The 72,089-nt window shown below is 34.7% G+C and overlaps 1 long non-coding RNA gene across 1 annotated transcript; it reads left to right on the forward strand.

Annotated features, from left to right (window-relative positions):
• Positions 1 to 21,858: 21,858 nt before the first annotated feature.
• On the forward strand, positions 21,859 to 46,830 carry LOC119190173. Its single transcript, XR_005112802.1, has 3 exons — positions 21,859 to 22,001; positions 30,836 to 30,934; positions 46,740 to 46,830. It is a non-coding gene; the product is annotated as an uncharacterized LOC119190173 (long non-coding RNA).
• Positions 46,831 to 72,089: the final 25,259 nt, after the last annotated feature.

Genomic DNA, 72,089 nt, shown 5'->3' on the forward strand with positions numbered 1-72,089 from the left:
TTCACAAATTAGTTTTATTTTGATGTTTAGAATTCGCGTAAGCATAAAAAATAATTATGCTGAAGAGTTTGTTCATTTGTTTGAACGCGCTCATCTCTGGACCTACTAAACCGATTTTGTTTTTTTCACTAATAGAAAGCTATATTACTCCTGAGTGTTATAGTTACTTTTTATCCCGGGAAAATATAAAACGGGACTTTTATCCCGGAAAATATTTTTAACACGGGCGGAGCTGCGAGCAATAGCTACTTATAGGTATAAACAATTGTATTTAATCAATATCAATCTACCCACAAATTTAACAAACAATGCATGCTGAAATTATCTGTTTACTTTATGGCACTGGTATACTGCATGTAATATGCAATTATACATATTTCCTATGTATAATAGCATATTTGAAAATTACTACACTAGATTTGATGTAAATATAATGTAGTCTACATTAATGTTAATTAATGAGATATCGCGTTCTTAGCGATCGCCAGAAGTCATGCTGTATTATTAAATGTAGGTACACCACCTGCCTCTTAATACAACTAGCAAAGTCGAACCACTAACATTTTTTAAATGTACGGAGTTTGTATTTAGTCCGAAATATCCGATGCTCTTCCAAAATTAATAAATCTAACATTAAACAAAAATCGCAACCAATGCATTCGTAGAACATGAATTTCCTGTTCGACAGCCAAATTTATTGTTGTGCCGACACGGGCTGAAATACAACTCATTCAGATACAGCGCCGCCGGCAAGCAAATAACTAACATGTCCTATTGTTTCTATTACATTGTAATGTATGGTTCTGCGTTTTAATTAAAATCTATGTTATTGGATATTTTATATGACGTCATACTATGTATGCGTAAGCACATAAGTACGCATATACGTTATAGTAGATTACATTATGTACGGTGACTATCGTCGCCCATATTTTTTTTAAAAGCAAAACGATCGATTAGTTCCCGGTTTTAAGGGAAGAATAAACTCTTTTCAAAAAAAATTAAAATTATCATTCCACAAAATCTATGCAAAGAGAAAGCGACTGCCAATCGGACTGTTCTGAAACGCAATCAAAACTCGATATAGGTCAACATAGTTGTTGTAAATAAAAAAGGTAAGGGGAAAAATCTTTGCAAATTGCACTGTTCTGTAACACCATCAATAACTCGATTTGAAGGTACAACACAATGGTTGTATTATAGTGATTTCTTATATTTACGCGAATTTTAACATTAAAATAAATCTATTTTATGGACTTTATCGCGGTTTTTTATATTATTATTTTCTCACGACGTTTCGAAGCCTTCATGGTCACAGACTGATGTGTTGGTTGTCCGATAAGTCACTTACAATATCTAGCTACATTTTACAACATAAATTTTTTTCAGTTGTCTAAGCTATAGTGCAAACTAATTCTATTATTAAATGACACCATGCCTTAAACGCGACCTGTAAAAATTAGAATCTATACTATTATATAAAGCTGAAGAGTTTGTTTGTTTCTTTGTTTGAATGCGCTAATCTCAGGAACTACCGGTCCAAACTGAAAAATTCTTTTTGTGTTGGATAGCCCTTTGTTCCTGGAATGCTATAGCTTATATATATATATATATATACAGGGTGGTGACAGGTATATATATATATATACACATACATATATACATATAGGTATATATATATATATATATATATATATATATATATATATATATATATCACACTAAAAAAATATATATCATCAGATTCATCACGCTATACACAATAGGAGCGGAGCAGTAATGAAACATGTTGCAAAAACGGGGAAAATTTATGTTTTGAGAGCTTCTGTTGCGTGTGCTGCGTAAACGGTTAAAGCTATGTAATGTATGACGGGATTGTTCCTTTTAAAAAGTTCTACAAAAATATATCATAAAACAAAGTCCGCCGCTGCATCGGCCTGCCCGAACGTGTTAAACTCAAAAACTACGCAACGTATTAGGATAAAATTTGGTATGGAGACAGTTTGAGACCCTGGGAAGAACATAGGCTCCCGGGAAAATATATAGCATGACTTTTATAACGGAAAACTTTAGCCCGAAAAACTTTATAACGCGGGCGGAGCCGCGGGCAAAAGCTAGTATAATATATAAACAAAATAATACTTTAAAAGACCCAACACCAATAAGTACCCTCTTTCATTTTGTATTCAAAGATGGTCGGTAAACAAACTCTGTCCATATTTTGGATTTGCATTAGATGTTTCAAATACTTAAAGCCATATTTGTAGCTCTGTATTAACATTTAAATACAAGTTTTATGTAAACATTTCATTAGGTGAAGAAATAAATATTTCATACGTATTAATTGAATTAAAGTAGCAACTTTAAAACCAAAGTGTGCACCAAAACTTACTGCCAAGGGTTCCAATGTTCCGATTTGATTTAAGCAAAGTTATGACTTTGTAACTAGAGTACGACAAGTTCAAGCAGGAGTTTTGTACCAACCATTTATCAGAATAATACAGCTAAGAGATAATACAGAGACTAGCAAACGCCAATAGAGAAAGGACTTAAAGTAAATAACAGCCTTAATATTTTTAACCATAAACCACGCTACTTTATGCGACGTTTCAAATTAATTGTTGTAATTAAGTATTAAAATACCAGAGATGTAAAACGTCATCCATTATTCTCTTTTATCTCCCAAAATTAGTACGCATTCAACCTAATTTGGGTTTCCTTTTAATTATCATGAAAATCGCTGCGATGCTTTCTGATGAAGGTTATTATTTAAAACGGGAAGCATTAATAACACCGAATGGCTATTTGCATGTAGCGTGAATGATTTATGTTTTTTATGATATCGTAAGCGAAATACAAATTTATTGGTAATTTGGTGAGTATTTGTTACAAAACCGTCGTTGTACCTTTGAGTTCAAACATATTTTAAATCGATAAAATATTTACTAAGAAAATCACATTAACTGTTACCAAATTTGGAACGTCTTTTTTTATAGGTGCGTAGCAAATTGGCCCCACTGCACCTGATGATAAGTGGAGTGGGGTCCAATAGAATGTCGACTGAGAGATGAATATCCCTCGACAGTCCACACAACTATGCCGGTCTTTTAGAACGGGATATACACACGCTGATCAAGGAACGCGACACACGTACATGGCCAATATGGCGGGCTTTAAGACGTTGTGTACCGTGGTCGCTATCCCGGATATAAAATATATTCTACCAACAGCAGCACGTTCTGTAGAAAGGACACAAATAAATATTTTATTCAACAAGATATTTAAAGACCTTAATGAGGCAACACCCAGCAAAACAATAAAGATGAAAATCCTTTAAAATATATGCAAGGAAATAAACCGCATCCTCATTTTAACGACACCGCAGCTCCAGATATCGATATCAAATTTCAAGAAAGTGCCAAGTCAACGTTTCCGGAGACGAACAAATTGAATTGTGCAATTTCCTTCATCTCATCTAAAGAAGCGCTCCCTTCAGCTTTCGCATGGACTCTTCCTTTTTCGAATAAGAAGAAAGTGACGAATTTCTGATCTTTTATAGTGTTCAAGCCCTCAAACTATTCAAATTTGAAGCTCCTACTATGAGTCACTCATATATTCGATGGTGAGATATGTAGTATGTCGCATTTTATCAAGTACGAAATTTATCTTGTGTCTTTATAAAAAGATAAAGTATGTGATACTACTGAAGATATCTATAATATATTTGTTAAATGTGTTAGGTCAAAAAATATTGATGGAGCTCTAAGCGGAACTTGGAAATATAAACCTTAAGGATGTCGGTATTTTTAAAGTATTCTCTTAGAGCATCGTTCGGATACAGCATCTCTTTTGTATATAATGTTAATAATTCCAAAATAATTTAAATATATTTTTACCATAGAACTGGGATAGTCCCTTAAGATAATCAAAGTCTATAAATAAATAAAGACAAAAAATATTTCTAGATTTTTGAAGTAATAAGATCGGTAGTATATGTAATGTAAAGTCCAAAATCCTGTAACAACATAAAACTTATGTATTATGCACTACGATCATTATGTTTTTAAAGCAATTTAATATTATGGCATGTACGTACATGCAGTTACATTAAATTTCTTGACACCAGACGGTGTTAAAGCATATATTCATAAGCAAGAAATAATTGGCTATTTAAAATTCAGTAACTATAATATTGTGAAGCAAGATTACTTTTCAAAAAGTTGCGTTTTATTCACATTTATCTCAGCGAGTTTATTAACATGGCAATTAACTCTGGATTCATTTGATGATCCGAGAGACCGTAGTAAGGGAGCAAGAGATAGACTCCACTGCTTTTGTTTCTAGCAGCCGGCGGCGAATGATAAGAAATTCTAGTGCGCAGTTTAATTGATATCGCCAAGGCTAGGCGACATGCGCCGGGTGTTGAGAGCGGACACAATACACGTGTGATACAGATTGTTCACTTAAGATTATTAAAACGTCAATAGCTACTTTCACTGGTAGGTCTTTCATATGTGAGAGTCCGCCTGGGTAGGTACCACCGCAATGTCTATTTCTTGCTTATTAATATATATAGCCAAGCAGCAGTGTAGACACTGCGATTGGCGATAGTAATAGACATTCCGGTGGCGGTTCCGGTTTGTAGTTACATTGTAGCCAGTGTAATTACTGGACATAATAAGACTTAACATCTCACGTCTCAGGATGGCAAGCCTGTTTTATACTGTTTATGGGCGGTCGTATCGCTTACCATCAAGCGAACGGCAAGCTCGTCTCGTCATTCAAAGTAATAAAAAATCTAATAAAATGTTTCTCAATTAAAGTGTATGATTTCTATATCCTTTGGTTTCGGTTTTCAAAATACTAAAGATTAGAGGATGGCTAGTGTTGAGAAAATAAAAATTGTTTATTGGTTCTAGGTATGTACAGAGAAAAGAATAAATCCATGGGTCTAGGTAATCTTACATCTGTCCTGGCCGTTTTGAAATAAACTGCCTCGATAGTGTAGTTGTGTTTCATGTGCTCTACGACACGGCCTTGAGGTTCTGGGCTCGAGTCTCGGGTCGGGCAGAATGATATTTGGGTTTTTCTACTCAGTATCAGCGCGAAGTCTGGAATTTGAGTCCGATATGGCGATAGAGTCGCCCGCCATCATAGAATGGGGAACACACACGGCGAAAATAGAGGGCCCTTGTTACATAACTAGCTACCCTTATCGAGATAAAGGTGTTATTTGTGTTGCGTTTTCAATAAACGATCTAAACCTTAATCTTTGATACGATTCCGACGATCAACAAATGAAAATAACAAATTTGTCAGCATGTAAGAAAAACTTAGTTCTTTTTGTCGTACATTCACGATGAACCGAAAAAGCAACGCGGTGCGTTAATTATTCGAAACGGTCGTTAATCTATACCAGTCATGTATCTCTGATTTATAATATTAAAATTAAAAACATCCGAAGTATATTTAAATGTCTGTGTTTTTAAATCTTATACCATCTGTACAAATTGTACTATTCAATTCAAACTCAGTTAGACTTGGCTCAATAGAGGCGAAGATAATCGAATGTATTCATTTTTATCTTGCATTGAGCTGTTAAACTTATCTTGTTTGGGAATTTGGCAGAATGTCTCTGAAGTGTTTGCCTTTCTAAGTGCCAATGCAAGGATAGACTATATTTACAGGCACAATTGTGTACACTTAGCTCTTATTTGCTCTTCAATATATTTAAATTATATTCGGTATTGAGTAACTCAAACGCCATATTGGTTTTGAACAGCATTGGAATTGATTTCAATAAGATTTATTTGAGTAAGTTTTCTGAATATGGCTTCAAGAGAATGATATAATGTATGCCATTAATAATATGAAACTTTCTTATTAATTATTTTATTAGAAGTCGAAAAATAAAAAGCGGCGATAGCCTAGTAAGCGACGATAGCCTAGTTGGGTGTGGAACGGACTGCCGAGACGAATGTCCGCAGGTTCAAATCCCAAGGGCACACACCTCTGACTTTTCTAAAAAAAATCATGTGTGTTTTCTTTGTGAATTTATCGTTCGCTTTAACGCTGAAGGAAAACATCGTGAGGAAACCTGCACATCGGAGAAATTCTCTATAGGAATTCCGAATGTGTGTGAAGTCTACTAATCCGCACTAGGCCAGCGTGGTGGACTAAGGCCTAATCCATCTCAGTAGTAGAGGAGGCCCGTGCTCAGCAGTGGGCAAGTATATAATACAGGGCTGATATTATTATTATTATTAGAAGTCGAAAGTAAAGTTGAAATATATGTACCATAATGTAGCTATATTTGTATTAAACGGTTTTCGTATACCTCGTAAATGATTAAACTATAAAAGTTCTTGTACCTACAGGAAAACTTATAAAAACCAAAATCAATACACAGAAATATGAAAGACTATTAAACTTTAATTCAATGCAGACGTTTTTTTATGAAACAATACCTTTGTACGAAAAAATAAATACCAAAGTCTTCGGTAATTGTGAACAAAAACAATTACCTATTTAAGTTCTCAAGGTAAAGCCGAAGGCAACGTAGAAGATGTATAAGGTTTTAGTGTCAAAATTTTCAAGATCTCATTTTATTTATGAAATGATAAAAACTTTTAGTTGAAATATAAAGGTGAACATTAATTTATAATTTTAAAGCAAAAAGTATTTCGTTTCATCTAGGTTGACGTGTCTAACTAACTATAGTGGGTTGGCGAGATAGTTAATGGACCATTATAATAATATGTTTTATCTATAAAAAAAGTATTTTAATAAAATTGCTATTCATTTTGCTGTCAGCAAGCTTACATTTATGACAGCTGACATGACAATTTTATATAATTTAATTAGACGGACAAAATATTATAAAGAAAAATTTTAACTACTCCTACCCTGTCCATACGCATGTAAGTTTATGTTACGGATGTCAAAATTTAAAATAAATCATAAAGTTATCTATCGAACGACATCCATCATTTACATTTCATTTATATCACAGATCGGTGAGCTAATACAACTTTGGTCTAACTGGAAATTACATTTTTGGAGCATGCCGTTATCACAGTACTTCACTCCGGGGATTTGATATTCAAATCATATTTTTACAGTAGATATTGGATTTTAAGTTCTATTGAAGTTGGCTTCAAAGTCGATAAGAATCTTTTTTATCATAAGTCGATTAATACTGAAATACTTTTATTGCTTATTGATGATTTTTCGATGTTAGAATTTATTCTTTTGTACAGTGAAGTTAATTATGGTAAGGAACATAGAGATTTCTAGTCCATACAAAGTGCTTCCTCTTTCAATCACTGTGTTTATACTTCAATGTTGTTTATTGCTGTTGAACAACGAGACGAAAAAGCCACTCGCCTGCTGATAAGCGATACGACCACCACCACAAACGAAAAACCACACAGAATTTCGAATGACAAAGTACTGCCTAGCGCTCCACGGCGGCAACAAGTCTCATGGCAGCTTGGATTAATGAGCTTTGTTCACTTATTTCCGGATAATCTGTTTCATTTTCATACTCACTGCTAAATTAAACTCTATGTTCCCATAAGATTCTGTTTGATAACAGAAGTTATTCTATCGAATGGTGTAAATACACTCGAGTCAATTTTCATCTAGTCTTCAAAGCTAATATCCACAATGCTATTGAAATGCAGGGTTAGAGTTAGCCACTTAACCACTAAGATATTCGCACGAGTCAAGGTGTCCCGAGGTATTTGCCTCATCTAAAATGCTGGAAACGTTGCGACCACTGCACCGAACACAATTTCCAAATATGCTTTGAATAATTCAAGCATTTATGGGAATGACCCACGCCATTCGCGTTTACTTGAATTTCCTTTGTTGATGTCATGTCCGGTTCTGGAATGACGTGGGACACAGATGCCAATAATGAAAGGATTCCTGATCTTTTTTGTTCAGATCAAAAGAGCCCAAATGTGCGTCAAAGATGTATATGAATAATATAGTTACACATTATATTCAGTGCTTAATCGACTATCTATACAGGTGGATTAGTAGAACTGTTTTGATATTTCGGTGAAATTAATGATTCAATAAATATTAGAATTTATTAAAAAAATTAAAACATTTCCTATTGATCTACGTTTTATCATAGATCTATGATTAAACAATACCACTTGTGGATAACACTCTAGAACCTTTTAATCCGATACAAAGAAAAATATACATCACAATTGTTTAGTTATTGTAACATCACCGGTACACAAGCACACTTGAAGAGAAGAGCGGAACCTCCAACAAGCCGGCGTTCAACCAACACTATAAATATTTCATAAGGTGCTTATTCGATTTTCATTTTTACGGACGCGAGAGCTCCACTTGAATTGAGATTTTCTAAAGTCGTGACTCCGTGAATTCTCGTCTGTTGATTCATTCAATCATTGTTGTGTATTCTTCTTGAATCATGTATCGTATTTGGAAATTTCGAAGTTTAGAGAATTCGGCTTCATATAAATTTTATGAATTATTAAGTATGAACCTAGATAGGTCAATATCGCTTTATGAATGTTCTTAGTTTTTGGAAGTCTACTGAAGATTTCCAGATCAACCTGTTAGAAACGGCTGCATACAGCGAGTTCCTTAGACCTTTATAAATTTGTCGGTCTCTCTTGAAGGTAGGAATGCTACGCTTGCCGACACCTCAAATCTAGACAAATAATAATTATGCAAATATGTAAATTGAATTTTACGCAATTATTTTGTAATTTACATGATCAACACATTTATTATTAAAATTTATAATAAAAAAATAAATCACTAATCTACTAATTAGTCTTACAATGTTGTTAGAAAGCTTGCCTCAGTTAACATTCTAATTAATCGTTATCATTAAAACTTACATGATAAAATTTAAAGCTATTAATATACTTAACATTTTGGCTGCAGTTTGACGAACTAAATTTAAGTTTGATATATTAAGATTTAATTAAATGAATATACATAAAAGTGCATAAATAAATTGTATTTTAACACTAAACCTTATTTACTTTTATATTTATGTGTACATAAGATACAATTATTATTTTGTACAAAATTAAGTTAATATTTTTTTAGATATTACATAAACAGCGAACTCAGCCCCGACGGGCACCTAAGAAGAATGAACAAATGTCAATGATTGGCTTATAAAAACATATATTTGGAACTAATTGCAATGTTTACAAATATTATTAAAGAAATATAAATCATTTTAATAGCACTATCGTATGCAAATGAAAAAACAAATCGCAAATTATCTTCAAATGCTGGACAGAAAACTAATTGCATACATGGTGATAAAACTAGACGCTTTGGTCGTAAATGAACGTCCGGAGTATCCCGCGGGGCTCCTAAATTCTGCATGTACTAATGCAAAGTCGATCAATGTTACAAACGCAGTCCAGAAATGGTCGGAATGAATTGTGATTTTTTTGATCAAAATACAAAATTACTATCCCATTTTATTAAACTTGATGTTCCTTTAGTAACAATGTGCATACCTATATTACAAGGATTATAAATGATGGGATGAATAAAAAAAAAATAATTTAACAAATTATATTATTATTTGGAGTGGTTCCAGTGCCCATAACATAAATTCAGTCTCTTTATGGTCACCGACGTTGCATATTTTATTTTTCTATACATAGTTACGCTAAGTAAACAATATATATAATCGATTTGTACTCTTTGGGCTATTAAAAAAAAACTATTAAATAATTAATTATTGAACACATTGTCAACTCCTTACAAATATTACGTCAAGCGGAACGGAATACTATTATAAGTATTTTAAATGTATATAGATTTTTTGAAGATGGCATTAGATGTACCGCATTTAATTTTATTTCGTATATATTTATCAAAAATAAACTTACAAATTATAATAATAATAATAATAATAATAATATCAGCCCTGTATTATATACTTGCCCACTGCTGAGCACGGGCCTCCTCTACTACTGAGAGGGATTAGGCCTTAGTCCACCACGCTGGCCTAGTGCGGATTGGTAGACTTCACACACCTTCGAAATTCCTATATATAGAACTTCTCAGATGTGCAGGTTTCCTCACGATGTTTTCCTTCACCGTTAAAGCGAACGATAAATTCACAAAGAATACACACATGATTTTTTTTTTTTTAGAAGAGTCAGAGGTGTGTGCCCTTGGGATTTGAACCTGCGGACATTCGTCTTGGCAGTCCGTTCCACACCCAACTAGGCTATCGCCGCTCTCCTACAAATTATATTAAGTTTAAATTATTTTAATGAAACATCGCCAGTACATAACTGTCTACTAAAGTAGATTAAGCCAACTAGTAAGAATATTTCCAGTTATTTCTTGCATAATCTCTGCTCACTCACAGCGGCGTCTGCATGCACTTGATAAGGGTGCGAATTACTTTGGACATTTGTTACGAAATGAGTAGCTTTGCCACTAGCTATTTAATTAGGGGAGAATGTGGAATAAGATCGTGACTCATGATTTCTGTGTATTTATTACTTTTATAGCTCTAAAGACTTGTAAGTTGAATAGTGGACTCTATGCTGTAATAATGTGAGCCGAATACAGGACAGTCAATAATTACCTCGTAATTTCACTCTGAAAGATTCTTATTATTACCGTAGAGGATAATTTTTAAAACAAAAAAGAGAAAGGAAATGGGTTATCGGTTAAGAAATCATTGCCGTCCATAAATATCAAAGTCAGAGGATTTGATGGTCGGAATATTTATCACCTTTTTTCTTAAAATTATTTTATTAATTTTCTACGTACTACACCGCGTAATATTCAGATTCATAACCAAAATCAATTTATAACGCGAAAAGGAAGTTGACAAGCGATATTATAGTTATCATTTAAAACTGATTGAAGAATGATTCAAGCAGAAGTATTAGACGCTGTGTTGTTGCGTGAGTCGCGCCTCAGGCTTTCAATTGAGTGACATTCCATTTGCGATTGAGCTTAGTTTCACCATTTACGCTAGACGTAAATTTGAAAGGACAATACCAAATAAAAGCCCTGTCAGCGACAAACTTCTAAATCAAGATACGTATCAAACTTATGTATAGATTTGGTCGCAGATTAGTTACCGTGGGGTGCATTTATCAACGCTGTTTTCAAAGAATGTAAGATTAGTGATAGGAGAGTTCATCCCTATAGATCCACATTGTAATTCCAAACAATAGTATTTTAAATTAAATTAATAAAACCTTTTATGAAAATAGCCAAACATGTGGATTATGAAGTTAAAGTCAGTGAATTTATTATAAAACAGCGCAAATAATTGCCATTCTATAACAAGACATACAGGGGCCTTATTCTCTATCCCGCACGTTATTTTAACCGTGCGTAACACAACGCATCATGTTTAGGACTATAGGAATTTGGCTTACAGAATACTATTCCACGCATATTTCTTGAAGATAACATGACACGGCCGCGTTACGCGTTTACACTATCACACAGAATAAGGGCCCAGGGGCCTTATTCTCTATCCCGCACGTTATTTTGACAGTGTATAACAAGCACGTAACACAACGCATCATGTTTAGGACTATAGAAATTTGGCTTACAGAATACCATTCCACGCACATTTCTCGAAGATAACATGACACGGCCGCGTTACGCGTTTACACTATCATACAGAATAAGGGCCCTGTACTACTTATAAACTTGTTTTAGCGTTACGAGATGATTGAGAATTGCTTAAATAACTGTCAAAAACATCACCGGTTCCTAGTTTAAACCTTATTAAGAGGCGGGTTTTGACTTACAGCAGATCGAGAAAATTTGTGTTTTAACTAAGCATAGCTTTGTGAAATTTTTATAAGCAATCCAATTTGCCAGAGCAAAAAAAATCTAGGCTGAAAATCAATTGTGTATTTATATAAGCCCAATTTGAAACGTGCTGCCAGTACAAATATTCGATATTGAAATCGCAATATATTGCTCTGACTTATGGCCACAACTTGGGACATTTGGCACATGTTACATTTAATTCAAATGTTACCTGATCCCAGAGGAAATCTTAAACCATAAATTGAGCCAAGTTTTTATTTATTATTTTGTTTATGTTTCGAAAGTTCTGTTTAGACATTAATGATACTTTGTTTTTGCGTTTTTTGGAACCAAGATTTTGGTATTTTTAAAAAATATAATCAATTTTTGTTTATACAATACAATATTTCTTTATAGTATAGATACGAAAATTAAGCATAAAATTGCCACAATATGTTATCTTAACTTTATTATTTTTAGAATGTAGATATTGTTTTCTAAAATTTCATAATAAAACTTCTTCTAAAATTGTTGGGTTCGTGTATCTACTAAAGTTTACGTCATTTTAATTTGCAACCATACTAATAGTAATTAAATAGACAATAAAGAACATTTTGGTTGTTAAAAATGTTCGATAAGACATAAAATTGATTTTATACATATATTAACGAATAATATTTGAATGTTTCCGTTCGTAACTCTTACGTCGTAAATGGAATGAATGCTCAAGGTCGACTGCTCGCAGATGGGCCTTAAGATGAGGAATTTTAACAAATGGGCTTATAAACAAATAGACAAAGAAACGCATGGAATTATACTTACATTCTTGTGTCAAAGGTGAATTAATAATCCCATTTGAGTGCTTACCGCGATATCGCATATGCAAATGATAAATTACTGTTATTAATCATTGCGTTTAATTGTTTTCACGTACGTATTTTGTATAAACTCGTTAATGAAATAGCTTATTGTTGGATTGTTGTATATCAGTGTGACGTAAATCGAACGTACTTGAATCTTTATACTCCGATTCCGATGGCTTTGAGGCTAGAGAAATTGTTGCATTTATTACATTATATTTAATTTCGTTGATATCCGGAACATGTACAATAAAAAACGCATTTGATTTTACAGGATATTATTCTAGCTAAGCTGCCACATTCATACTGTAAACAAATATTTTATTTTATTTAGGAATACAAACAGTACTAACAGAATTTCACAATACATAAATGGTTTTTACATTAGCCAAACAATTTTTATAAATACTTTTGTAAACCGAAGATATTTTTGGGTTAATAAATTATATAAAAAAAATAAATATAGAAATTAATTAATTTGTAAATATGTCTACAGTGTGGTTCTACTATTTATAAAAAGTAGTTTAATATAAAACTAAAAAGTGGTATACGTGACTATCTCGAATTAACACGATTTGAATAACTAAATCAAACTCAACAAACTTAAAATATAAAATATACTTGTATAAATATGAATAAGTTCAAAAGATCTTAAAATCTTATCCACATTAACATCACATTTACATCGCAAAGATAAACACTAGAATCCAAACAAATCCAGAAGTAAATGAACTGGGAATTCGAAAGCTCAAAGCCCTGAATGGAGGTAACGAAGACTCGACAGAGGCATCGCATCCGGCGCCCGTTCGTACCTCCCGACGCGACTCAAACACGAAACTGTTCGTGCGATTTATTGGCTACCCAATTGAGAACGTATTGTTTTTTTTATACGAGCACTGAAAGTGAACTTACTACACCTGATGGTAAGTGGAGTGGGGTCCAATAAAATGTTGACTGAGAAGTGATGATTACTCCTCGGCAGTCGACACAATTATGTCGGCCTGTTCGAACCGGATATACACAGGCTGATGCCGGAACGAGACACTTACGTGGGCCACTATGGCGGGTTTTAATACCTTGCGTACGGTGGTCGCTATCCAGGCGGGTATAAAATATATGCTACCATCAACAAAAAAATGTTATCTATAAAACAATTGTAGTTGAAGATATTTTAGTATGAGAGGGGGTCCTATTCCATCTAGGGTAGGTTATTAGATAAATAAGGGTTTTTTTACTCTTTTAGCTATACGACTATCAAAGCTGTCTTTCGATTAGACCGCACGTAATTGCAAAGACGAAAAAGAAGGTATGTGCTCGCAGACGGAATATAGCCTCTAACCATATATTTTTGTGATTACATGCACTTGAAATTATTTTTATTGATCTGGTATAAGGTAATGAGCAGAATAATAAATATGTTTTAATACGTAATAAATAAATTTAATTTAACGTGATTTAGTTACATTTGAAATGCTCAAAGCCTCACCTCTATTATGTAAAATTTACTAAATACTAATAAATTACAATTTTTATTATATTTCAGAGATTTTTTTCGTTAAAATATGAATGGTAGTGAGACTTAAATAATTATATTTTAAGTATAAACAAAAAAATAAAAATAATTCTTTATAAAATGCAATACTAATTTTTATATTTGAACTAATAATATATGTACTTAATCTTCTTGGGATTACTGAACTGATTAAAATATTCCATTAAAAATAATTTTATAACAATAAGATTAGATTTATAATTTCAAGTCAGAGTGATTATGATTAATATTCAACACGCAAGACTTATTCAAATTGTAACAATCTGTTTTAATAACATAAAACTGAAGAATTTATAAAACAAAACATCACGCTTTTATCCTCGAAGAGGCAATATATTGGGGAAAATTACGGACTTTTTTTTTTTTTTTTTTTTTTTTACGTAGGTAAATCGTCAGTTGACTATCTCCCGCCTTGGGATGGGCAGGAGGGCGTGTCAGACTTTTACTGACTAAGAACCTACGGTGTTCCTATCCTTTGACTATGTGCCTAGGTCCAAGATCCGGTGGCATTGAGACCTAGGCAGCAGTGGCGAAGCGTCCATACAAGCCGATTCCCACCGGCTTCCCTTTTAGGTTTTCGGTGATACTAAACAATATATTTAGTAGGTAAATTTAAATTTAAAACATATCAGACAATGAACAATAATTATAATAGCTTAAATTATTAAGGTCAGTCGGGGGAAGTGCGCCATAAAATTTTCATAGCTGGATTCAATGCAAAATAATTTCTTTTTGTGCTGACTTAAGAATGTAATTTTATTAATTTAAGAATATTTGGTATTTTGTGATAACAACCTATAGCCATTCAAGGAAATCGTACTATAAATTAATAATATTTTGCTCAAAGTAAAAAAAAATGGTAGTAGGCGCACTTGCCTCTGGAAATGGGGTAAGTGCGCCTGTGTCAAAAAATCGCCAATAAGAAACATTATAAAGAAAACACTCACTTTAGTCCATAGAGAAATAAGTTTTACTCGCATCGCTCTTGGATAATTTTTAATCACTCAATATTATAACAAACTATGGCTGTCAAATCAAATTCGGGGTAAGTGCGCCATATATATGTAAATCAGGGCTTGAAAACATTTTAGATTTTTTTTTGATATATAATTTTTTGTTAGGTTAGAGTTTTGTGTGCGGATATGTTGGAATAAAAAATGGTAGCCCTAATATAAAATCTATTTTATTTCTAAAAAGTAAAAAAAAAAAACAAAATGTAGGAATTAACAATTTTGAATGCGTTATAACGCAATTACTTAGAATTTGGCCTTATGACATTTGATATGTTTTAGCTGCATTATATCCAGATAACATGCCTGATCGAACAGTTGCAACCTATTCACGTAAAGTTGCTCTAGACCAAGGTATTTCAGTTTTTCTTTTGTAAAAACGAATTAACTAATACGCCCTTTTATTTAAGTCGGCTCAAAACAAAATACCTTGAGTACAAAAAATTCTGCTGTTAAATATAACATTTTAATAATAATAATAATTCATATTAGTAAAACTTATTCTCAAAAAAGGTTGGTTATATATGGATCAGGGGCAAGTGCGCCATACGACTACTAACTGTGGCGCACTTGCCCTACTCGACAATTTATAGGTACATTTTTTCGCATTGCTAAAAAATCCTTTATTTTAGTATATATAAATAAAATTCAGACAGGAAGTTAAAATAAAAGGTTTAAACTATGTATTCACCTTACTGGTTTACAGAAATATGTTAAATATCTTGAAATATTTGATGTTATCTTTCTTAGGGTCATCTCGGTTTACAGGTCTAAATGACACTTAAAATAAAATGGCGAATAAATCGTATTAAAATGAACATAGCCATTTATGTTTTTTAGTGGAACTGTATTTCAGTTAGTAGCATAGATGTAAGATTGCGGTAATTGTATAACATCAATAGTTCTCGATTTTTTTAGGGTAGTTGCACTTACCCCGTCGGCGCACTTGCCCCACCTGACCTTAATTAATGATAACTTAATAATGACATCTATCGGCCATTAACCCGATGTTTATTAAATTTAATCGATATCGATTACTTATTCTAAATAACATTAGATGGCGCACCTTGTATTTAGTTCCCCAGAAATTCCGTTACCAAAGTGAAATTGTGACGCCACAGGTGCAAGGTAACCCGCTGTCAAGCGGCTTAATGTCGTAGCATGTTTTTTAATATAGATGGCAGCACTTTCTATGACTTTCTATGCCAGTATTTGTCGAAATCGCGCGGAAGATATGGGCAAAGGTAACCCGCGCTAGTTCGGCTTCACGTTAACCGACTTTGTATCGTTGTCGCTTTTTACGTCCTTGAAACGTCATAATTTATTATGCTACCAAGTTGCGGTGTTTGTAAATTGTCATATTCATTTTATTTTTTGATAGTTCTCTGATATTTAGTTACCAGCGCTTTATTTAGAAACTACAAATAAAATTGTATTATAATGGAAATAACTAACTACTTTGTGATCAGATAATGTCTACCTTTACGAAGTATATTATTAGTATGTGATTTCACATATTAGTATTTAGATGGTTAAATATTTGAAGTAGATCTGAAAGTTTTTGATTTCAGACACAAAATCAGAAGAAAATAAATATTATATTTTACCGAATTTTATATATCACCACGATACAAGCAAAAGTTAACGAATAACCTTTCTTGATTATAATTTAAATTGATAATTATATATGTTTATCATGTAGGTAGACTTAAACAGTTGGTCTGTTTGGCGATCGTGATACCTATTTCTATTACATTTACAATTATATTTTGAAAATAAACAGATACTTTTAGGTAGGTAGTGTGGTTATTATCTTAATACTTACTTTTGTTGCTGTTATAATAAATTAATAGGTAAATACCTATATTTGTGATTAATGGAAGGAGAATTATTTACGTTTATTGTTCGATTTTATGGATGTTTCAATTATTTACGCATAATAGGTAATTTAGTAGGCATGTCAATGTTTGTCTATTTATATTCAAGACTAATTCGTTGTCTTCGTTTTTGTTTTCCAATAAATTGTCCCGATATCTTAACTGAAGCCAATTTTTTTTACACCGGGTTACCTTTTGAAAAATTTCACCCTTCGCCACTGCTAGGCAGGCACCGGCCCTAAAGGGCCCCGCAAATTATACTGACATTGCTCTTCGAAGCGCGCGTGGAACACTACGCGCCGTACACACGGGCCGTTGGGGTGTTTCGGGCGACGAGCTACCCAATGCTCGTCACCCGACGGTCCGCGCCTACGGAGGCCGACGATCCTCAGCAGACGTTCGACGCCCGCGTCTTGTGCGTCTGCCGTGGCGGATGGGACGTTGGGCGCTTTGGCGCCGTATCCGTTCCGCCACCTCCTTTGCGAGCATCACGTCCTCGCAGAAGGAGGTGACTGCGTCCCACTCTCTCGCCCCGGAGCATGGCTTCTACCAGGCCCCGACGCGAGAGGTCTCCGCCACCGATGGCCGTTGTGAGAACACGGCGGTGCTCAGCCCAAGCTGGGCACACCTCCACCGTATGCTCCACCGTGACCACCGGCCGATCCGCACAGTAAAAAAAAAAAAAAAAAAAAAAATTACGGACTTTGAGTTGAAATTGAGTAGAAAAGGCGAATAACCTGATGCATTTATTACAAAACCCTTATCGCTAAAACTACTTCGATAATTCTGAAAATTCTTTAAATAATACGAAGGTACATCACTCCCAAGCATGCTTTTTGTATCATATTACTGCTTCGCTCCTATTGGTTATAGCTTGATGATATATAGCCTATATTCTTCCTCGATAATTGGCTTATGCCATACAAAAAATCACTTTGAACTAGCAGTTCCTGAGATTAGCTCATTCAAACAAACAGACTCTTCAGCTTTACATTTTGTATAGATTAGAAGATAGTTAAATATAAACGACTTTTCATTCCTTTTCCTTAAATTTTACATTTCAGAATAATAATTTATATTAGAAATGCAAATGCGAAAGAGTTGAAAAGGGAATAAATTGACCAATTTATTTATATATTCATTCGATCCAAAACAAGTTAAGCCTCTTTGGAGCAGTTTAAACGTTTAACAAAATGAATTTAATTAAATTTGTATTGTATTAACGAAGGATTATTTAAATCTGATTAACGATACCAAATGAAATACACAGCATATTAAAAAGATAAGCTTATTTTAATGAGATAAATGTGCCAATAATATCATACGTTCAAAAGAAGTTAAAGTAAGTTTTAACTTAAGCCTTACAGAGGTCTTATTCTCTATGACAATGTAAACGTGAAACACGGCCGTGTTACGGTATCTACGTGAAATCAGCGTGGAATAGTATTCGGTATGCCGATTTCTATTGCCTTAAACGCGACGCGATGCGTTACGCGCTGTCAAAAGCATAGAGAATAAGGCTCTAGAATTCGTCTTGTTAACTTTAAAACAATGTAACATATATGATTTATAATGTATAATAATATCAGCCCTGTACTACAGTGGACAAGGGTGAAATTTTCCAAAAGGAAACCCTTCACAACTTATAAATATTAAGACGCATAAATGTGATCTGCAAATCGTTTTAATGATAATTAGGTTATACATCAATTACGAAAGGGAAGCCGACAGGAATCGGTTTCTATAAACCCTTTGCCACTGCTGTAATATATACTGTCCCACTACTGGGAACAGGCCTTCTCTTCTACTAAGAGGGATTTGGCCTTAGTCCACCACGCTCGCCTAGTGCGGATCGGTAGACTTCAGATACCCTTCTATTCAGTTACAATACAATGTCATAAAATTCGGTGTGGGCATGTTCTAAGCCATGTTTAGACTTGCAGAAAACAAAGGTTATTGACACATAACTTGATATCTTAGGGTGATGAACACAGAGCCTAAATACACTTTGTAATTAATGTACTGAACGGTGTTGCTAGTTGCTACTGTTTATTTAGTTTTGTCACCATCGTCGTGTTTCACTTTTCACCATAAATTTATAAGGAAAAGTTTAATTTATCGATCGAGCTTTGCACTATCTTGAAACACGGTTGCAATCTAAACTGACAATAATTACTTAACAAAGTCTACGAGAATAGTTGATAGGATGAAACAATCGATAATCACTATGTATACCGCGTACCAGTGCGGAAAGGTTTATATAACCTATTTCCTGCGGGCTTCTCTTTCCTAATTTATGTAAAATCTAATTATCATTAGAATAATTTGCAGGCTGTATTTGTGCATACGACAGCGATAGCCTAGTTGGTTGTGGAACGGACTGCCGAGACGAATGTCCGCAGGTTCAAATCCCAAGGGCACACACCTCTGAGTTTTCTAAAAAAAAATGAGTTTTATTTTTTGTGAATTATCGCTTACTTTAACGGTGAAGGAAAACATCGTGAGGAAACCTGCATACCTGAGAAGTTCTCTATAGGAATGTCAAGGGTGTGGGAAGTCTACCAATCCGTACTAGTCCAGCGTGGTAATCCCTCTTATTAGTAGAGGAGGCCCGTGCCCAACAGTGGGACAGTATATAATATAGGGATGATATTATTATATTATATGTTATTTATGCATATTAGTACCTATATGTTAAAGGTGTTCACCCTTCACTATTGCTGCTTTCTTATCTTAAATGCGAGTAAACAGGCACGTTCGGTTTGATTCACCCTAGATTTAACTCTCAAAGTTGAGAATTAACTACGGAAAAGACAAGATTTTATTACCGATAAATCCTAAATGAAAGAAATAATCAGTTCATATACAAATTAAAAATTATTTTAACAAATGAAATTGTTTAAAATTTGTACACAAAATCATTTGAAGAAAATTTCACTATAGAGTTACGAATTCTTGATAAACCAAAAATAACTGTTGCTCATGGTGGTCTGTAGAACTAATTGTTTTTAGAAAAACAAATTTCCAAGTTCATATTAAATGGGCTGGATATCGAATTGCACATATCGTTAAAATTCTATCGCAGCAACAGTTATATTAGTAACATTTCTGGCTGTAAACCATTATCATACTAACCTTTAAATATACCATTATTGGTAACTTTGTTATGAACTCTATAAATTATTGGTAAATCCGCCTCTTAAAACCTAAAGATTAAGAGAACATAGTCCATATTTCAGTACGCTAGGCCGCGTCACTAGAGTCTATAATAGCCAACAGGATGGGCTTTGTACTTATTTGTATACAATAAAACACTTTTATACCTAGCTTTATATGTATAAGTGAAATTACTTTTGAACCCAATGATGTTGATAGCATCATACCATCACTGATCCCATAATATATAAGCTATTTTGTAGAATGCTTTAAAAATTGCATCAATTACGTTTGGTGTGTTTTGCTTAGGCTCGACGATACTAAACTTAGTTTTAGGTTCAAGTGCAGTGACGAAGGGCTTACATTACCCGATTCTTGCCGACTTTCCATTCATAATTGATGTAAAATCTGATTGGCATTAAAAGTATTGTATTATTTATGTAATTGTAGACCTAATTCATACATATCAGTACCTATACGTTGTGTCGGATTCGCTTTCGGAAATTTCAACCTTTGCCACTGCTAAAGGGTATATAGGTATTACTGTTATATTTACCTATTAACTAGGCTATCTGTTTTAGTTATTCAGTGTTTTGTCTTGCTATATCGAATGACAATTACTATTAGAGGAAGCGAGATAAAAGATTATATAACTGACAGACGTGAACAACAGTTATTAGTAACCTACATGTTTACCAAAATTGTAGACTGTCACAACGAAGCCCAAATTACAGAAAAATGTTTTATATTCTGTTTCAGATTTCAATTTCAATGAAATAAAAAAATAATAATACACCCTTGGGATACGTAAACACCAATTTAAATGCCAATAATAACAGTATACTCGCAACGAAGTATTCAAAGACAACACTTAATATAAACCCTAAATTTTACGCTACAAAAGTTTTCAGAAAAAAATCTATAACAAGTTTCAATTTTACTGAAACGCGTCTCCTCGCACACTTTAATAAAAAATCGTGTAACATTTTTTTCTAGCATATTGCCTTTCAATATTCAATTACTTTTGAGTGTATTGTGCGTTATATTGAAACATACTCTAAAAGTATATTGATAAGTGCACATATTTGTAAAATGAATACAGAAAGCTACTCATCCATTATCTTGCATCTGAAATTGCGATGTTTTAAATATTGAAACATCTATATATATAAAAATGAATCCCTATTTCCCTTGGTCACGCCATCACACGTGAACGGCTGGACCGATTTCACAATTTTTTTTTGTTATGTTTGTTATTGTTAATAGAAGAATAGAAGGTTCTTATGAAAGAAAAAATTCAAAAAATTGCGCGGAATATTAGAAAATTTAAGAAAACTTAGACAATATTAATTTTACATAACTTACAGTGGTTTGAAATAACTGTCAGCAATCGACAGAATGCGCGCGTGCATACATAGTTAAGACGGGACTACGTCTGTCGGGTCAGCTAGTAATTTCATAATATTATATAGGAAAGATAATTAAATAACATCTCGTAGACACAGCACCGTAGCACTAATGCTTCGTAGCACATACCAGTTGATACAGCCTTCGTAGTCGCTCCAAGTCGAAGCTCAGTCTTCGCGCGTCGACGCTGCGAAGCGCACGGCCCGTCGCTCGTCGCTCGCTTTACTTTTAATACGAAAGTAAACAAATGTTATGTGATAATAGAAACTTTAGATTAGCATGTAATGTGGTTTGAAAACTGACGGGGGCCTGTCTACTCGAACTAAAGGTAAAGCTTGCGAAGATTGTGTGCAAATTAATGTACTAGAAACTTTATAAGCAGGTTTTATTTATTTTCTACTTGAAATTATGTTAGACGTAAGAATGTTTGTTAGCGAGAGCATAATTTTGGAAACAAAAACATAGCGCTAAGTAAATTTTGACTCGAAAAAAATAATTAAGTTTAAAATTGGCACAAATAAGTAGCGTATAATTATAAAAATATAAAAATTGCTGCAATAACTATTTACAATTTCATCATCATTATGATTTGCAAGAAAAATTCAATAACAATACATTAATTATTACACAATAACTTTGATAAATACTTAATAGGTGAGAACGGCACGTTTGGAGTTAACGACTGTAGTAATTGAATGTTATTAAGGTATCAAAAATTCGATAGACAGGTCTTTTCCCATGGTTTATGGAAAATAAATTTCTACGAAAAGATTATGAGGTAGTGATAGACAATTGAAGTTTTATCGCGCTCATCAATCTAGAGTCATTAAATCACAAAAAATATTCAAAAATTTTCATCCCCAGTGTTTAGATCTGTATCAATCTATAGTGTGGTCCAAGATATAATGGTACCAACTGGCGGAGCTGTTTTTCTCGCAGTTGTCAGAATTAAAGCATTCTACTTTAATGAATAATAGTGGCGGACAGTTTTCACCACGTATATGATGGTGGCTTGCCGACGTACAAACATCTAAACAAATTTGTATATAACTTAAGTTGGGTCAATTGGGCTAACTATAATTATGCTTCACTTATACGGAGTGAAAATTGTCCTGAATGGAGTTTCGGAAGTAAATCAAATAAATGAAAATTGTATACCAAAATCGACAGTAATTTTTTTTTTAAGAAAAAAGCTTTTGCTTTATACCCAATAATATAATTTTAGTTGCGTTCTAACTTAAGTATTTTGTAAAATATTTTATATTATTATTACCGCAATAATCAAAGGCCATTTAGAACTATGAATAAATCATTAATAAGTCAAACAAAATAATTCCTAATGATTATAAAATAACGTTAACACTTCCAATACCTGACATGTGATTTTATCACCAAACAGAGATTTCTTCTCGAATAAAACTTTTAAATCTAAATACCTATAAACGCAACATTATACAAATACTAATACACTACAATTAAATATGGAAAAATATTTATATAAAATTATAATAAATAATGAATGCTCTATAATGGAGTCAAAGAAAATATAACGAGCTGTTGAATATTTACTTGCAATTTGTGAATATGTGGGTCAGACTTGATTTACGCACTCGAGCAAATATTTGTTTGCCCTAGACACACATCGGGTTTAGTAACGTCAGAAACTGTGGAAAATTTATTTTCAACTCTATTTCTTGTGCGTTAACAATAATATTGTTATTTTAAATAATTCCATGAAATGTATAAAGAGCTTGGTAAATTGATTAAAAGGATTAGCAAGTTCATAAAAGTAAATGAAACCTGTAAAAAATGGACTGTAATTAATAATAACTTTTCTCCATTATTACATACTATTATTATCACATTTGGGGCCTGTTTCATAAGTTTTAAGTAAATATTTCTCAGTTATCATATTAAACAGCTAATGTAGATGATACTAATTTTATTACTATTTATTTAGAAGCATAGATTAAAGTGTGACGTTTGTATTTGGTAGACTTATTTAAGTGATACCAATTACACAGAAGTTGTGAAAACAAGCTCTAAATTACGATTTTAAAAAGTCTGCAAACTTTTACTGTATAAAAACTCGCTTATATTTACAAATAAATTGATACGTTTCAGCGATTAAAGGCTCAGTTTTAAACTATTTTTAATTGAATTTCACGATTCATCGGCCACAGGGGCTTAGCGGCGGAGTCACTCGTGTGTTCGTGGTTTGCAAAATATCATATTCCAATGATTTAATTTAATAAAACTTTATTTAAATAACATTATACGTTGACGTAGACTGTCGAATAGCAGGGATTAATTAAATATTAATTAGCGTCCGAAAAATTTATAGTCATGCAACTATAATTTGTCCCTTATTTTATTATATCTACGGATACAATTGGTTGAATTGGTGGTTTGTAGATTCTGAGCCGTTGAGTTGTCTTTCGGCCATTCCATTGATAAAATAAAATCTTGCAAATGAAGTGGTAAATCGACCTTCTTACTTTAGTCTTCAATGTTATATACAATTGTTAAAAATGATATAACAAATGAATAGGTTTAACGTTGCCACTGTCTCAATCAAAATCGTGAGGAAACCTGCATACCTAAGAATATCTATATAGGAATTTTAGGGTGTGTGAAATCTAACAATCCGCACTAGGTCAGCGTCGTGGACTAAGGCCTACTTACTCTACCTAATCCCTTTTAGTAGTACAAGAGGCCCATACCCAACAGTGGGACAGTATATAATACAGAGCTGATATTATTCCTACAAATCTTTCCTGCAGGAAATCACGGTATAAAGGCCAGTACTTTTGGAAGACTTGCGTGGAGACATGGATCCAACACGATACATTACTCTAGTTGGAGTTTATATTCCTTGAAAGTACTCTGTCTAGTTGTACTTATAATAATAATTATTATTACTATCCTGTCTCCGTATCCATTGCTAAAGTTCATCGATACTGTAGTCAAAGTAAACACCGTATACTTCGCTTTCTATTTCAACTCATTTGTTCCGTTCGATTTGAAGTACCCATTACAGTAGGTCCTGATGGAACTGTTACCTGTTGAGTTGCGAACACTTAATCGGCACGGTTCGATTAATGCATGCAAACGCCACAAACAGGGGAAAAGTTAGGCACGTTGTTTGGAAACTGTATGGAGTTGCGGTTGTAAATCTATCAGGTAGTGAAAATTGATTTTTAAATTGTGCAGACTAACTTGTATTGTTCAATTCTAAATATGTAAATAGTTTTGTCAGCTGTAGCAATGCTGAAGATATTTTAAGCGTTATTTTCAACCGCATAGTGACTATTGTATTTGATCTTATTTATGGATCTACGGTTTTTGGGCGGTCGTTTCGCTACCACCAGGCGAACGGCAAGCTAGTCTCTTCAGTCAAATTTAAAGCAATAAAAAAAAATAGATTAGGCAAATATGATTATTAGAATTTAAATTAGAAAATGCCTATTGAACTTAATAACCCAAATTTATATCTGTTTTAGAAATGAATATTGTAAATATTGTTAGGAACTGAAGTTATTTTGATTAAAATAAAAAGAAATATCATTGACTACAGAAATAGTTTCACTAATATTTCATCAACCAACTGATTTATTCGACTTGTCGACCTGCCTCGGTCTGTCAAACGCTTAGTGTTTTTATAGCAAAAGGCGTCACAAATACTCTCACAAGAATAGTTTTATCCTAACAATAATAAATTCACTATCTAGTGTTTTATAGAAAGCTGCACCGCCGCGGAATATCTTACTAAGAAGTCGATATTTGATAGAACACAGACGATACGTATTTTACGAAATATTTTGAATGCCACAAGCACTCAAGAGCTTCATATATCTTTCAACTCTTATCTGATTGTAGAAAATAATAAACACAATAATTTACTTACGCGCGTTGGAGATAGAGTTAGTTTTGGCCTAAAGATTCGCCACATGTCTGACATCAATCGTCTAGCAACCAATTCTAGGAAAATGTGATTATAAATATCCATACAAGATATACCTAGAAACCGAAGCTAGAATATTTCTTACCATATTATAGAGGTCACAATAACAAGTTTACTGTATAATAAATAGGTGCATGCATATTACACAAAACGTTTTAAAAATAACGTTTTTTACCTTACAATCTATAGGCGAAGCCTTGACGAGCAAGAACACAGTAAACAATTTCTTATTGAGTTGTTTACGAGTCGACGCAACAGTTATAATTAGCTTATGCAGTGTGCACAGCAAGCCTATCATCCCATCTACTAACAGCCTTCTTGTCCTAGGTTTGATTTCTGGGTGGGGTAATATTTGGGGTTTTCTAACATGATTTGCCCGAGACTGGATTATGCCGACAGAGACGACACCGCGCAGGCGGACGGTCGTAAACACTAAGTTATATTATTTGCAAAATGTTTTTGATAACATGTGGTTTTGTTGCAGTCGGCTGAAAAAGACTAGGCAGAAGAAAACAGCTTAATTTATTATTATATACAAAGAAATAATCATTCTGTAGATTGATTTTACGTGAACTGGTTCTAGCTCTGGTATATACCTCCGAAAGCCATTAAGGAAACTGAAATTTACATCGACATCGATAGTTCGTAGACATCTTAAAAAAGAAAAACTTGTATACGTCTCTCAAATGAGAAATTTTGTGGTCGAAAATATTCTATATCCGCCCGGATAGCGACCACAATACACAAGATGTTAAGAACCGCCATAGTGGCAGACGTATGTGTGTCGCGTTCCGGGATCAGCCTGTGTATATCCAGTTTTAATAGACATAATATTTTTAAAGTATGTATGTCGTATAAATTGTAAAACAGAAGAAATCATTGAAATCTGATGAAAAATCCACAAGTTATAAGACATTGAAATTTCGTAGTAGGGGTGAGTGTCAAAAAACAGAAAAGAGACGAAATAGTTACTTGTGACGTCAGCGAAATTACGACGCTTGCGATAGAAAGAGATGGAGTGATATACCCACTCCTGCACGTAGCAATATTTGAATTTTGAATTACTACCTCATTTCTCATCGAATTTTAATGCTGTTTTCACGGAAGGATTTCTTTTTTGTACTTATTGCTGTGACATATTAAAAAATATACAAAATCAAACATAGTCAAATACCCTATTGTGTCGACTGCTGAGGGGTAATCATATCTTGTCAGTCGATATTCTATTAGATTCCATTCCACTTACAATCAGGTGTAGTGGGGTCATTCAACTTTGTACGTATAAAAAAAAAACTCTAAACCCCGGCAGGTGCGAAAAGTTGATCCTTAATTTAGTAACTAACGCTTTCATCTCAACTTTAAATTAACTTAGGCTTGCGGCGAAACACCTTATTTATAATATAATGTAATAAAGACGCGGTACATGAGTTAGTTGCTTAATTGCGGTGATGAATAATGTTACGTAAGTTAGTGTGCACACTGCTCAATGTCTGTGACCCGTGAAAGTATAAGTGGGGTTCTCTATTGGGACTGTATTATATTATTCGTACCAACAAACCATAATAGCGTACATGCAGAAGGGTAAAAGTATTGTGAAGAATTCCTAAATCGTTGAGTATAGAAACGCCTTAGAATACGTATGTAAGTGTACATTAACCACACTTACAAACATAAATATAGTATTAACAAAGTGTACAGAGCTTCGTGTTTACACAAAAAAAATACTCCACGCGGTAGTGTGTTCATGTTTATTGGCCGGCTTTATGAAAAATAATACTGCTATTCCGAAAGAAACAAAACTGCACTCTTAATTCTAACATGATCTATTCCGAAATATATAAGAAAGAAACTAAACAATAAAAATAAGATCAAAGAAAGCGACCATGATGCCTACGACCACTTATCGAAGGCATATACGTAGCGAATGTGTGGGATGCGGGCAGTGCGCCCCAGACTTGCTCAGTAGTTGCTTTGCTCGCTTTGTAGTTCAACAATACCGCAACAAACATTCTCTGGTGTATTATCTGATTCAAACGTCTATAGACGATGTCTATTTTTGTCAACGTTTAACACAATAGTGTAACATTATACAATTCTTTTTACCTTCTGTATAATTACAATAGTGTAACATTACTTAATATTTGATACCTTCTATGTAAATAATATGAATAATTTGTTTAATTTTGGAGAGAACTAGAAACCTCTACCATAATTAAAACCTATACCTCTAAACAATAATACTACAGAATTCATTACAAAGAATTGCACGACTAAACTGAATTAATTGTCACTCTGAGGCACAGTTTGTTTATACACAATACAATACCTTTGACTACTGGATCTTTTAAAGTAATTTATAATAATATCAGCCCTGTAATATACACTGTCCCACTGTTGGGTACGGGTCTTCTATTACTGGGAGGGATTAGGCCTTAGATCACGACGCTGGCCTAGCGCGGGTTGGTAAACGACGCACATCCTCAAAATTCCTATAGTGAACTTCTCAGGTATACAGGTTTCCTCACGATGTTTTCCTTCACCGTTGTAGCAAGCGATAATTTACAAAGAATACACACATAATTTTTAGACAAGTCAAAGATGTGTGCCATTAGGATTTGAACCTGCGGACATTCGTTTCTGTATCCGTTACAAACCCAACTAGGCTATCGCCGCTTTTTTATAAAATTACTTTATATTAAGATTAGTAGAAATCTCGTCTCTGTTATAAGTTATAATTTAAGACCGATTTTTATTTAATTTCTAGTACTACTTGTATTGTTTTGATAGCCAGCACTCGCTCATCTGCTAACAGCGGTTTATTCATGGATATCCTTCCCGTTGCAAATCGCATGCGAGCTAAAACCCGCAGAGAACAGTGTTTGCTATTTTTTTCACTGTCAGTTCTGTATACCCTTTTTGTAACTTTGTTTGGGATGCATCAACTAAATTGTGTCGAAACTGAAGCGACCGTTTGACTATTTGCTGTCCTATCGAATGGTTAGACCGGTTCAAACACTGTTTCCTCTAGCTTACGATGCAATTGATAGTTTTGTAGATTGCGTGGGTGAATAAGATTATAAAATTTTGGAAAGATTCTGTCTATGTTATGATAATGAAAACATATTCAAAGTTTAGTGTAACTGTAGTAAAAATATATTTCGGGCTGCCCACAAACATAAATAAATAAAATTTATTTAATTAGATTATTAGAAACTTTAATTAAAGCCATAATATGAATTTCAAATCATTATTTTCATAGAGATACGATTTTTGTTACACCAGCGTCTGCTTAAAAAGAATATCCAATTAAATGAAAGATCTTTGTTTGCAAATCACTTCGGGGATTAAAAATTCTTCCAGTTGTTTAATTACATACACTAAACATAAGATTATTTCACGAGCTAGCAATTATCAGGCTAACATAATACATAAATATCATAATTCATATTAGGTACTTCTCTCCCCAAATGAAATCAATACAAAATATAAAAAAAAATATGTGGTAAAATTGCTGTGGATTACTATCAGGCCAGGCATCTGTCCCTGAATATTCATAAAATTTAAACTAATAAATTTAAATACTGAGTTGAGAAACCCAAACCACTAAAGAATGTAATAGACATTAATGCCTACTTAGTCATATTTGTGAGATTTAATAAGTATTGGTCTTAGTCAATATTTCTTATGTGTTACGTCACTTATTAGCCATCGTAAAACCTAAATTATAGCCATTGTTAGTAACTATAAACAGACACTTTTATCCGCTGTTAATGGCATTTAATTCTCCATAAAATTAATTAGTAAATATTTTTTTTCAGGGGAATATAGGAATGGTAAATACAATTTGCTAAGAAACAAATGTTAGGATACTGAAACTACCTTGATTAAAATAAAAAGACATATCACCGAATACAGAAACACTTTCACCAACCATTTATAATTATAATCCACCAAATATTTCACCAACCGACCAGGGCCCTTATTCTGTATGATAGTGTAAACGCGTAACGCGGCCGTGTCATGTTATCTTCGAGAAATGTGCGTGGAATGGTATTCTGTAAGCCAAATTTCTATAGTCGTAAACATGATGCGTTGTGTTACGTGCTTGTTACGCACTGTTAAAATAACGTGCGGGATAGAGAATAAGGCCCCAGTACGACTGTCAACGACCAATTCCCTGGTCAGTCAACGCCCAGCGTTTTTATGAAAAAAGTGTCACAAATACCCTCACACAAATATTTTTATGTTGACACAAAGCATGGATTTTAATTTCATTTATCGACGCCTTTTTTTATTAATTCCTCTCCCCTGTCCTAACAATGCATGTTCAGAGGTGTTTAAACGATTTTGATGTCACCTCCGGGATATCTCTAATTTATAACCCGTTTTATATTATACAAATGTAAATGTATGCAAAAAGCGGCGATAGCCTAGTTGGTTGTGGAACGGACTGCCGAGACGAATGTCCGCAGGTTCAAATCCCAAGGGCACACACCTCTGACTTTTCTAAAAAATCATGTGTATATTCTTTGTGAATTTATCGTTCGCTTTAACGGTGAAGGAAAACATCGTGAGGAAACCTGCACATCCGAGAAGTTCTCTATAGGAATTTCGAAGGTGTGTGAAGTCTACCTTTGAACAATACAATAATGTTAATCTTTTAACCTTTCCATTTATTAATTTCTTGGTTCGCTCGTGAATTTATTACACTCGTTCATGCGCCGCCGTTCAATGTCGAATGGCATTGATGTCAGAATGAAATATTAATCTTCGTGGAAAATAATTAAAAGTAAGATAAACTCGAATCACAATGCATAATATTTTGGATTGGCATTTCCGTACGGCTTCAGTTATCAGATTACAAATTTTACAACAAAAAAAAATCTTTAATATTAGCCCTTAGATACTGTACGAAAAAAGAAACTATTAGGTACATTGAACGTTAGCTTGGCTATTACATCTAACTAACATAAAACTTATTTTTATTTACGACTTTTAATACCTTATAATAAATATTTTGATGATTTCTTTAAGTAATCACCGTTTTATTATTCTTTGCCAAGACAATAATAAAAAATAAAGAGTTAAGGAAACAAACCACTTATTAATTAATTTAAGCGAAAATAAAACATAAGCATAAATACATTATATAATTTTTTTGCGAGCTATATAATATATCATCGATATTATTGTTACAGATGAAAGCGTGGACTGCGCATGAGCAAGACACAACACTATCTTGTTGTAGGACGCTACACGTCAAACACGCTGCGTATGCCAGTGCCCTCTATACCTTGGTGAGTTATTTATTATTGCAGGCTGAAGTTTGCTTGGAAAAAAATTGTAGCAAAACAATGACGATGATTAGATGTGAAGTTTTTTTTTTGTAATGTTAAAAGGGCAAAGCAGAACTAAAATAATGAAGTAACTAACTACACATTACAAGCGGCGATAGCCTAGTTGGGTGTGGAACCGACTGCTAAGACGAATGTCCGCAGGTTCAAATCTCAAGGGCACACACCTCTGACATTTCTAAAAAAAAATCATGTGTGTATTCTTTGTGAATTTATCGTTCGCTTTAACGGTGAAGGAAAACATCGTGAGGAAACCTGCACATCTGAGACGTTCTCTATAGGAATTTCGAAGGTGTGTGAAGTCTACCAATCCGCACTAGGCCAGCGTGGTGGACTAAGGCCTAATCCCTCTCAGTAGTAGAGGAGGCCCGTGCTCAGCAGTGGACAAGTGTATAATACAGGGCTGATATTATTATTTATTATTAACTATACATTAATCTACCTACTAGGACTACACCGTTTCATTCTATGACCGTGTTAATAAATATATTCTTGGTATTGAAAAGTATGAAACTATGCTCACAAGTCCGTTTCGTCACCGACCAACACCGGGACGTATCATGCACGGACCGTCACCAATTAGGTACATATCGGCGAGAATTTGCTGGAGCAGCTATGCTCCGTGAATAATACGCAACGTTGCCAAACCGGTGCGCATAGGCGGCAAAACGGTGAACTACGCTGTTGATAAGTTTTAGTGGGCATAGTAGTTCGTGAAGTGTTTCATTCCTTGCCTGATACGTTCATAGTACGATCATGGGTAAACGCCTTTAGTAGAATTAAAATTGTTTATAGAATCATGTCTTTACATAATATCGCTATTAATATATGCTACAAAAATAAGTCTATTTTTCCATTATGTTTAAACTACTTAGAAATACGTTTTATTCACCTTGAATATTCGCATTCTAATACAAAAATTTACTTTTATACATTAGTAAATATATCTACAATATAAAAATAAAACCAATCACCTTCATTTTTACCTTAACCCAATTAACAAATGTCCACAACAAAGCCACTTCAGTTACAGCTCACTGTTCGTTCAGAGCTGAAAATCTGAGTGGAAGTCCAAAAGGCACATCTTTTTGCGGATTAAAAATAGCAATCGAATTTCACGCTGGACGCGGAATGCGCAGTCCCGTCGGGTTTAGCGTGACATCGACCATACGTTTAATTGCTCTTTGAGTTATGCTAGATCTAATTTTCCGTTCAGAGGTTGCATGGAAACAATGAATTTGATTAAGACTGAAAAATCCTAAAATATGACATTCATTAGTAAAATAAACTCTGTAGTGGTGGCTAAAGACTAAATGTGTAAATTTCCCACGCTTATAATCGTTGCAAACTTTCTACATATATCCTTATAACTAGAAGCAAATTATTATAAAAACTGGACGTTTTGACGTATTTATTATTCTAGTTTGAAAATGTCTTCATAAGCAACTTCTTAAGTATCATTAGCAAACTCTAGATAAAATCTCGGACAAATAAAAATATAATTTTACGCGACCTCCAGAAGACAGTTAAGGTTAACAATTAATTTAACTTAAGTATTTGGTACAAATTGAGCCGTTTCACAATCATCTGTCGCCATACTAAAGTTTTTTTTTTATTTATGACTGACAAATGTTTGTAGCTTACTAATATTAATTTATTATGTGCTGAATATTGCGATAGAGTTGCATCCATCGATATATATAATACTAGATTTGGCATTCCGAACATTCACTGTGTTCAACTGAATTGAACTGCAATCCATTCAAACTGACTTTAGTCTGGTCAATATTGACAACTTGTGGTTATGTACGGAGTGGCACTCATGATATGAGAATTCGAGTCTAAGTGTAAACTTGGATTTGAATAAAAAATATTAGTCAAATAAGTAAATAATTTGTTGTTCAAGTGAATAAATAGGTTATAACAGTGACATTTTGGTTGCTATTTTAGTTTAGATTTTGAACAAATAGTTTATATGAACGTTTGTGTCCAATGTCCATAGAATATATGTCTATAGTTGCGTCTTATTACATTATGGAATGCACGTGGTGAAAAGTGGATACCCTAGTTCCACCTCTGCCTACCATTTTTTTTTTTTTTTTACGTAGGTAAATCATCAGTTGACTATCTCCCGCCTTCGTGTCAGACTTTTACTGACTAAGAACCTACGGTGTTCCCATCCTTTGCCTATGTGCCTAAGTCCAAGATCCGGTGGCATTGAGACCTAGGCAGGCACCGGCCCTAAAGGGCCCCGCAAATCACACTGACTCTGCTCTTCGAGGCGCGCGTGGAACACTACGCGCCGTACACACGGGCCGTTGGGGTGTTTCGGGCGACGAGCTACCCAATGCTCGTCACCCGACGGTCCGCGCCTACGGAGGCCGACGATCCTCAGCAGACGTTCGACGCCCGCGTCTTGTGCGTCTGCCGTGGCGGATGGGACGTTGGGCGCTTTGGCGCCGTATCCGTTCCGCCACCTCCTTTGCGAGCATCACGTCCTCGCAGAAGGAGGTGACTGCGTCCCACTCTCTCTCGCCCCGGAGCATGGCTTCTACCAGGCCCCGACGCGAGAGGTCTCCGCCACCGATGGCCGTTGTGAGAACACGGCGGTGCTCAGCCCAAGCTGGGCACACCTCCACCGTATGCTCCACCGTGTCCTCCGGCCGATCCGCACAATAAAAACACGCGGGCGTATCCTCCACCCGGATCCGATACAGGTACCTGCCGAAGCAGCCGTGACCGGTCAGTACCTGCGTCGTCCGGAATGAGAGGACGCCGTGACGTCTCGTCAGCCACACCTCGAAGAGGGGACTTACCGCCGCTATCGTGGCGTGCCCACCTCTGCCTACCCTTACGTGGATTAAGGTGTTATTAGTATTTGTTTTGTTTGTAACATTAATATTATAATTAGTACTTACCAATTATTATTTTATATTCATATCTGCATTTATAAAATCAATCGTTATTTAATCTTTTGATAAAAAGCCTTTGTTAATTTCCCCCTCTTTCTTTTCCATACCATTCCTTTTTCTTTTTCACACGTTAATGACAAATGAAACATGTTTCTAGTTCAAGGGCATTAAGCGATATGTCAGTCCCGTACAATGGCCGTGGGCGACCCGTGGCTATAAACTTGTAGCCAAATCATACCGAACAAAGGAAAAGCGTATTAACGTTTCATTTCTTTCATGTCATTAAGAGATAAAATTATAACTTGTATATAAATTTTTCATTACCATGCAGATATTAAAACTTGGAGTGTATTTTTATCAGATGCATAAAACTTGGAATTTGTGAGGCGAAATGATGTCACAACTTCGCTAATAAAAACGTTTTATTATTTATCACCGTTTTGTTTAGTATATTTTTAAGGAGTAATTTAACTTCTTCCAGTAAAGTGATACGATATATCATGAGTCGCTGTTTTATTTCTAAGTAAAAGGATTCCAATTTTTTAGTTTAATCGTTTTAATATTTAGAAGCATTTGATACAATACAAAACTTACCAAAAATGATTCGTATGTCTTGTTCTATAACAGTGTTGATACTTACAATCATCATCAGCCGCAATATGTCCATTGCTGAACATGGGCTTCCCCCAAAGATTTCCAGATCGACGTATTGGAAGCAACCCCCATCCAGCGACCTCCTACCACTTTTATTAGGTCATATGTCCACTTCGTGGGTGGATGTCAGACGCTGCGTTTGCCGGTTCGTGGCCTCCACTCAAAACCTTTGTGCTCCATCTTGGTGATACTTACAATAAGGAAATTAAATGGAACAAATTGTTATATATTTGCAAAAGGCTCTTCTAAATCATACTAAACCAATATTCACAGGAATAATAATAATAGAAATAATACGGTAGTACTACGAATAAATGGAATCATGGATTGAAATTCTCACACGACGTTCACATTCGTATATGTATTCCCAAATGTCACGTGAGCTTGCATAATTGAACCGAAGCTTTTGAGACCAACTGCGCCAATAGAAGGGATTCAAAGATCTACATTAATGTTTGATTGCAAAATTATGCACGTTTCATTTAATACTTAGAGGTTACATCATTTTATCCGCATTACATCCGGTTGGAGAATATTGTGTGTGGTATTATGTTTTAAATGTTACTGTACTGTATTTAGACAATTATTATATATTTTTTTAAACGTAATAACAATGATATTGTGCGTAACGTTTTTGATGTTAGAGTAAGGTTCAAAAGCAGTGGTTTTATGAAATGTAATTATAAACCTAAGTGTGAAAAGAAGTATAATACTCTAATTAAAGAGAGAACGAGAAAAATTAAACATATTAATTTTTAAATAAATAGACAAATTGTTTGGATATGTTCGTATGATTCCTAATAAATATCCACATCGATTGATACTCACAATTAAATTTTGTTAATGCCTATGTCGTTTATGAGTAATACAGATAACTAACAATAAGAATACAATTGATTTTAATCTCTTTAACATCCAAGACTTAAAAGAGAATATTACAATAGAGGCTAGGTCTATACAAGAAGTACAAATTACGGTGTTATCGCTATTGGCGATATCTTCCAGACAACCTTCGGTTGGATTTAGGAAGCTAGGAAATACATTTATAAATATATCTTTGGAGCTTTGTTGCTTGTTCCATGTTTTCGTTGAAATGAATAGAAATAATTTATTTAACTAGTAAAATGTTATACATTATTTCGATTTCGTTAATATTAACTCTATTATCAGTTTAGAAAGCAGTTCTCACCAGAGTAGAACGGGCAAGAAACTCTGGTGTTGCTATTTCCAAAATCTTTTTAAGGTATAAACTACAGTACATGTTACCCTACACAGTGAAAAACTTTTTACATTTCAAATTACTCACAATAGAACATAGAGTTCTCAGGGATTTGTATTAATATTTATTCAAAAGCTTGCCTAAAGCTACAAGCTTAATGTATGCATAAGTATTTTATCCCTCGACAGAACTTCGCTCATTATCATTCATTAATTACAACATCTGGGCTTCCTTTTATTTTGTTCGTTCACTTATTCATACATAAATTCTTACGCTTCTGTTTCGGTTCATCTTTATTCATTAGTTTGTTTATTAATTAATCAACCCTTTCATAAATGTATTCACACGTTTCATTATATCGTCTACGAGTTTGGTTAAGGAAATCAAGATAGTGTAATTAAATCAACACTTGTAATTTTAAGATAGGTTTAATTTCACCTTACACACTAAATCATTTTACACACATCACTCCTTTATTCTGGAAGCGGTAAGCAGTAGTGGTGAAAGGTGAAAATATTCTAATATGGAACCCGACGCAACATATAGGTACTAATATGCATAAATAGAGGCTTTTTTTTCTCGGGGAAAAACCGTATTATCGCTACCGTGATCTGGGGATAAATGGGGTCTGCAAATCGTTCTGATGATAATTAGTTTCTATATAAATTCTACACAAAGGAAAGCTAGCAGGAATCGAGCTATATGAATAAGTAGAAGTTCAATCAAGGCATCCACGTTTCGTCTGTGTGCTCCGCCCCATCATCATAATAGCAGGCGAGCCTATCGGGTACAAATTTCGGACTCCAGGCTGATAAGGAGCAGGAAATCTCAATATAATTTCCCCGAACTAGGATTTGAACCCGGGAACATAGGGCGATTTCGTGTCGCGTATGCAATACAACAACGCTCCCGACGATGTCACGAAGTTTTTTTTTCTTTTATTTGACCGTATTCCACTTAGCGGAGCGGGAGCCACATACTTTTTTATGCATGTTGCAAAGGCTGACGTCGACCATGTCGTATCTTCTCAAATTGTGTTACAAAACCTTCAAAAAGAGTTCAATCCAAATCCTTTTAGTTTATACAACTAACTAACGAGGCAGTTTTATTTACATATCAACCTACTTTTATAAATTTATAATTATTTTCACAACAAGTTTAAAACACATCGCCGGCAGCAACTTGCCAAAAATTACTGAATAATAAAATAAATTTGGCAAAATTTTCAGTTTAGCTGAATCTCGAAGCCAAATTACAAAAAAACATAATATGAAACCTTTAACCCCACTCTTTTGAAACTATTATACAACGAGATTAGTACAGAAAATACATCGGCAACATTACCTCGGTATGCATGGTAGCCCTTATACGAATCCGAAGCTAGCCGACTTTCTCTATCTAAATCTACTCTGTGCTATTCACTCCTCTTTTTATACCTCGATGAGTAGCATTTTTGTCCAATCTTGTACTGATTTTAAAAGTTATTAATGAAAGCGATAACAGAGATTTTATAAAAAAAATTAAGAAATACTAGAGTAGACATTAAAATAAAAAAAAATCGGATTTTATCGCGGTTTTTATAATAGTTTTCTCCCGACATTTCGAAGACTGCAGCCTTCATGGTCAGGGGAAAATAGTTTTATATTAATGTCTAACATTCGCGTAAACATAAGAAATTATTATACTGGATTAAACGTCTTTGTGTTATAACGAATTGTCGCGTCTTTACTGTTTTCTTGGAGCGTGTCCATCAATCAACAGACAGCTAAGTACAACAATAACTCATGAGATTGTGTCGACTTAGGACACGTCATTAGTTTTGATTAACACGAGTAGAGGAGACAAATCATCGTTAGCGGCGGATTACTTGGGGATTGTTTGCGATGCGGCTAATAGTTTCGTGTTCTGCTTATTAACTTTGTCCGCCTTGTATTTTATTTTTGGCTATATTTCACAATATAGCTAAAAATATAGCTGTCGTCCCTTCAGCTAGGTGGAGTGACGATCTGCGAAAGCGCTGGCAAGAACTGGATGCGACAGGCCGCAGATAGGTTAAAATGGCGCATATTGGAGGAGGCCTATGTCCAGTAGTGGACAAAGATATAGATATGATATTTCACAAACAGTTTTGGTTAGTTTTTGTTAGTGATTGAAGACGAAATGGAGATTACTCTGAGAAGGGATCTTATGCGGCTTATAATATATTTAGAATATTATAATATATTTAGTGTTGTGACTGGTACATCTCCGCATCTTTGCATACTTTTAAGAGGGATAAATTATATTCTATATCATAATATTTGAGTACATTAACCTTAATAAATTTCATTTGATCTACTCGAGCGTGCTGTTGTATATAATATTTGAGTATACCGTTAATCATTTTTATCATTAGATCTACTCGATTTTAATAAAATAATACTCTATTGTCGATATCATAATAAATTTTTACGATACAGCGTCCCTTTTCAGATTAAAGCAATAAAATTCGTACGCCCTAATTATCATTATTATATAGCATTTCAATACTGCTGATACCAGGGCCTATTTTCAGCTAACGATCCAATAATGCCAATGGTGTTTATTGGTAACCAATAAACAATGGTAGTTAGTTTTATATTCTAGTTTAACGTCTATATATATATATAACAATGAATCCCTATTTCCTTTGGTCACGCCATCACGCGTGAACGGCTGGACCGATTTCACAATTTTTTTTTGTTGTGTTTGTTATTGTCAGGAGAAGGTTCTTATGAAAGAAAAAATTTCAAATAATTGCGCGGAAAATTAGAAATTTTAAGAAAACTTAACGAAAATATTAATTTTATATAACAGTCAATTGTTTGAAATAACTGTCAGCGATTGACAAAATGCGCGCTGCAAATTCATAATTAAGACGGGACAACGTCTGTCGGGTCAGCTAGTTAACAATAATTATCAACAAAATTTTAAATACCCCACTCGTAAATACGATCTATCATACCGCGAAGAAGTTGATTCATAAATTTCCCAATTTAATTGTCTAAAATATATTGAATATGTCGTGAAAATTATTGCATCATTTTTATCAAGACAATAAACTGTGAAGAAATCAAACGAATATCGCCATAATACGCGTTGTTTATTCATTTCACGGCTATTATACAAAGCAGTGATATAATAGTTAAGCGGGAAAACCATTTATTGACAACCTTGCAGTTCACACTCGCACTGCAATTATCGCATTAAAAATTACCATTCATATTGCCACTCTAGCAGCGTTTTATTGACATTTCAAATTGTTTCTAACACGTTTCCCTTTTCACTCTGAACATAATTTAAAAAGAGTCCTCGGTGCTCGTTGGACTGTAAATTCTATTTTTTTATTTTTATGCTTTCATTTTCGACGTTAAAATATTGCTGTTTTGAATAAAAACATTTGATCGTTATTATTAGTTAGTGCAAAAGTCAATATATATTTTTTCTTTTGTGTTATTAATGGTGACTTGAATGTATTTTCGTATAAATAGTGTATGAACGTTATTTAAGCCTGCACGTATGAAATGCTCGAGCATTCCACTGCAGCCGATTTGCTCGTTAAAGGCTCTGAAATGAGTGAACTAAAAACGTTTATTTGTGTTCCAAACTTCGCTTTCAAAGCATGCACTACGAACTGCGCATGAAATGATGCTTTTCGAATGCAAGCTAATTGCTTCCACACGCTGACTAAAGCGGATATTACCAAATGTGAGGGTTATTAGTGGTTACATTGTTAAATAAATTGAGTGATGAAATTACTATGTATTGTATTTTATAATTCCTGTACATTGTAAACATTTTTATTGTTTAGAAATTAATCTTCCGTTAATATTTCCGTTGCCATATTAATGTAGTTCATACAATTGAATTGATTCTGACCGAATGAATGAATTGTTTACAAAACAGTAGTATTTATATGTTAATAAATATTTGTTTCATATACTTTAATATTGAACAAAATATATGGAACCTTCATGCGAAGATAAGCAAGCGACATATTTAACGATAAACGATAATAGAATTGAAAAATGCTCAAAAAACAATTATTGAGTATATTATGTATATATATGTACATCCGGTTCCAACAGGCCGGCATAATTGTGTAGACTGTCGAGGGGAAATCACCTCTCGTCTTTCGACGTTCTATTGGACCCCATTCCACTTACCATCAGCTGCAGTTGGGTCAATTAGCCGTAGAGAAAAAAAAATAAAAAATTAGAGATATATAAATAAGATATTATAAATGAGACATTTATAAAATCTTTTTTGGCCGATGTAAACACCGTAAGCAATTCTTAATATTTCCAATCTTCAGTTTATCCACAAATTAACATCGCAGATCAATAGATAGGCATTGAAGGCATAACAGCGTGATTAAGTGTGAAAATGCGGGCCAGTGTTTATCCATGCTGGACACATGCCAACACATGAGTGGAACATCTGCTTCAAATAAAAAACTTCATAACATTATTTGGCGTAGATTTTGTGCTACAAAAGTGGTCCTGAGCGAACTTGTAAGAGCCAAAGGATGATCCGTTATTCCTTATTAAGGGAATAAATAAAATGGTAAACAAATTTCAACCTTTTTGAATTACCTCTATTGTATTTCATGTAATTGATTTTTATGAACAAAATATTTTTTGAAATGAAATTTTGTTTGTTTTGTTTATTCGTTCCGTGAAAATGCTAATTATACTATGGACAAAATACCAAATATATTTTTTTAAATTTCCATTATTTTCCATGGGAAAGAGATTAAAAGACATTAATTTCGGAATTATCGAGATAAGAAGTAGCCTTTGTGTTAATCCAAGTCACACAAGAGGGTAGACAAGGTCTACCCTCGTGCTAGAATTCATCCAAATCTTTGCATTTGTTTCGACGTTTAGTTTTAAATACATCCAAACCTTTTACAAACTTTTGCATTTATTTTGTAAACCATTTCTGAATAAAATCGGCCTAAGGTAGAATTTTTGCATCAGATATTCATTGTCCACAGTCTTTACATTTTCTTTAATTCATTATAATACGTAGATATAAAAATAAAATCCTATAAATACTGTATTCAAAAAAAAAAATATTCAAAACATAGATCATATTTAATATTTTTTATATAGGGTAATTTTGACAATGCGTTTCTAAATAAAACCACTTACTTGTCCTAATATCCTGGTTTTAGTTTTCAGATTTTTTCATTTATTTTGTAGTTTAATGCGAATATAGCGTGCGCGTGGGTGTATTTCTGATTGAAAGTATGATCTTGCCACTGCAACGAATTCTCTTAGAGTAGTAGTAGTAGTGGCTTTAGTGCGCGTAAAATTAAAATTACTTTTTATTGATATTTATTTTGTTCCAAACTTACAATTTTCTATTTTACACCTACGGCTCAAGTAACTTATTGTAAAGTGTTATTTCCAAGTAAATAACTATGTGGTTTCATTCAGTAACGCGATGTCAAATCGAGCCTGTATAATATAATCATAATTACATCTTCAACAAAATGATTATGCAAGTGAGTCTGAGTTCATAGACATACTCATGAGTTTCGCAGTTTAAGGTACAAACTCAGCAATACATGAACAAAATCCCGCTTGCCATTTCCCGTGGCGCATACTCATGAGTTTCGCAGTTTAAGGTATAAACTCAGAAATACATGAACAAAATCCCGCTTGCCATTTCCCGTGGCGCAAATAAATACCAGAGATTCAATTCGCGTATATGGAGCAAATATTTGTGCCATCTCGGTGAGAAAAGCCTTCTCACCGAGATGGCACAAATATTACGAAACTAACGAACTTCAACAATGAGAATCTTGTTTTAGCTTCGCTTTTAGATGAAGCATTCATATATTTTATTCATGTTAATTATTTTACCAGCGATGTTTTTGTTTCAAATCACGTATTAATAATTTATTTCTTTACTTACACCAGATATTTAATAAAAGAGTATTGTAACAATAAACTGACATTATAAGTGAGTTTCAAGTCTGCCAATAAAAATTATAAGATTTTTGTAATTTATTCAAAGCACGTCAGAAGTTCTTAACTCAGTGTCCTCTATATTTACGAATATTGTTTGTTTTATTATTATAATATCTAACAATAAACTCAACGATTTGCTAAAGAATTCCAAAATTCAAGGCCAGACTTACATTTTCTCCTCGAACTGCTATGACGATGACTGTAACAAAATTTTGCGGAAGAAAATTGACTTTGGATAGTAATTTGCTGCTTCGCTAACTTCTTAGTTTATAAAATACAATGACATGGTTATTACAGGTATTCATGAATACGGTAGGAAGTTACGAATTTCGTGTTCTAATCCTAATTCAAGAGGTCTATCTTGAAGATTGTTCTGACTTTTTTGGATATGATCAGGAAATGATTAAATTACAGTTATATGCTAACGCTAACGTTATGTACAAGAAGGACATTTCCGAGCGATGAATTCATCATTAGGATATGTAATTCCCCTACATTTTATCTATTTTTCAGAACATGAAGCAGCGTTAGCCTCTTTGGGAGAGGAACGGACTGCCGAGACGAATGTCCGCAGGTTCAAAACCCAAGGGCACGCTCCTTTGATTATTCAAAAAAAAAATTTGTGATATATCGCTTGATTTAACGGTGAAGGAAAACATCCTGAATAAACCTGCGTACCTGAAAAGTTCTTCATAATAATTTCGTACGTATGTGAATTCTACCAACCTGCACTAGGCCAGGGTGGTGGACTCAGATCTAAGCCGTCTCAGTAGTAGAAGAAGCCCATGCCTAACAGTAAGACAGTATATAATACAATGCTGATATTATACTTAATATTATCTATTTTTTATTAGCGTTAACGCGGCGATAGCCTAGTTGGGTGTGGAACAGACTGCCAAGATGAATGTCCGCAGGTTCAAATCCCAAGGGCACACACCTCTGACTTTTCTAAAATCATGTGTGTATTCTTTGTGAATTTATCGTTCGCTTTAACGGTGAAGGAAACATCGTGAGGAAACCTGCACATCTGAGAAGTTCTCTATAGGAATTTCGAAGGTGTGTGAAGTCTACCAATCCGCACTAGGCCAGCGTGGTGGACTAAGGCCTAATCCCTCTTAGTAGTAGAGGAGGCCCGTGCTCAGCAGTGGGCAAGTATATAATACAGGGCTGATATTATTATTATTAGCGTTAACGATTGAAGAAAGATATCTTGGCTACATCTCGAGGGCCTTACAAATAAACATTTTAATTTAGCGAATAATCCCATATCATTTGACGCAAGGATAAAAAGACAGACAGAAAATTTCATCACAATATCGACCTTTTGACCTATGCCTGTTTATTTCCAAAATGGAAGATTGTGCGGCATAATACAATTATTGCCGTTATGTTCCAAATTACATTATACGTGAACACTTTTGCGCTTATTCTAAATGTTATTGCAAACGACCGGTTGATTGCGTACTACTTCCAGCACTGGCCTACATTGAAATATGAATCTCTTAGAAAATTTAGTAATCTCTTATAGTTATTTTTTCAATTGTATTATTATTATTTACAATTCATAATAATAATGTCAAAAATTAATACCAAGATAGTGGATACATTGTAATTCACTTTGTTTGTCAACTTTTTTCGTTTATTTGATTCAGATAAACACAAGGGTTGACAAACAAAGTTAATTAATTTAAGGAGACACGCGTGATGTTATTTGGTATAATAGATGAATGATTAAAATTGGGCAAATTTAATCAACAAACCTAATTAAAGGAGCGTGTACCGACACCACGTATTAGCGACATACGTTTTAAACAGTTTTATACTAAAACGAAGGTAGCGAGAAATACCGTTTCTTTAGAATGACATGTAGCAATTCAACTTTAGCAGAATCATTTTCAATGCTAGTATTATGATACCTAGCATTGAAAATGATTCTGCTAAAGTTGAATTTATTTTTGATTATAGTGACGTTACTCCCTAAGCTTAAAACAAATGAAATCTAATTGAAGATTTAAAAAAAAATGCAGTTCGGAATTAATGGACATTGTCGATATTGTCATTGATCTTGATGGAAACTCAAGAAATGCGACTATGATTGTCGGATAATATAGTATTCTATCGGTGGAAGCTCTCAGTATGCATCCAATTGATGAACTGTGAAGTCGTGACTACAACAATAAACTGAAGTAAGCTGTAGATGTCACAATTTCATAAAATCCACCCAGATTGCAAATAAATTCGTGCAGTTGAGTGTTGACTGCAGCTAGCTTCATGCATTGATTTATTTGATGTACAATGTAAGCCTATTGTTCGTCAGATGAGAATTAAGTAAGATCGACAAAGCTAAACCATAGCACGTATTACAAATATTCATTTACAGAGGTCACAATCTGCCATGAGACGGATCGCTCGCATATTACAGTCTCCCATAAAAAGACTAATTTAAAGCAAAATGAACTCACGGGATCTTTGGAACTAAGGCTAAAATCGCAAGACTCGTAAAGTTTAATGGTTGTTGTTGTGCATTAATTACTGTTCTTTCGTTCTTATAAATAAACTTCTGTAGATGGATTAAATAATAAGGAAGAGCAAGTTAAGACGCCTAAAATATTGATATTCTTTTTTTTTTTTTAAATAATGTTTTAGCGGTTATAAGAAGAAAAACAAATGTATTTGTAACCAATATTACGTTTTAAACTGTCTTCTGCAGCCCAATCCAAAAATCGAGTCGAGGACTTTTTCCCAAGAGCCGCATACGCATTGCATAATGACCAACAATTTAGCGACTGCTATCAATATTTATTTTGGAATAATAATATTATGAGTATAATTGCTGTAGGTCAAGATTTTAATGATAATAAAATACTTAGTATACGGCCTAGTATGGCTCATTATAATATAGATAGTAAAAGTTTCAAACAAGTTGATTAATCCAGCCATCTTAAATCTCAAAATTACCTTTAAGGTAACAAACATGACACCCTTAAAGTAAATACATGTGAATCCATTAATGTTTCCCTTCAGATCGATGTTAGATAAGGGCTGACACTCCATCGAAGGGATATCGGTAACCTTAATTAGGTCATCGATCCATTCAATGGCAAGGCTGCCGTTCATTTCGTGTTTCGGCGCGCGGTCGACTCAAGTACCTTCGTTCAACAGCTATCGGTTATATCAGACCTTGTATCCCTCCTTTTATTAATGAGGAAGTTCGGGGGTTCAATCACGACAGTTTTATATACATACATATCTCGTCTTTTCTCCTTTTTTTTATTGCTTTAAATGAAGAAACGAGCTTGCCGTTCGCCTGACGGTAAGCGATACGACCGCTCATAAACAGTAAAAAACACTATCCAGCACCTTGAATAACAAAGTATTGTTTGGTATCTCACTGCGCTCGTCATCCTGAGACATGAGGTGATAAATCTTATTATGTCCAATAGTTACACTGGCTACAAAGTCCTTCAAACCAGAACACAACATAGACTGCTGCTTGGCGGCAGGAATAGACATTGCGGTGGTACCTACTCAGGCGGACTCTTACATATATGAGAGACGTATCACCAGTAAACCCCTTTTCAGAAGACATTAGCAGTGTGCCATTTCAGCAGCTTTGTTAGGTTTCTTATGATGGTCGAGTAAGGTGCAGTTAAAATTAAATATTTTTTTTAATTTTATCGCTGTTTTCAAATTATAATTTTCTCCCAACGCCTCGAAGACTTTTCAGCCTTCGTGGTCACGGGGCGGACCGCAGCCATCAGCATTAGTCCGCCCCGTGCAATTGACTGTCGACAGCTTTTGTTGTAGCACTACTAGATATAGTGATTATGAGCTTGATAAGAAGATATTCTAAAAATATAAATTAATATAGAAATATAGGTAACAGCACTCTTGAGGTTACACATAATTTTAAAATCTTCATTTTTTATTATAAAACAAAGCATATGATTATATTGCTACGTATCATTTTTTTATAGTAGTATTTTTTGCAATAAATAAATCAAATACCAGACACTTGGAAGGTGAGCCTTGTTAGGACCCGGGCTTTCTTTGGTCACATTACTTTACATACTTATGTACACACTAATTACACATTTATAATCTTTTATAATGAGAGTTCGTCTAAGTTAGCCGTCTTTTTTAGCTTTAATCATTTTTTAGAATAGCTACAAACTATACGTATGGATACATCGCGTTACCATCATGCGTACGATTTGCTTGTCTTATTGGAGAAAGCAAAAAAAAAATTAATCTTTTGAACCTAAAATTAAAATTGCTGTTTTTTCGGCTTCTCAGAAACTACGAAAGTTTAGCATGAAGTTTTACAATACCTAGTCAGAGAAGCTGGATTAAGCAACCCACGTTTAGAAATACGTTAGGCCGCCTCCACAATAATAATGGATTGCGTTGTCGTCCGACATTGTATTTGCCGCAAATATTTGTAGCTGCACTGCAAAGTCCTAATTTGTCGCCATATTTACTTTTATGACGTGTGTAGCTCGAACCCTGACATTTAAGAAAGGTTCAATTTGTACTAAAGACGTGCGCAAAATCTTGTGATGTTTGCTATAGTGTAAAAAATTGCTGCGTAATACGAAAATAAGAAAATGAATGTAAAACATTGTGTATTCAATAAGTAATTGTAACAGTCTTTTTAGCTATATTATTGCTTTTTTATGCATCTAAATATCAAAATGAGAAAGCCCACCTGGTAACCGACACGACTGCCCGTAATAAAAACTATTTTAATACATGTTTAAATGTATTTCATATGGTTTTATAAAGAAATCGATATCTTTCCTCCCAAGCAGCATCTTTTATGTCTAACAATTCACTCAAACTAAAATCCTCAATTGTTTTAGTATAACCAGAACCTCTTTGTTGTAAGTGGCGATGTCTGCCTCACGAACTTGCAGTAAATTTCCAACTTACGGTCGAATTAACCCGAATCTCCTTTGTTCCAGAATATATCTATACTCGTGGTGCTGTTGTATAGTTGGAGGATCGGCGTCAATGCCAAAAGGTATAAGGAGCTTGATGATGTTTATTATGGTGAGTATTTATTTTCTTCCTTTATCGTGTGGAGTATACGCAATATATGTCATCAAACGTGTTGTGAAAATAATTTTACTTGGTTTTAAAGACTGGATACCTTCCTGATCTTAATCTCTTCTGGATGATTCCATTGTTTAAATAGAAGAAAAAGATTGAATGAATGAAATGAGTAGATAACCTGATGATAAGTATGGCCAGAGAGGTTAGATAAAGGCCGGCATGACTGTGCCGATCTTCTAAAGATGCTTGTATCTTTTGCCTTCACTTCTTTGAGCTTCACTTCGCATAACATCAGGTGCAGTGAAGCCATTTTGCCAAGCTCCGATAAAAAAGGCGCCACAAGCGCTTACACTTGCCTTGTGCATATGTCAGTTTCATCATAGATAATCTCGCCGCGGATTTGATGAAATTAGGTCTTGTGGTAATATATTATAAGAACACCGATAAATGTCTATTGCAATAGACATTTAAAAAATGATTTTTTTTTTTATTTTTATATAATAAAATTGTAACAGGCCGATGTCTGTGCATTACGGATATTGAAGAAATAATAATATGGGGGTCTTTTTAGAGCAACAGAAGCCAAAACAACAGTTTTAAGAATTTTTGCCTATATGTTACAAATTAAATGAAGTTTTTACCGGTGTATTGTAAGAAGTCAAACAAAAAATACAGGCTACATTTTATCCCGGGAAAATATCAAGCGGGACTTTTGTGCCGAAAAAAATTTCAAAAAGAAAAAAATGCCGAAAAAGGTAGTTTACAATAATTATGATAGAGCACGTGCCTATCCCCATTTCATGCACAAATTCTACTCTCGAACAATGACATCAGTTTTTTGGAATTAAAATTTCACACAAGTTAAGTTATCCTGCCTTAGAATCCTTTCCTGACTCTTATAGTTCCCAACTAAAGAACGCTACCGATCAAATAAAACATTTTAAAAAATGGGACGCTAGATCATATTTTTTATTAAAGGTTAAAGAACCGACAATACATATCCACTATTATCGATTTATTTAAAAAATTCACATTTTCTCATAATATTTTCTAAGTTACCGACACGGTTAGTCGTATATATATATATATATATATATATATATATATATATATATATATATATATATATATATATATATATATATATATATATATATATAGACATAATCATTTTTGCATTTAAATTTATCTCCTACCATCGCCAGCTTGGTAAATCTTATTAGTCTGGGAAGAATATTAACAAGCCGGACTTCTGTTCCGAACGGATATTAACGATTCCTACTTTAATAACATTTAAATTTTAATATTTAACTTCATTATTTACATCAGTGACTTAGTTTGTTTCATTTTTATGTGTTGATGTAAATATTTGTATATCAGATTTGATAACCTATGTCATGCAGAATTTAAATGAAAGGTACTCAGTATAATTAGTTAATAATATGAATTTATTTTTAATTAATTTAAAATGCTTTTCTTACACTTTTATAACAAGTGAAAGACTTGGTATTCAAGAGTAATGATTATAAAAATATTAAAAAAAAAACAAGTAGATTAACACATAAAGCAACATAATCAGAAAAATCAATAATAATAATTACGACATCTCATAACCACAAAAGAATATTCAACAACATAAAAGAACCGAAAAATTACACAAAAAATGTGTTCAAAGGCAAATTTGTTATTTTTCCCTATTCAGTCCAATTATTGGACGGGCTTGGAATGATTGATAGCCCGCAAAAAGAACCCAATTTGTTGTGCCAATGAAAACGGCTGAAAATCTTCAATTACAGACCGAAACACGATTAAATTTACCTCTAATAAGGTTTACAGGTAAATATTAATGAGAGTTTATCAATATAATGGCTTTTTATGCAAATGTTTGCTAAGTTTGTCTTTTAGGTAAATGCTTAAAAATTGATAGGACTTGTTAATTAAGACTGGTGGTAGGTCTCTCATATGTGAGAGTCCGCCTGGGTAGGTACCACTGCAATGTCTATTTCTGCCGCCAAGCAGCAGTGTGTAGTCACTGTTGTGATCCGGGTTGAAGAACATTGTAGCTATAACTACTGCACGTAATAAGACTTAAAATCTCATGTCTCAGGATGGCGAGCGCAGTGGCATACCAAACAATACTTTGTAATTCAAGGTGTTGGATGGTGTTATTAATTATGAGCGGTCGTATCGTCTACTATCAAGCAAACGGCAAGAGGCAATCATCTCGTCATTCGTAGAATTAAAAAAAATTAAGATATGTTACTAAGATAAATTTGATAATATTAACGTGGATAATATACATAATAGATTGACACACGCTATTATTGTATGATTTGTTCTAAATCAGCACATAGAAAACCTAATTCTTCTTTATAATAAAACAATAAAATACGTAAATACATAAGTTTAGGCTTTTATCTCCCGTACAGTCATCCACAAAAATAGCTGAACAAATTCAAATCTTCTAAATATTTTTGCCATTGGCAAAAACTTTTTTCTTCAGTAAACTACAAAGAGTTAACATTATTTTAGATGAAGCAAAATAAATGCTTCGATTAAACTTACATATAAATTATTTAAAAATTGAATTTGTTCAGCTACTTTTGTGTTTAACTGTACATACTATTAGAGATTTGGTTCAGTGCTCACTCGGATGAAGATATACCCCCGTGTGTCGACATTGGGCCGTAAAACCAATAAAACAAACATAACCATACCGCTCATCCCCCGGTGGTGATGCGATAACGTGTTTATTTCCACGAGAAAATAGTGTAGGTAGAGATGTACCATGCACTTTCTCTACATTGTACAAAACGCACGCTTTATTCTTACAAGAAAAACTAATAATAAGAAACAACCTTGTTCTTAGCTATCTTTATAAACGCTATTTTAACAACGGGTTGTTTAAGCTGACCTTTATTTTACAAACGAATGAACTGGAAAATCTACAACGTAGACAGGTATGTTAAGATTATAAATTGTGAGGTCAATGGATCGTTCTTTATGGAGCAAAATTTTTGTACCTTTTTGTAATGTCAAAAAGTTACATCACTTGAGTGGTAACCTTTTTTTGTGCACGCCATAATGACCCCTCCACACCTGATAGTAAGCGAATGGGTTACAGATAGAGCGTCGGTTGATGACAGATGATTATCCCTCGCCAGTCGACACAACTACTCCGGCTTGTTGCTACCGGATTTTGGTCTATATATTTATTTTTATTTTTTATACGTGCAAGACAAAGTGACCCCACTGTACCTGATGGTAAGTGGAATGGGGTCCAATAGAATGTCGACTGACGATAGATGATTACCCCACGGCAGTTGACAAGATCGTTTCAAAAGTTGTTATTACTGTTATAGAGCATTTTCATGCATTTAATTATGAATTAGTTTGATTTGATTAGGACATTGCTCTTAACTAAAAAAAAAATGCTTATATTCATTTTTGGGGTTCAGTATTACTCATACAGGTACCATTACCTCTCGGCAGTCGACACAATTATTTCCGGCCTGTTGGAACCAGATATACACAGGCTTATCCCGGAACGCGACACGCTTACATAGGCCACTATGGCAAATTAACGTTTTGTGTATGGTGGTCGCTATCCGGGATATGGAATATATCCTATCACTAGCAATATATAGATACTCCGACAAAAATAAAATAATAGACATGTTATTAGCTAAGGGAAAGATTACGTAAGCATTAAGGAAGAATAGATAGCAATTTGGGCTTCCGTACGCTACATATTCTTATATATTACTATATTTTTTAGCAATTAAACTTATACAACGCATTTTTAAGTAATATCCTAAAACAACGCGCAACACAATTGAGAGATCAACTTAAATCAAAACTCCGACCAATAAATCGTCCTTTATGAGGAAAAATAACTTTGACCGCTATAAGAAATACGAAAAAAGTTCACAACTTACAAAGAGATGGAAGACTGTAAATCTCAAAACTTTGCTGAATCAAAACCTAATATCATTTTTATGGGCTGCTAAAATTATTCGCCTTTATATCTGTCGCTGTTGGAATAATTTTAATATTAACTGTAATGAACACCTTTTTAAAGTGATCTCGTCGGAACCTGTTTTATCTCGACTCTAATATTCATTTCGTTTTGTACCTCTGATATTTTATTTCGCTTTACTTTTAAATTGCATATTTATACGTTTTTACTAATCGCATTATCAAAGTTTGAAATTAAATAATAAAAATAATTGAGTTTATTCATTTTAAAATTTACGTGAGTAAATTTCAAAGCTTAAACCATTAGGTTTTTATATTTGAAAAATGTTCGATTGTCAAGCTTCAAAATTAATATTTTTATAAGTTTATAAAAATAATAACTGTAAAACCTTGAGGTTTAATCAAGTTTTTGTACCTTCGAAAGTCTCTTAGAAATAAACAATTGAAAGCGCTTAAAGTTTGCAATGTACACAAATATACCATGTTCTTAACTAATATTATATGCCAATAAACAATTCCAAAACAGAACAATACAGAAGCAGTTTTATTTATAACTGAACGTCAATATTAATATCGATGATAAGATCTGATGAAATTGATCAAAGAGACGAAAGTAGCTCCCGCAATTCGTGTGATAAAAAATCTTTAAATAAATATATTTCTTTCTTTCTATCGAAAAGGCAATCCCATGAATATACCCAAGTCTCAGAAGCCGTACCTCATTACTAGCTTATTCGGATTATCTCAAATTACATTTTGATAATTTCCTTCAGATTCAATATGCGACGTTGTAAATTAAATTTCCTCGGCATAATTGGTTAAGTATATTATCTTCTTGCACTTAGAAGGGTACGTTCGTAAAATTACGTCTTATATTTTGGTACTTTATTTATTGAACTAACATTGTTAAATACTTATTCCAAAGTAGCCTTACATCTAGTAGTAATTGTGTCAAATGTAGTCAAAAGTAGTTCAATGTAGTAGTGAGCCAGTATGCAGCCACGAATTAATACTATAAAACAATTTATGAGTTGTACTTCGAACGAAACTGACTGAAAACCTTTCGATAATTTCAAACTAGATTTTTTTCATAATTGGAATCATAATAATTCTTGAAGAATATTTATAAAATCTTTAATCGGGTTAAATTTGTAATAATGGCTCCTGTTTTAAGAATTGTCATGTTAATACGAGATTTACAATAGGGTAATTAACAGTATGCAAAATAATTATATACTTTTTGCCATCCGCATAGGTTGTGCAATTGAAAGCAATTTGCAATAACATATTGTATGAAAAAAAAATGAATATTTTTACCAAAAAAACCTAAAATCAAATTTATTTATTTTTAGCTGGAGCCACGTGATCATGAATGGTTTCAATTGGCGAAATTTTGCGATGACGTCACACGTTTGTAGACATCCGCTGGCATTCAAACTAATATGGTGTTTACAGAAGTGTGACGTTAGGTTACTGAATCAACCTCAGAACAATGACAAGCATAGAAGTAACACTATGACATTTGAGTGTACTGTGTCTTAGACAGCAAGAAATTTAATTGTGTTGCGATCCCTTCTGACATCTTATCGATATCGATAGATGCTTTGTCTATCGGCTATGGTAAATTCACAGACCTGCTAAAATAAACACTTTTCGGTCAGTCAACTACAAACCGTTGCAAATTGCAATTTTAGATAAAGGCTAAAAAAAGATATCAAAACCCTGATTTGGTATTCAAGTACCAAAAAAAGTCTGGGTATATAAAAGCACTCGGTAAAAAGCTGTCAAATTACAATAAACTATAGAACTACCGGCGTTCTTCGAGCTAAATTTTGTCCAATTTTCATTTGCTATTTACAGCAGTTTCCATGCCTTCCGAAACGTCATTTACTAAACACAAAAATGGTTTAGCATTTAGATTATTAAATTAAGAAAATGTTAGAAATTTCGGAAGGAATGGAAACCGCTGTAAGTAACAAACAAGAAATTGGCCGGAATTTCGTCTAGGAGAAAGCCAGTACGCCTTCTGTTCTTTTCTGACTTTCTTAGGCATTAAAAGATACCCAAGAGGTGGGATTTGACAGAAGCTACTAAAATGGGACAGTAAAATTAAAACACAGCGGTATCATTCATGTCACATACGTTTGATAACTTATTTCAATGTTAATAAAACTTTGTCGAAATGCTTAGAGCAAACACGGTGCTGTTTTTTCCAATGGCAATTGGGACGAGCTATGGAAACGATCCATTTTTGCCTCATAGCATCATCTGTAGGGAATCTGCAATGAAACACATTGTATGTAACACACTATGAAAATCAGATAGTTTCCTCGACCCCAGCCTTCGCGCACGGTTTCCAAGTGGCTTTTACCACTACACCACCGTATATTGAAAGTAAAAGGCAATTTATGCAAAATAGTAAACTACAATATACCAACATTTATGTTATCGAAAGAATATGCAGCACAACACTATTGAACACGACTACGTAATTTGGTAAAAATGAAAAATACTGAATAATGACTGGATCGAATGGCCAACAGCAGATTATAATATGACTAGAGCATAATAAAGTATAATTAATAACACTTTTTGCACTTATGTACAGGGTTTAAGCAAATATATTAGGTTTTTTGTTTACTCACCGTTGGAAGCTGATGATTTCAGTTTCATTTTCTTTACGAGAAGAATGAGATTTACACCCCAAAATAACGCAGGCCATTGCTTGTTCCTAGGGCTATATTTTACTTAAACAGCACTGTGTATTTATTAAAATGAACAACAATAATTTTACACAACATGTAGCCACTTTAGAAAAGTACGCGCTGAAGTATAACGTAACTAAATTGTGTGAGCGCGTTTGTGACATTGTTTTGAGATTGGCAAGTTGGAACATTTGACATTTTATTTGCTTTTTAATTCGGCATCATAAAGAGGACCAAAGGTAACCATTTGATTATTTTAAAGTGTACGCAAGCCGACCTTAGCAACACAATATTTGTCTCGTTCTTTTCAACGGTTTTGGCCTATTTGAAAAAATAGGATAAGTATATGAGGGTAATTTAGATTCCTTCTATGCTTGTCATTGTTCTGAGGAATCAACGCTCTATTGCCAGAGCCAGCCTTTTGACAGTTTATTTATTCAGTGTGCTTTGTAATGTTTTTTTTTTAATGAAATACGTATAGTAATCAAAAATAAACATTATTTTAGGGAGTAAATATATTCGAAAATAATATGTGATGGTTCCTAGAAACTAGACAAATTACCTATCTTTTTGATTCAAGATAAAATATATGAAATATAAAATAATTTATTAGCCTATACAATGTCATAATTTCAACAAAATCTACAGGTATAATATAATAAACCCGGAGGTGTCGCCCGCGGAAATGCGGGCGGCGGTGCTTCGACTGCGGAGTAAAAACACGGCCCCGGGGCTCGACGGCATCCCCGGGAGAGCCTGGGTGCTAGCCCTCGAGCACCTGCGTCCGAGGCTCCGCAGTTTGTTCTCCGCCTGTTTGGAGCAGGGTGTCTTCCCGGTGCGTTGGAAAACCGGGAAGCTCGTCCTGCTCAAGAAGGAGGGACGGCCCGCAGAGTCACCGTCGGCCTACCGGCCCATCGTGCTGCTCGACGAGGTCGCCAAACTCTTCGAACGTATCATCCATGCCCGCCTCGACGAGCACCTCGAGAGGGTCGGTCCAAATTTGGCCGACAACCAGTTCGGATTTAGGAGGGGACGTTCTACCGTCCACGCGATTCTGCGGGTGAAGTCACAGGCGGAGGAAGCAGTGGCCGGAGGTAGCGTAGTTATAGTGGTATCGTTGGATATCTCCAATGCATTTAACTCGTTGCCCTGGCCCTGCATCCACGAGGCACTGCGGTACCACGTGGTGCCGCCCTATCTTCGGCGTCTGGTGCACGCGTATCTGTCTGACAGGGACGTAGTGTATCCGGGTGCCGACGGGTGGCATCGCAGAGCAATGTCTTGCGGTGTTTCACAGGGCTCGGTTTTGGGCCCTCTCCTGTGGAACATCGGGTATGACTGGGTGCTCCGTGGTGTCAATCTCCGGGGAGTCGGCGTGACATGTTACGCTGACGACACATTGATCACGGCGACATCTAGGACCTTCCAGGGCGCCGCAATTTTAGCGGCGGTGGGCACCGGCCACGTTGTTAGCCGAATTCGACGTTTAGGTTTGAAGGTGGCCCTCGAGAAGACCGAGGCCATTTGTTTTCACGGGCCTCGCAGAGGGCCACCAGCCGGCGCCCACATCGTTGTGGAGGGGGTGCGGATTCCCATCGGCAAAGATATGAAATACTTAGGTCTAGTGTTAGATAGCCGGTGGGAATTCCGCACCCATTTCTTAAAGTTGCGGACGAAATTGTCCCGGGCAGCGGGCGCTCTTTCCAGTCTGCTGCCCAAGCTGGAGGGTCCTGGTATCCCTTGCCGAAGGTTGTACCACGGAGTCGTGCGGTCCATGGCACTATACGGCAGCCCTGTCTGGGCTGATGCCCTAAGAGAGCGTTCTGCCGCTCTCTTGCGGGGCCCGCAGCGCGTAGTGGCGCAGCGGGCGATTAGGGCATACCGCACGGTTTCGTTCGAGGCGGCTTGCTTATTGGCTGGATTCCTGCCCTGGGATCTGGACGCCAAATCTCTGTCTGGTGCCTTTCATTGGCGGGAGGAGGCGTTCAGTCGCGGGTAGCGTCCGGCCCTGAAGGAGATGGAGGCCAAGAGGGCCTCCTTACGACGAGCCGCCGTGGAGGAGTGGCGTCTCAGGCTGGAGGCCCCGACAGCGGGGCTCCGGACCGTTGCGGCAGTGCGGCCTGTCTTTGCCGAGTGGCTAGACAGGCGCCACGGTGCGGCAACCTTTCGGTTGTCACAGGTACTCACCGGGCATGGCTGCTTCGGTGAGTATCTGTACCGGATCGTAGGTACGGAGGTGTCGGCCGTGTGTCACCACTGTGACAACTGCCCGCTGGATACGGCCCAACATACTTTGGAGTTCTGTCCAGCCTGGGACGAAGAGCGCAGCGCCCTTAGATCAGTCGTCGGAGGAGATCTTTCGCTGCCAGCCGTGGTCGCTTCCATGGTCGGCAGCCAAAGATCCTGGCGTGCGGTGGCCCACTTTTGTGAGGTAGTCATCTCGCAGAAGGAGAGTGCCGAGAGGGATCGGGAGAGAGAAGATCCCTCCCGCCGCCAAAGGAGACGTAGGAGACGCCGGGCGGACGACTGACCGGCGTCTCCCGCCCTGTGGAATGGGGGCGTTTGGAGAATTCCACCACGGTATCCCCTGCCTGTCGTAAAAGGCGACTAATAGGGGCCATCGGGGGTTCGTCGGCGGGCGGCTGGGGGCCGCCCGCCCTTAGTGTACGTTGTGCACATCTCGCACATTGTGATGACCCCCGAGATGGACGGCAGCGTGGAAGGTAGGCCTCATGCTGCCGTTGACGCCGAGAGCGTCCTTCGGTTACGCGGGGCTTCTGAGCCCCCCCAAAGGAGACGGGCCGCAACAGGCGGCACCGCGCAGGGACGACTGCGGACGAAAACTTAAACATTTCAGTCAGAGGAAGCCCACAGTCGTCCCTAATGCGCCGAAGACGGCCACCGCGGAGTTTTAGTTGGTATGCCGTGCGTGTATATAGGTTAGGGACTCGGCCCGGCGGTCACCCGAAGGTCAAGATCAAATCCGGGTGGCTCAACGCCGGGCCGTAAACACGGTGACCCCAACATAACCGCTCAGTCGCCCCCCCCCCGAAGGCTGGCACTTTCTCCGCGAAAACAAAAAAAAAAAAGGTATAATATAATAATCCGTAATGTAAACTTTTCTTTCAAACAATAAGACTTACATAGATATAGAAAACCGTATGCTGTCATACTCATGTGGATATGTGTTATGTAAATGAAAGTCAACGCCTGACAGTCCTCGAGAAATGAGGGTGTTACACCGAGCCAGAATTTTATTATAGCACGCGATACTGATAACCTTTGTCATATGTATGAGTTATGGCATTTCTATTATTTGTGAAACATGCTTTGAGTTTTATATAAAAATGTATACTTTGTTTTCTATCAAAATACTATGTTAAATTTTCTAAAATGGCGTGATTAGCTTGATGAGGAATTTGTAAATGAACTATTCAGATGGATACTGCCTTTTTTTACGTTTTAGATTCATTAACAATAGCGATAGCCTAGTTGGGTATGGAACGGAATGCTGAGACGAATAATAGAAATAGACGAAATGCAGGTTCAAACTAAAGTGCACGCATCTTTGGCTTTTCTGAAAGTTATGGCTTACTTCCACGGTGAAGGACATCATGAGGAAACCTGTATAACTGAGTATTTCTTCATAATAATTTCGAAAGTATGTGAAGTCTGTCATCCCGCATTAGGCCAACGTGGTGGACTAAGGCCTAAACCCTGCCAGTAGTAAAGTAAGTCTGCGCTCAATTGTAGGTAGTATTTCAACTCCTCTACAAATATAATATAGATAATTTTGTATGACACAGAATTCCACGATTAAAAAACCAGAATATTTGTATACGTCCATAAATACTCAACCGTTTAAATATTAGTAACCTAAATTGTACCGTTGACACAAAAACTCCAGTCAAAAAGAAACCATTACCAAATGGCCAGAAATAGCGACAAACTAATACGATGTGACACATCGCGCAGCCGGTCTCACATTACACCCACACTTGCGGTCGACATTCGATATGAGATCCGCGCAATCACGAAAATATTTATTTTGCTACCGTTACTTCGTCATAGTCGAGGAGCTAGATGAAATATTTATGTTTATCCATAAAATATATTTTAATTAGTAATACAGATTTCTTAGCGAGTTTTTAAAGATTTGAGAGGGATCTTTGGGTCTCTGGACATCTTACTTCCTTTACATAATGCTCTAACAAGCTAAATTCTATTACAGTTGTACGAGCGGCCTATTCATGGTGTACAAAAAACGAGACTTGGCTTTAACACTTCCATTGAGTTGCTTTTATTATAAAGATTATAATCTAATATCCCTGAAATTTTTACTCACATTGTATCGAGATAGCTTCGTTAATTATTATAAAACAAAAGAATACTTCGAACATAAGGTTCCAATTAAGATCACTGTATGTTTTAAATAACCATTCAGCACAACAAAGAAAGAAATCTCTTTATGATTTTATAATGAAATGTAGTTTACCTTCTTTGCTCAATTAATTGAGTTATGAATAAGGAAAACATTGAGAGGGTTTTGTTTTTCAATTATCGCTCGCTTCGTCGGTAAAAGAAGACTGAATCTTGAAAATCTGTTTCCTGAAAATTCTACATGCTTAAAAATTTCAACAATAATTTTGAGGGTATGTGACGTCTGCTAAATTCGCACTGAATCAGCGTTGTAGACTGAGGCCTAAACCCTCTCAGTAGAAGAACCCTGTAAAATCTGTATTTTACTAGCCTTGTGGCTGGTACTGTTCAGATTACATACGTTCATGTTGAGTTTTCCTAACTTGGGCTTATATTGTAGCTATAAGTTATAATATTTAAATTATTGTAATCGTAGCGTTAAGTTTGCTGGAAAACCTAATAAATAAATACATACTCACGCCTTTTGTCCTCGAATGGATAGGCAGAGGAGCAACTCGTACACCCACTTTTCGCAGTTTGTATTCCGTCCAATTATATGATAGAGGATGACCTTACCGCCATATCGGGAACAAATTCGAGACTTGCTGACACTGAGTATAATAATACAAAATATAATTTTGACTGACTCAGAGATCAAACGCAAAACTTTAGCACTGCAATCGTACCGTAATCCAACTACGCCACCCAGGCAGTTATTCTAATTATTTTATTCTTATTATGAGGAAAAATAAGTCAAAAAGTATAAAAACATATTATACCTACCTATGAGTTTCTGAGAGCAAGGATTTGTGAACGACTACACCGCTTTTTTTTACAAATATGCCTGCGGATTAACCCGGGCAAAATCTATGCCTTTTATGTAACTTCTCTGTGTTTCGGAGACAGTGAATTATATACTAAAGATACAATTATTAGAATCTATTTCAGTCTGTAGTTCCATATTCATTGGCTTCTAACATTTAAGTAATAATAAACTGTAGGAAAGAATCGCGTTACATTATTACCTCGCCCGAAAACCTAGCAGTTGTCCCTTCAGTCAGAACAAGGCGGAGCTTTATTTATTCAAAACCGGCGTACGTCCGGGCTAAAGACGTGTTGTTTGAATGCTGAATTATGTTCTTGTGAGCACAATAGGCTCCATTCTGACTAAAAAGGTACGGAACATGGAAACACTCGTATGTTTTCTTAGTGAAAGCGGTTGTAGTTGGATATATGTTTGAGGATTATGTTTAATGTGACTTTGAAGTATTACTTTATTAAAAACACGGTGATACTAATACACCATGATCCACTAGATAAGCAAACTGATAAAAAAAATTGAGTCAAAACTTGTGTGATCCATTTTCATCGTGAGCCATGACAAATCCACTGCTGAGCATAATTCTCCCATAAAGATTTTCAGATGAACCTATCGAAAGCGACTTGAATCCAGCATGTTCTATAATATGGTACTCAAATATAAAAACCAGTGCCATAATATATTAAAATAAGTTAATAACTCATTTAAAAATATATAATTGGCGTTAGAACATCATATTACATTCCCACATAATCTTTCATTAAGCTAAGTAAAATCCGGGATGAACAGCTAGTTTAATAAATCATTCTTGCAGGAATGTTCAGCTATGAAAATTAGAGGAAGCGCGCCAAGATAATATTAGAGCGTATCAAAATATTAAGGTGTTATTAGCCTTGTCGCGAAATGCGCCAGGGTTGCCAACGCGTTTTCAGAAGTAAATTATATTAATAACATAAAGGTAAAGTTTTATTTATTGTTTATCGCATTAATCTAGGAACTGCTGCTTCGAATAAGGGTTTTAACTAATAGAACTAGGAAGCTACGTTATCATTAACACAGAGGATATGCAGAAATAAAGCAGATTATCGCATCGTATTGTTCAGACGTAGAAGAGAAATAACAATTGCGTGGGATTATGTTGTACAAGATTATCTCGGGGAAATTTGTGTGGCACTGCGACTGTTACACGGTGTAGTTTTTTCTCAAACGTGTGAGTATTGTACGAATTCTTTTAAATATTTAATAAATACGTATATCATTTTTGCTTAAGGCGATACCTCAAGGTCCATTTTCATACATTTTGTTTCACCTTTAATCTGGGTAACTAAACAAGTATTGGCAAGTAAAGAATTTAAATTCACGTCTAGTTAGTGATTAGTTCTCGCAGTTGAAAGAAAAACGTAAAAATAATTAATAATCATGGATATTTCGGCCTTTAAAATTTAATATGACGAAATTTTACGTGAATTTAAATTCTTTACTTGCCAATACTTGTTTAGTTACCCAGATTAAAGGTGAAACAAAATGTATGAAAATGGACCTTGAGGTATAGCCTTAAGAGAGGCGATTTTCACCTATTAGTGCAGGCGAGCATTGTATTGGTTCATCTAATGAAGCTGTAGCTACTATATAGTAGTAATAAATATTGAAAATACAAAAATTATGACAGCAGACTTCCGAAATTATATTTTGAATGAAATAAAAAACGACTTTAAATCTGAACGAAAAAAAAACAAATTCAAATTCTTTTGAGATATGTTGAACATTCTATCTCCAGATATCGTATAGTTTGGTTATACCCACTAGTTCCTTAAAAGGTTTTCACTTCATATCTTACAAAGGAAAATGTAAATGATATTAAAATGCAAAACACCCTCCCCGGAGGCTCAAAAATTCAGCGCATAGCAACCCTGCATGCAACGTATGAGGGAGGCGACGTGAAATTTTAAAATTAGCTTCTACCGTAGATGCCTTACTAAATTTCGTTAAGGCCCCCTCAGAGATACTAACAAGCTTGGAGTTTGCGTATATTCTCACCTTGATTTCAGATTTTTCGTTGTTTACGCGGGTTCTGCCAAATACCTCTTCGATGCTATTTAAGTACGGAAAATAACAGAATCATTTTGTTGTCTTTATCATTATGTAGTACTGGCTCTAGAACCAAATTATTGCGCATATAATAGTGGTTTTTAAAGTACCTTAAGACATACTGACTAATCTAGAATCGATTTACGCCAGTTAATTTGAGTAAAACAATATTGTAGACCATTGCTTTTCAAAGAGAGGGTGCCCTTTCGAAGGCAGGCGTGACATGTAAAAGGGGGCGTTAATATAGATTTTGTCTTCATCCCTTAGGAACAGTACTTTTTTCACAACGAAACGTACCATAATCCCCTTCTATACCTCTGATAAGGTTCCATGATCATCGGTTTAACTAGTGAAAACGTGAAGACGAAACAAATAAACAAACTCAATTTCATAATATTAGTTCGGATACTTGGTGAGCTCCTGGTTTCCCCTCCTTTACAATGGAAGAGATGCGAGGCGTGGGCATTCCTTAAAATGAATAGATGGGGAGCGTGGGCATTTATATTTTATGCAACAGGCTGAGGTGGCAAAAAAATCTTTGGGAACATCTGTTGTAGACTATGTTTTGTATGCTAAAGTCTGGAAAATCAAATTTTCATTACATAATTAGCATATGCATCTATCTCTAATGATTCTATGTTCGCCTAGTACAATCCTTCATGGTATTGATGGTGGGTAATATTTTTAGACAGCCGTGACACGGAATAATTTAACTTCATCCCCTACCAACATTATCTAATCTTGTTTGATCAGCGTTATACGCCATGTTGTGTCATTAATAATTATTTCCATAATTGGATTTAATTTTATTGTGATTCCAAGCGAGATCGTACCGATTTACGACATTATTGAAATATTGATAAAAGATAATAATAAAATGTCAATCCAAACATCAACTGACTAATAAACAATATATATTTGAGCAAATTTAATTAAAATAATGACTGATACAAACTAAAAACAAATTTACCTTCTACTCATTACTTTTCATATTATATCTTATAAGTTTGATATGTTTAAATTATTGACAGAAGTAAATGCAGAATAGATTATAATAACAATTCTTTAACGCAGTTTAATATAATAAAAAAAAATACTGACAGCTATTCACAATCGCCTAATCTTGTTTTCCATTATAGTTTAGATAAATAAACATAGTTATACCATATTTCGTCCACAAGGATGCACAAAGAAACAAATACGTTAAGAAGATTTGGACCACTAAAACGAGATTCACACGCCCCTATTTACGGGATCACTCAAAGTATACGCATAAGGCATTCTTATTCATCCCTCACATTAGAGGCTAAGCTTCTTGCCAACCCTGAGAAGGTACTCAAATCACAATGAGGCTTTACGGAGGGTAGTGATGTAGTTAAACTAGCCGGATATTATGGCATCTAAGGTGGGATATTTTGAGTCTTGTGTTCCTCAGCTACGTCTATTATGAAGTCGTTAGGGTGGAAGTTTGTGACTTAAGTCGATTATGGTAGTGTGTATTTCCTTTGGACATTTGTTTTATACAAGCACGGTAAAATGACCCCTCTGGACCTGATAGTGAGTGGAGTGGGGTCAATTAAATGTGGACTGACGAGAGATGATTACCCCTCGTCAGTCGACACAATTATGCCGGCCTGTTGGAACCGGATATGTACATGCTGAATCCGGGACGCGACACCGTTACGTGGGCCACTATGGCGGGTTGTAACACGATGTGTACGGTGGTCGATGTCTGGGCGCATGTAAAATATATCCTACCACGAGCGAACACATATATTTGTAACAAAAAAAATTTTTTTTTACTATATAAAAGTAATCGGCACATGATTACATGGAAAGTAAAACTTGGCGAACCTTAAGTACTTTCGTTGCACCTTTACGTATCCCACGAGACAGCGTCTTAACTATACATGTTCCCATTAAAGTAAGCGTAAAGAAAATTTAAGACTCATGACATAGAAATAACTGCCAAGTCTTCTGGAATAATATTTCTCATTAATTCGGGCTTTAAAAAGAAACAATGATGAAGTTAAGTAAATAAATGAAGATGAAAATATTTATAATGTTAAAGCCGATAACACCACAATTTTAATTCAAGTATTATTTTAACAAAAATGTAGTTACATCACTATTTTGGGCCGAACAATTTCTTTAAGGAACAGCTTTCCATTTTTGAAGCCAAGTCATCCGTCTTACGAAGCAATTTCATCGACCATTCACATTATTGTGTCCTACTTTTAGTTTTAGTTTAAAAGTCTGAAGTGAAGTTCGCCCGAAACACTTACAGTGATATTACAGATATTTCTCCTCCGAAATTTAGATGTCAACTCTGCCTCTTATTTCTACAAAGTTTGTCACATTTATTAAAATAAGAAATGTAGGAACAAACTTTGGGGTTATTTAAATGTATAATATTTTATCATTTAGAATAAGATAAAGATGCCATTATAACTACTTTAGCCGCATTATATTTTTTTATACGTGCATGGCAGATACCCCACTGGACCTGATGGTAAGTGGAGTGGAGTTCAATAAAATATCGATTGACGAGAGATAATTACCCCTCGGCAGTCGACACAATAGGGGACCGGCCTATGCTTGATTTTGTCCATTATTCTATATATAATGGTTAATAATATGAAAAAGAAGTACTCCTGCGAAAACTGCATAAAAATTGGTTAAAAAATGAGCGAGTAATTCATATTTAAAATATTGTAATGTGCAGAAGTGGGCCCGATGTGGCGATGTCGCTACATCTCTTTCTTTCGCACGCGTCGTAATTCCCGATGACGTCACATGTGGATATTTCGTCTCTTTTCTGTTTCTTGTTAATTACCCCTTCCACCGAAATTCAAAGACTTATAACTTGTTGATTTTTTATCGGATTTTAAAAATTCCTTCTGTGTTATAATTTATATAAAGTAAATATTTGATAAAAGTAAAGAACAAAAATGTGTCCGGTACCCTATTATGCCGGCCTGTTAAAATCGAAAGTACATAGAGTGATCCTAGAACGCGACATACTCACGTGGGCCACTATGGAAAGTTTTAGCACCTTGTGCACGATGGTTGCTAACCGGGAGGATATAAAATACGAGTATATCCTACCAAAGGCAAAATTTATTTTACTACTTCAATACTACAAAAGAATAAGTCAACTATATTGCTTGTAGATCTAGAACTACATTATTCCAACTGTTATCAATAATAACAATTCGATTAATTCTTGTAAGTTTTGTCATTTTATCGACAATTATCATAACAAAAAGTTAATTAATAATTGTAACGAGAATCGAGAGCATTGAGAAACTTGAACAAAATTAAACGGTTAGAATAAAGGAATCCAATGAAACTGTCCGGAATTTTGTTCATTAATTCCACGTCAGGTTTCATTTAGAAATTGCCTGTGACTTTATAATTGAAAGACTGTTAACCGATTCTTAAACCATCAGTGTAAATTCAATCAATGTCTCATTGAGGTATTAAATTTGCCAGATCGTGAAAGTTTTGGTTTATTATTTCGTAATAGTTGATCCACCGACTTGCTTTTCGACTGTTCAAATTTGAGACTTACATTAAAGGATTTGATAGAAACATCTGGATCAAAACAAAAACAAAAAAATTGTAAGGAATTTCTTTTAATAGAAACAAAATAACTCATAAGGATGTTCCCTAAACTTGGTGTAAACGAAAGAAAGTAAACGTTTTATCAATAGAGAACTTAATGGATTAAACAGAAGTTAGTTCATGTGAGCATCGAAATGTTTGTGCCCCCACGCTTGAATTGATTTCAGTGGAACTTGCTAGTTAAGTCGATTAGTTATTAGGAACTCATTTCAAAGGGACTAAACCTATTTTGGGAAAGCATTATGCTATGTTTGTGTTAACTTACGTCCTATCTGTTTTGATTAAAATTCAATGGAGTTGTTTCCAATTACTGTTTAATTCGTCTATTTATCTCCATAGGAGCTTTAATCTATAGGCATATATGTGATGCCAAATGTTCCTAACAAGGGAACTATTAACGATAAGCGATAGCTACGAAAAATGTGCCAAAAACATCAGGAACCATAGTCAAGATGCCTTTCTACCAATGCCGGATTTATATTTTTTATGAGTGTCGGCCACTTTATAGATAGGTTTAAGTATGTATGTATGTAGGTTTCTAAAATACTTAATAATTTTCCATTTGTTTGTATGATGGAAGGCACTAAAGTTCAATAAACGAATGATTAATTAAATCGAGTGAGCGTCCTCTAAAATCTACTGCCCCTAAGAGGCTGCCGCCTATAGGCCGTGGCCTATACTTTTTACAATCGTTAACGCTAATAAAAAACAAAAAAAATATGTTGGAATAACATAATCTATCGGTGAGTCTATCCCTGCATATGTCTTTCCCATACATTTTTTTATTTCTATTAACGTTAACGCTTGTAGAAAGACGTCTTCGCTACGGCCCCAAAACATAAATTGCTACCTGAAATACAACTATATAAATAAGATCTAACCCACTTACAACACCTAGGTCCATATTTAGCCATATTAGATCTTATATAGAAAACATAAGATTACATTTATTTAGCTTTATCAGGTATGCGACATACTTATGCCGAGTCGTTAGGCCGGAGAATTCTCATTATCAACCAGCGGCACTCGTGGTCCCAGCGGAATTCCAACCATTGTGTTAATGGTTATGCGTTACAGATACCTTTCGCGCTTTAATCCGACCTTCCCGAATGTGGAATTCGATTAACTGTAAGTTTCAAGGGATAGGTTCGGCTTTGATTGGGTTTTTGTAGTGATTCGGATGTTATTTTGTCCCAGGAATAATGTTTAGAATGTTATAAGTGAAACTAGGACTATGTTGTTGGGTTTTGTTAAATAATATTGGGTAAACTGTATAAGTACTATGGTAATACTTTATTGAATAAATTTGTAATAGTAAACTTTGAGCAAAGTTTATTTTAGCGCATAAACATTTATTTTTTTATACTCTAACTCACTTATTGTATAAGTTTGCTAAGCTCTCGATACAGAACTATTTTTTTAAATAATATTTTTAATTTTGTTAATTATTATAACCAAAAACAAGAGGTAAAATTTTAATGCTCTTCTTGTAAGACAATCTGCTAATGTAAGTCCAAATAAGTAAGGTATTATAAATAGTCAGAACTAACTTTTATCTCAACAATAACATACAATTTTTGATTCGGAAGGACCATACCATTTTAAAATACAATAATGATTTTATGTCGCCATACAAGTGGGCGTTAACACTTTATTTGTTGTACAGTAGAAATAAAAGTTAAGGTAACTTTTTCAAAAAGAACATAATGCGGATTAGAGACCTTAAACTAAACTATGTAAGTATAAACATGCTCGCATATCTAAGATATTTTTTATATTAGTATGTTGACTATAAAACTATGTAAAAGCTGTGTAACTTATTCGTGTATTTTTTTGAGAACGAATTTCCATTGTTTTATTTTTTCAAACCACGTATAACCGATGATCTTGCGCCTGATCTCTCTCTCAACATACCAGATTACTATCTCAACGGACTATGAGTTTAAAGGAACAGAGAGTGCACCTGTGTATTAGGCATACACTTTTGCCCTATAATATCTCCTGCGTACTTGGCTGATCTCCGTTGAGATTGGCTGCCATGGTCAAAATTAGTCTTGGAGGGAACCATTTTTTTCAGCGATGAAAGCAGAGCTAAAGTAACTTACCTTAATTCTTTCTGCAACCAGCATAACAATTGGTTTAAGACAGATACGACAACCAATTAGATTTCCGCTCAACATACTCCAGGTTCTCAACGGATCGACAAATGCTCAATATCGTGTTTATCTGTTTCATCGAAATAATGAATTAAATAATGACCTATATGTGATCAGTGCTTAACTAGATTCAATTAAAATTTAATTTCCATTCTCCGCATTCCCTATTATTGAGATGCAATTTTATTCATCCATTAACAAGTTTTATCAGTCCACGCAGCGAATGGAAGCAAACACCCTTTGGGTAATCGATTCGATTCCACCTCGATTTATTTGTTCACTTCAAAATCGATTACGTGCCGACAACGAGGAAACGATTCTCGGGCGCATTCACTACAAAGATTTAATTATTGACTTTTGTTATATAAACATATTGTGTTCTATTAAAAACTGAATGCACGTAATTTTATCAATGGAAAGAGTGTTTTGAATTCGAGAAACTGTCTATGTTGACGAATCAGATTGATGGGTACTGTACAAATTTTCATACCTTAGAAATAAATGAATTTCTTTTTTACAACATAGAACATAACAACTATAATCCGATATCCAGAAATGACATCTTAGGCTACTGCCTAACCTGACCCAACCCAAACATTATTCTCTATAAAGTCAATAAAACGTTAATATCCCTCGCCAAACAACGCAATAAATCACTAGATATAAACAAAGGCATCAGATCTACAAAGGTCAGGAAAAAGAAAATACATATCACAGTAGTAAGGGATTCACCGATACCCGAGCACCTGCGAAGCCACCCCGCGCCCCCAGCCACGGGGGGTCCGCGGCCTGCTCCAGGGCCGGGCCACCATACTATCCGCGAATTAAATTGATATCAACCGCGAATTAAATTGATATCAAATTAAAATAATACCGACCGCGAATTAAAATAATACCGACCGCGAATTAAAATGATATCAACCGCGAATTAAAATAATACCGACCGCGAATTAAAATGATAGCGCCCGCGAATTAAAATTATACCGCCCGCGAATTATAATTGTTATCGGCCGCGACTTTCAATGATACCGTCCGCGGATTACTCTTGTACCGCCCGCATGTTACGTCGAAGTTTACCGTGGATTTCATTACCAACGTACGCGGATTGCATTTATATCACCCGCGAATGGAGTGATGCATTAACTTTACTCATGCTCTACGGCTCATTTTCAAGCTTGGACCTGTTCCCTTTGTTTCCTTATGCTTTTGTCTTTCTACTTTCTATCAGCGATCCTTTTTTTTATTGAAAAACGCTAAGGTCTTTGTATCGTATTTCTACTTAATAACCGTTTACAATTACTCAATACTGACCCTTTACACATTATGGCCATTGTTTGTGAAAGATAAATCAATCAATTGTTTGTCATACATAATACATTACCCAAATTCTAGGTACAAAACCTTTGCATCCTCTCATTGTTGCCACGGGTGGTAACTATATTTTATCAATGATTTACTACTTCTCTATTATTTTTAACAATAGGTCTCGTCTCTATTATTCCCATTTCCGAATAATACGTATTCAATATAAAATTTATGGTGAAAGTTGGAAACATGTTTAGTCTTGTCTGTAAGGAAACAATACTCGCTCTCCATATAAAAGACCGACTCAAAATCACATGGTATCGTATTCCACTCTGTGCTCTGTTCCAAGCGAGATCTCCAGTTAAGTGTAATAGTGAAGTGTTAAAATAGTGAAACTGTTACAAAAATGAATGTAAGTACTTTTTATACTTTGACCTAACGTTGTTATAACCAACTAGATGTTTAATTAATTGTTTATTATATGTGTTGTCCACGAGGTTAATACATTTTAGCTGTCTTCGATCTCTTAGTAATTTATCATTGTTATTAACTTGTACATTTATACTTAGCATACCTATACGTATTTATCACATACTACTTACTTAACTGATAACTAAAACATTTTTATTAATTTTTATTACAGTTTTCTGAAAATACTTTCAAGAGTTATTATTACGCTGATGAAAACGACGAACCTAGTGACGAAGAAGGGACCCTCGCAGCCAAAGTCAAAAGGCGATCATAGCCAATAAAAGATCGAACGAATTTAACAACATCGATGACTTTTTCGAAAAACCAAAGAAGAAAAAGACGAATACGAAAAAGTCATCCAGTGTTGGTCGATCGACGAGTGGTGGTGGCATTTCGTACATCAAATCTAACAGCGACGACGGCACACATGCATCACACCTGATTAAAATTGAAATTTACGACGTTAATAAAATAAAAAATATTGCAACGATGGAACAGTGGAAACACGCTGAAGTGCGACTTAAATATTACGCAGAAAGTGACTGTGATAAGAACCTGCAAACCGTAAAGGACACCATATACAATATTACTAAACAGTTGGCTAGTAAGGACGATTGTGTTAAATATACAATAGATACAGACAAATGAAAAAAAGTGTCAGTGTGTAGTGCCAGTGCATAAACTTTTTTATAACTTAATAACTTTGAAATGTTCTTCGTGTGAAAAAATAATTGATTTCATTTAGATATTATACTTTGTTCTAAGAAACCTATCATTGTATTTTTGCGATTGCTAGACTTAAATATTTTAATAATTTAGATTGTATTGTAAAAACAGTGTTTTTAAGTTACTCATCTATTTGCATTTTGAACTCTTTGTGCTAGTGCTAAGTATAATTATTGTAAATACTTATGATTCTTTTTTAATATTTGTCAAGTCAAGTCAAGCTTACGATTGTAAAGTAATTGGGAACCGTTAAAACATGTTTGGAACTAATTATATTTTTGTATTAGTTTATTAGTATAGAATAAATAAAAATAACAAAACATTGTGTCTTCAATATTATTTATTTAATTTAAAACATTATTAAATAAACTATTTAATAACACATCATTATATATAGTATTGGCACCAAATAATTGTTGAAAATCTTTGAGACTCCTACCATAGTATTTATAATACAAATACATTATACAGTACTCTCCACACACAATAGTAAAATCATTTTGAATTCGATCTGTATTGTAATTCCACATTCTAGAATTTCTCGCTAAAAACATTCGGTGGTATCCTTGAGGTGGTCGACCATATGAGTCAAAATATTGTCCAAATCCATTCTTATCTATGTGTATGGCAACCCAATGAGAACCTGGTTTATTATCAGGATCTAAGTTACTTACTATGTATGCAGGAGTTACAACATATATCGGTAAACGATTGGCTGCATACACATTATATTCAATGCATGGATCAATTTTTTTCAAGTAATTCTGTATTTCTATTGTATTCATTTTATTTACTAAATTGTTGCACAATCTTATCAGGTTGAACGACAAAGTGGTAATATCATCAATATGGTTAACAATAACCTGTTATGGTTCTCTTTATTGAAAGACAGATATTTTTTGTGGGGTTGCAAGGATTAAATTACAAAAAAAAATATATATTATATGATGTAATCATTTTATTGAGCAATTTAAAATACTTAATCTATAAACAATTTTTATTTTCTTAACTGCTATAATCTACTGAAATATTACGGTTTTATCTATTTCAATAACATTATCAAACTCTGCATAAACAATACAGTTAATAGTTTGCGTCAAAGCTGTTTCAAAACGAACTTCCAATCTTACACTACCATGTTTTATAAGATTCCAGTGACTGGAAGAGTTTGCTGATAAATCAGGTGTCAAATCAAACGCTAACATACAATACCCTTTGGCATATTGTTCTCGAGATATTCCATTACCTTCATTAAGAAAATGTATACCTGTACCGGAAAACAACGTATGATATACCGAAGTATAAATATTGCTGTCGAATGAGGGTTGTAAAGCTTTTGATGGTATTTGTTGACCATCTATATATAAACAAAAAGTATTAATATCATAATTTTCAAAGTTGAATGGGTTTTAGTGAGATTTCCATTAAAAGCAGCGTTATTCACAAATCCAACTATACACCTTTTAGGTACTTGTCCTAAGAAAATATTATCAAGAGTTTTTCCTTGAACACCTGATGGTATTGTTAAAACTTTAACTTCAGCTCGAGTGATAGGGTATTTAGCTGTGGTAGATGCCAAAACCTTCTGGTGTGCAAGTAACACGCTTGGATTGATTCGTGCTCTACGAATAATTAAAGTTGCATCCGTAATGGATACCTTCAATTTAAGGTCAACTGAAGAGGCCATAAGATTGAAATTTTCTCTAGAACGAACTAACTTAACACACATATCAACACCGTTAATCAAAAATTTTTCTTGATTGAATAAATCACCATGTAAATGACCAATCATTTCAATTTCTTTACTTTCACCGGCTAACTCTTGTCTTTTGATAAATCCTTTATTACCATCAGTCGTGGAATCCATGTTGCCAGCTGTATCTTCGTACCATAAACCACAGGTGAGGTGAGAGTTTTTAGCCGCAGGAGCATAATTCAACAAGTTTTCTATATAAGCGCGATAAGCATAGGTGTTATTGGGTGGCGACACAAGTTTTTGATTCAAGTATACATCAAGTTGACTGAAGAGTGAGTGTAACCAATTATTCACAGGAGCAACAACTGTAGACGTCACTAGTTTAGTGTTATCTTGATTCAATATTTTAGCTTTTAAGTGAATTAACGTATGAGAAAGATCTATGTAGTCATCGCCTGCTCCGGGAACTTGAAATTCTATTGGACCATCGTCCGCTAGTGACGAAATTGGCTTATAATGAATCCAAATCCCACTTTCAATGCTAGTTTGTGTAGATGGCAATGCAAACAAATCTAATTCAGACTTAATGCATTCACAGGAATGACTGTGTAAAAAGACATTATGATTATTTGTTAGAAAATATATCTTTGATCTGTTTTGAAGTAATTTTCGATTTTTTTAGAGCTTTCACTTTCGCAGTCAACGATGGAATGACTCCTGGTAGACGTTTTCGTTTTGTTATATAGCCCGATCCGGACATATTAATTCTATCAATTTTTTCGTCTGCTCTTCGTTTCAAGTTTGAACCAGCTTCTTTAAGACGTGTTTTTATTGAATCCTCCATAGGTCGCGCACTAACCATATCTGTCAATAGGCCAACACCAGCACTCAATGCCTCTTTACCAACAGCACGAACCCCACTAGATAGTAATGGTAAAACTGACCTAAATAAACCCCAAGGAAACTTCCGATTCCATGCCCCTTTGATATGATGCTCCTTTGTATACCACTCCTATACCTGACCCAGCTTGGTGAGAGTAATAGCGTTCATATGGGCATGTCATATTGTGGAATTCAGAATGCATTATAATTTTTTGAAGTGTAGTTTAACACACACTGTTCCAAATTGAAATGGTATCTTTTGTCCAGTGCTTGACCTTATATCTATTTCAATGGTATCGAATTCCTTCGCATGACGGGTAAATAATGCGGAGGTGAAAATACATGCATTTTATTGGCTCCATAGATGTATTTTGAAGGATCTAATG

This window comes from Manduca sexta, chromosome 22 (assembly GCF_014839805.1).
Source record: "Manduca sexta isolate Smith_Timp_Sample1 chromosome 22, JHU_Msex_v1.0, whole genome shotgun sequence".
NCBI classification, from domain to species: domain Eukaryota; kingdom Metazoa; phylum Arthropoda; class Insecta; order Lepidoptera; family Sphingidae; genus Manduca; species Manduca sexta.